Genomic DNA, 72,089 nt, shown 5'->3' with positions numbered 1-72,089 from the left:
TTTATTAAAATATGATTCTCTCCATAGTGTGGAGTTTATGTCAGAGGTGTGTAATTATGGACCCTAGAGGACAAATTAGTAGGCCATTGTAAAAGACGAAGGGAGAGACAATGATGGTGAATTGAAACAATGGTCATTGTGGACATGGAGACTGATGCATATTTTGGAGGTAAAAATGAAATAAATTGATTATGATTTGACTTAGTCTAGTCAAAGAATGGGAGAAATCATGAAATAGCCCAAGACGTTGGCTTGAACAACTGATAATGGTGCTATTTATGAAGCTGGATAAGTCATTAGAAGCAAACTGGAGGAAGAATTACATGGTACGGTTGAAATGCATAAAACATGAACATAGAAATATTAAATAGTTTGTATGGAAGCTTAGGAGAACAGCCATGGTAGAGATATATTTGTGTCATTATCAGAAAGCCATGTATAGCAGACAGACATTTACTTTGAGATGCTCCTTCATAGAAGGACTTGTTGACCCAGCAGCTGGGAGTGCTCTCAACAGAGAGACTCCAGTTGTCAGCTCCTTCAGGGTCTGCGCCAGGTACAGAAAGTCCCTTCTCCCAAATCACACATCCCCAGAGCAGCAGACATCCAATAACTGACCACAGTGAAGATATAAAAGTTTGACCTCCATGGGACAACCCTGGTCCTCTACACACAGGTGTTTCCTAGGGGTCTCATTGGCCCACACTGTAGTTTGACTTCTTACTCTGCCCAATCCTGCTCTCTTCCCCTCTGATCCACAAGTGCCAGTCTCTAATAAATATCCAACATGTTCCATTTCTGCATCTATTTCCAGAAAGACAAACCTGTGACAACATAACACTTGATGAGGACTTTTATAGAGTGATATAGAGAAAACAAGGAAAGAGAAAAGATGATTAATAATGAGTAAAAGGAGGGAGAGGGTAAGAGGGGAGAGGAAAAGAGAAGACAAGACAGAGAAGAGGAAAAAATGAAGAGAAAAGAAGAGGAGAAAAGAAGAGAGAATGGTGGGGGAGAAATAAATGGTGGGGGAGGGAAGGGAGGGTTAAAAAGGGAGCTCAGAATCAAGACCTGGTCCAAAAATTAAAAAAAACATTAAATTTTAGAAAAAGGAAGATAATTAATGATGAAAATGGGGCAATCTACAAAATAGAGTAGAAGCAATCGACATTCCTATCAGTGAAGCAATTGCTCATGACAATAACTTGGAAGATATTCTTGACACTTTTACTTGTGTCAATCTCACTACTCAGTCACTAAGTCTTTTCAATTTGTATTTTCTAAGGTACATTAATCTCACCAATTCTATCTCTTTATAGTGTCCCCTCTTGTTGGAACTATGCAGTAGGTTTGTAACTGGTCTCCATACACCCACATTTGTTCTGCAGTCTAGTCTCTACAACCCAGAAGCATATAGGTTTTTTTTTTTTAATAGACTTTATTTTTTAGAGAAATTTTATGTTCAGAGCAAAACTGAAGGGAAGGTATAGAGATTTTCCATATACTCCCTGGAGTACACATTCAATGGCCCCCCACCCCACCATTGCCAATGTTCCTCACCAGAGTGATAATACATTTGTTACAACTGACAAACCTACATTGACATCATTATTACCCAAAGTCCGTAGTTTACCTTAAATTTCACTCCATGTGTTGTACATTCTATGGGTTTGGGGAAATGTATAATGGCATGTATCTAACATAACAGTATCAAACAGAGTATTTTCACTATCCTAAAAATCCTCTATGTTCTGCCTATTCATCTTTCCCACCCACAGATCTACAACCCCTGGCAACAACTGATCCTTTTATTGTCTCCATAGTTTTGCCTTTTACATCATGTCATATAGTTTGAATCATGTAGTATGTAGACTTTTCAGGTTGCTTCCTTTCATTTCATTATATGCATTTAAGTTTCGTCCATGTCTTTTCATAGCCTGACAACTCATTTCTTTTGAGTGATGAATAATATTTCATTTTCTGGATATATCAGAGTTTACCTGTTAACCTACTAAGAGACATTTTTTGTTTCCAAGTTTTGGCAATTATGAGTAAAGCTGCTCTAAACATTAGGATGTAGGTTTTTTGTGAACATAAGTTTTCATTTCCTTTGGATAAATGCCAAGGAGCACAACTGCTGGATCATATAAGAAGAGTCAAACTGCCCTCTAAAGAAATGGCTGTGTCCTTTTGCATTCCCAATAGCAATGAATGAGTTCCTGTTGCTCCACACTCTTCAGTGTTGTTGATGGTCTAGACTTTAGGCATTCTAATGGGTGTGCAGTGGTATTCTATTGTTGTTTTAATTTGCATCTCTCAGTTGGTATATCATATGAATCATCTTTTTGTGTACTTATTTGACATATGTATTCTTCTTTGCTGACCTGGTAAAGTGTTCAGCCCACTCTTCAGTCAGCTTATTTGTTTTCTTATTGTTGAATTTCAAGAGTTCTTTGTATATTTTTATAACAATTCCTTTATCAGATATATTTTTTGTAAATATTTTCTCCCCATCTGTGGCTTTTCATTTCATTCTCTTACAGTGTCTTCACAGAGCAGAAAAATTTATTTTCAATAAAGTTCAGCTTATCAATTCTTTGCTTTATGATTATGATCATGCCTTTGGTGTTTTAACTAAAAAGTCATCACCAAACACAAGGTCATCTAGGTTTTCTCCTATGTTATTCTTTAGAGCTGTATAGTTTTGTGTTTTACTTTTAGATCTTTGATCCATTTTGAGGAACTTCTGTGAAGAGTGTAAGGTCTGCATCCAGATTCATTTTTCTTGAATGCAGATATCCAGAGTATATAGTTTTTAATCAAATAAATCTGACCCTATAACAACCTTGTCTATCCTCTTCAATGGCTTCCCAAAACTCTTAGGTCAAAACCATTTACTATGGTCTTCTTGGCTGTGTATGAATCTCAGGGCTTTAAAATATTCTTCTCTCCCTTACTGTAGCAGTCCTCTCCTAATTACTAATTCATCTTCAAATCTGAGTTTCAGGTCTCTGCTTCAGGAACATCTTTCCTAATCACCTCAACTAGGTAAGGTACAATGTGAAGTATGTTCACTTTACACTGTATTTTTCCCCTTGCTGCTCTTGTCCCAAATATGGACTAAGATGATTTAAATGTTTTTTTTTTTCTCAGAAGGCTCAAAATTCCATAAAAACAGGGGTTTTGTCTGATCCTAGTATCCTCAGCAGAGTGCCAAGGAAATGCTTGGTGTTCCACAAATGCTTAATAAACAAATTGATAAAAGATTGGCTATAACACTCTGGTTATATTAAGAAGACAATAATAATTGTACCAATTTGACACACAATTTTCTAACAGATGCCTGTGTTGAGCCCCTCAAAATTTTTGACTCTTTATTCTCTTCTCTCATATTTGGTCTTATAAGGAACAAAAGTTTAATTATTTAAACTTTTGTGATACAACTAACTATTAAGTTCTTCATTCCATAATGTTTCCTTTTGATTAGTTAAATTATTTGTGCATGATGATAGAACTTAAGGTAGCAATGTAACATCCAACAATGAATTAGATTCAGAAAAGAAAATTCCTCCTAGGTGAGATATGTGGCTTAAAAAATAAAACAAAGTGTACTACTTGTAAAAGAATGCAGGTTAGAATAGCTTTCAAAATATTATCTTCTTGCTATTTTCGATTAAGAGAGTTATTTGACCTTGTCAGTGATGGCAGATAAAGTTTAGTGCTCACAAAATGCAGTCAACCCTTCCCCATGTCCATTCCCACACTAATATTTAAATTTTCAACCTGGAATTTTTTTTGAGAATAAATATTTCTTCCCCCAAATTCCCAGCAAAATAAGTTTATATTTGATAACATTAGTTAAAAGTGATGATGCCACAATGTAAATAAATTAAATGAATATACACAGCCATTTTTCACATTTCTCTTACTAAGATTTAATGACAATGCTGGCCTCAGAGAAACCAGAAAGTTGAGATGGTCCTAGAATGAGTTTTTATTCATTATTAAACAGATCCCCAAAGATATTAAAATTTACAATTATTGGAGTTAGTTTTGCTAGTAACATATTTTCAGGCAACTGGGGACAAAGTATTTCTGATTAAATTGAAGCATTTCTTCTGCTTCTGGAAATCCTATACGAGTACCTTCTAACTTCCTCTATTTGTGGGAGACTTCCCAAAAGGTGGTTAATTACAAGAACATACAACCTAAGTTATCATGAAAGTAAGTCTTTTCCTGTGATGTATTTAACATGAGAAAAATATCAAACAATGCACTTGAACGTTCTTGATTTTACCATTTAGTCACTGATTCTTTAATAAGTACGAAGTGGTATTAAATACTCTATCCATTGGCCATATTTTTTCCTTAATATATGTAAGATTAAAATCAAAATCTTGTTACACATTAAAGTAACAATTATTTTATGGAGGATCATTTGCTTACTGTTTATTTGGTAAAAATCTCAAAGTATTATTTTGGGGCTGGATGGAATATGAGAAGCCAAGACTGGCATTGTCAGAAACAGCACACAGCATAGGGCTGATTCAGGATTTCTGAAGTGATTTAAACTCCCACTGACTATTAACCCTCACATTTGCATTTGGGTGAGATCCTGAGTTATTCTTTAACAAACATTAGCGTGATGTGCCTCATACACATCAGAAATTTCCCAGGAATCAATAGAGAAATTAGAGATAGATTTAGAAGTCTGGGAGAGATTGGCAGAGTTAGAAGTGAATGTCAGGAAACATAAGTTATAACATTTCCCCATCAGTGGAAGCAGAGGCAACTCCATTGGTAGTGAATGATAAGTAATTATCCTTTTTTTCTCGTAAATATTTCCTTGTAAATAATTGTTCTATCCTAATAAATAAGTTATATTCAACTGTTCCCTCATTTTTTCCCCTAAATGTTCCAATGCACACAACTTGCTGAGATGAAATGTAAGTGCATTCTATTTCATTTGATAAAAAACGTTGACTCTTCGAGAGAAGAAAGGAAACCTATCTTCACAAAACACTAAAATTTTATTTGCAAAATAGTCTCTTTCTCATCAATATCAGATTGCTTTGCTATTATAACTATATTTTCTTGACAATTTTGAAAGACCACAAAAAGTTATATCTAAAACACTATCCTAAATATAGGAGAAAAGTCAATATTAATTCCCAGATAATATACCCAATTTATTAAACAGTCTGACATTGCCAATGTGAGTTCAAAAAATGTGTTTGTTATGGTGTTTGTTTTGATTTTATAACTAGGCTACTTAAGTTATTTTACAATCTCTCTTTTCTCCTCATTACCATCATCTGTCATCCCTGGCAAATCTTCTCACACCTGATAAGCACACATACACACACACTGACACACACACATACACATACTACAGTACAATTTAGATCAATAAACACTCCACTCTCACTTCTGAGTCTCCATTTGACATGCTCTGGGGGAAGAGTAGGTCCCTAACATACGTAGTAGACATGGCAAAAATATAAATGAGACATTAGGTACTGTGAATCCATGTATTTAAAAGTAATGAATGATGCTAACTGCTAAATAAAATAACCCTGACAAATATAATTTATTACAACAGAGAAAAATATGTGTAAAGTTATGTTTTTATACATAAAAGTAAGCAAAATATCAAAGAAAATTAATAATAACACATTATTAAGTATTGAGCTTATAGGCTAGTGATGTTTGGAGGGGAAATAAAAAAGTATATATAATCTATAAATTAGTAAATAGTTACCCATAAAAATTTGAAAAATATGTTATGACCAGGATTTTCATGTAATGGCATTTGATCAGTAGTGATAACTTAAAGGATTTAACAACTGTATTTGTATTCAAACCACTCAAAATTTGGAGATTTTACATAATGTAAATTAATGCTCATGTTAATGTAAAAATAATATCTTCATGTTTTCAAAACAGGTATATTCTCAACATTTAAATGTATCTATTAAAATTTAAGGGCAAATACAAATTATACTAAATGCATATTGAAATTTTAAATAAAAATTCTTTAACTCACTTTTCCTTGTTTTAATATTTTATTTAATTTTGTTTAATATTTTAATCTCAACATTCAATGCCTATGAAGTTGCTAATGTAAATAATTGCTATCGGGCTTCCCTGGTGGCGCAGTGGTTGAGAGTCTGCCTGCCAATGCAGGGGACACGGGTTCGTGCCCTTGTCCGGGAAGATCCCACATGCCGTGGAGCGGCTGGGCCCGTGAGCCATGGCCGCTGAGCCTGCGCGCATCCGGAGCCTGTGCTCCACAACGGGAGAGGCCACAACAGTGAGAGGCCCGTGTACCGCAAAAAAAAAAAAAAAAAAAAAAAATTGCTGTCATATTTCATCCATTGACAATTGCACGTACACACGTACAAATACAGCTCAATATGAATTATTTAATATGAATTATTTAATATCCTCAGCCAACTAGTGTAAAAGTTATAAAAATTGTGCTAACTAATGGCTAATTCCGGAGCACAAATTAGTACATGGAAATCAAAACCATAAACAAGAAAATGAATACCCTGACGTTACTGAGAAAATTGGAAATAATAGTTTTCTATATAATAATAATTGACGTTTATGCTGTATAAGATAAAAGAATTAACAAGTTTATCAATGTCTTTTTTGTTCCATAAGCACTGTGTTACTTGAATTCTTCCCTCACTCCAAAGCAGGGCCAATTACCAAAAACATTATAGTGGCATACTTCATTTACCTGGTGTTTTAAAGACATAAGGCAAGAGAGGATATACCATGTTCTTGGACTGGAAGAATCAACACTGTGAAAATGACTGTACTACCAAAAGTAATCTACAGAATTAATGCAATCCCTATCAAACTACCAATGGCATTTTTCACAGAACTAGAACAAAATATTTCACAGTTTGTATGGAAACACAAAAGACCCTGAATAGTCAAAGCAACCTTGGGAAAGAAAAATGAGACTGGAGGAATCAGGCTCCCAGACTTCAGACTATACTACAAAGCTACAGTAATCAAGACAGTATAGTACTGGCACAAAAACAGAAATACAAATCAATGGAACAGGATAGAAAGCCTAGGGATAAACCCATGCACATATGGTCACCTTATTTTTGATAAAGGAGGCAAGAATATGCAATAGAGAAAAGACAGCCTCTTCAATAAGTGGTACTGGGAAAAATGGACAGCTACATGTAAAAGAATGAAATTAGAACACTCCCTAACACCATACACAAAAATAAACTCAAAATGGATTAGAGACCTAAATGTAAGACTGGGCACTATAAAACTCTTAGAGGAAAACATAGGAAGAACATTCTTTGACATAAATCACAGCAAGACATTTTTTGATCCACCTCCTAAAGTAATGGAAATTAAAACAAAAATAAACAAATGGGACCTAATGAAACTTAAAAGCTTTTGCACAGCAAAGGAAACCATAAACAAGATGAAAAGACAACCCTCAGAATGGGAGAAAATATTTGCAAATGAATACTGGACAAAGGATTAATCTCCAAAATTTACAAGCAGCTCATGCAGCTCAATATCAAAAAAATAAACAACCCAATACAAAAATTGGTAGAAGACCTAAATAGACATTTCTCCAGAGAAGATATACAGATAGCCAACAAACACATGAAAGAATGCTCAACATCACTAATCATTAGAGAAATGCAAATCAAAACTACAATGAGGTATCACCTCACACCAGTCGGAATGGCCATCATCAAAAAATCTACAAACAATAAATGCTGGAGAGGGTGTGGAGAAAAGGGAACCCTCTTGCACTGTTGGTGGGAATGTAAATTGATACAGCCACTATGGAGAACAGTATGGAGGTTCCTTAAAAAACTAAAAATGACCCAGCAATCTCACTACTGGGCATATACCCTGAGAAAACCAAAATTCAAATAGAGTCATGTACCAAAATGTTCATTGCAGCTCTATTTACAATAGCCCGGAGATGGAAACAACCTAAGTGCCCATCATCGGATGAATGGATAAAGAAGATGTGGCACATATATACAATGGAATATTACTCAGCCATAAAAAGAAACGAAATTGAGCTATTTGTAATGAGGTGGATAGACCTAGAGTCTGTCATACAGAGTGAAGTAAGTCAGAAAGAAAAAGACAAATACCGTATGCTAACACATATATATATGGAATTTAAGAAAAAAAATGTCATGAAGAACCTAGGGGTAAAGCAGGAATAAAGACGCAGACCTCCTAGAGAACGGACTGGAGGTTATGGGGAGGGGGAAGGGTGAGCTGTGACAGGGCGAGAGAGAGTCATGGGCATATACACACTAACAAACGTAGTAAGGTAGATAGCTAGTGGGAAGCAGCCGCATGGCACAGGGATATTGGCTCGGTGCTTTGTGACAGCCTGGAGGGGTGGGATAGGGAGGGTGGGAGGGAGGGAGATGCAAGAGGGAAGACATATGGGAACATATGTTTATGTATGACTGATTCACTTTGTTATAAAGCAGAAACTAACACACCATTGTAAAGCAATTATACCCCAATAAAGATGTTAAAAAAAAAAAAATTGGTAGAAGACCTAAATAGACATTTCTCCAGATAAGATATACAGATAGCCAACAAACACATGAAAGAATGCTCAACATCACTAATCATTAGAGAAATGCAAATCAAAACTACAATGAGGTATCACCTCACACCAGTCGGAATGGCCATCATCAAAAAATCTACAAACAATAAATGCTGGAGAGGGTGTGGAGAAAAGGGAACCCTCTTGCACTGTTGGTGGGAATGTAAATTGATACAGCCACTATGGAGAACAGTATGGAGGTTCCTTAAAAAACTAAAAATGTCCCAGCAATCTCACTACTGGGCATATACCCTGAGAAAACCATAATTCAAAAAGAGTCATGTACCACAATGTTCACTGCAGCACTATTTACAACAGCCAGGACATGGAAGCAACCTAAGTGCCCATCAACGGATGAATGGATAAAGAAGATATGGCACATATATACAATGGAATATTAGCCATAAAAAGAAACAAAATTGAGTTATTTGTAGTGAGATGGATGGGCCTAGAGACTGTCATGCAGAGTGAAGTAAGTCAGAAAGAGAAAAAAAAAAAAAAAAAAGAAGAACCTAGGGGCAGGACAGGACTGAAGAAAGACACAGAGGTAGAGAATGGACTTGACATGGGGAGGGAGAAGGGTAAGCTGGGACGAAGTGAGAGAGTGGCATGGACTTATATATACTATCAAATGTAAAATAGATAGTGGGAAGTAGCTGCATAGCACAGGGAGATCAGTTCAGCGCTTTACAATGACCTACAGGGGTGGGATAGGGAGGATGGGAGGGAGGCTCAAGAGGGAGGGGATATGGGTATATATATATATATATATATGTATAGCTGATTCACTTTGTTATAAAGCAGAAACTAACACACCATTATAAAGCAATTATACTCCAATAAAGATGTTAAAAATAAATAAATAAAGACATTAGGCAAGAGATGTGGAGTCATGTTTCTCTGGGATATTAAAGGTTGTAGTAGTCACTAAAGCAATTGAATTGAACTATGCTACCTTTTAGCCCTGGAATTGAGTGAAAAGTCACTCATGTATTCTTAAATTTTTATAATATACTAAATACTATTGTTACACTTGTAATATGCGGTGCCGTTTGAATCATGGAGCCCACGACAGGGACCTGTTTTCCAGGTCTAAAACAAAAGGATGGGGAGGTGTGAGGGACAAGAGACTCGTACACACTGCTTGAATACCCTTCTTTGACTGAAAGAATTTCACACAGAACAAGATCTCCCTTTCTAAAATTTTCAGTAAAAAATAAATGTACTCTATAGCATGGTAGTGAGTTGGCAGACAGGGCTCTAAACTATTTGGACAGTTCTAAAGACTGTATACCATAGCTTCAGAGAAAGTGCAGTATGGTCATAAAATCCCCCAAATGGCCAAAATAAAGAGTGGCTAAAATAGAATAGTGGAGAGGGTCAATCTCTTGAGTATGGATTATGAGGGCATCAGAATGAGGATTGGTTTCAGAGGCCAGAGGGGAAATATTTTCCTCTGAGAAGGGCCTGAATTTCATTTAAAGCAGGGGTTGTGATATAGGTTGAATGTTTATGTCCCCCAAATTCATATGTTGAAACTTATTCCCCAGTGTGGCCCAAAACCTATGGCCCTCACTATTACACTGTATAGGGTAGTTGGGCTAATACATTTGTGGTTTTATACCAAAACAAGTGTGATGTGGCCTATGACTTCAAGAGATAGAAATTATACAATAATTATATAAGTTCACAGTATCTATAATGAACATTTAAATACTTTAAACTGATTCCTGGTAAACATTATACCCAGATGTCATAGTTGATAAACATATTGGCATGTTTGGAAGGAAATCACCCTCCTCCTGCTTGCCTAAAATGTTTTTCCTTTATACCTTTCAATGTATGCCTATAATTTTCGTGTTATTTTTTCCTCTAGTTTAGGAAAAACTAGTTTAGGGCAGTGCCTTCCAAACCTTTGAGGACTTTAGAGTCACGTAGGAAGTTTAGTTAAAAAAAAAAATTCCTGGACCTTACCTGACAATTTTATTTCAGTGGGGCCACACTTTAAGAAACACTGATTTAAACAATTACTTTCTTAAGAACTACCTTTGATCAAAAGAATGGTTGAGACAATAGCTGATAAGATCATTCAAGAATGAATGGATTTTTATTGAAAAGCATAAAATCAGGAATGATTCAAGCATGTAAAACTGCCAGGCAAAGTCCAGATGGAGTGGTTCAGAGTTGCAAAGGAGTAGCCTTGGATGTCCAACTTAGACCCTAGCAGAGCAAGTCAAGGAGGATGGTGAAATCACAATTTAGCCAAGTCAGGAGTTGTCTTTCCTTCTATTTCTATAATAATCTTCTTGTTAAATGGTGAGATAGTACGTGCTAGTAGATAAAACACAGTCTATATTTTGCCAAGCTTTTTTATAAGGGCTGTGCTACTTCAGAGCCAATATGATATTCATAGTACTCATATGTTTCAAATCTGTGGGATAGCATGCATTCAGGAGAAATTTATCACGCACATCTGTAATAGTGCTACAATTTAAAATAAGCAGTTTACATTATTGATGAAAAAATTCTTGACTGTTAAAAAATCTCTTTGCTTTTTTTTTTTTTTAGGGTAGTACATGTGTGAGAATGTATGGGATTTATTGGATGAAATGTCATTATTGAGACAGTCTTAGACAATGGGCATTTTCAGGTTTATCCATTTTCTTACTAGCCTCAAAATGAGGGGTTATACCATATGGTTATTTATTTATTTTTTTCACACACACACACACACACACACACACACACACACACACACTGCATTTTATTTTTACAAAAGATAAATAAACTGACACCAAGCATTGTAAATAGATGACCACAACAAAAGCAACAATGATTGCAATTACCAAACACGAAACACACTCATACTATGTCATAATATTGACATTCGGTCCAGTAATCCTCCACTGTAACAGCTCCTTTACTTTGCAGTGAAAATTGATTTGTATATTTTTTGCCTCTGAGTCCTGGTGGGATTTTTTTTATTATTATTCAAACAGAAAGTCAAAAAATTGTAATCTTTGCTTTAAAAATACCTTTTATCATGAAATTCAATCCAGATTGTATTTTACTGTTTTTCTTGTTTTGGGGCATATATCTATATCAGAGTAAAATGGCACAGAATAAAAGATATTAACTAGATTTGGGGTGGGGAGACAAACATGCAACAATAACGAAAGCAAGAAGAAAAAGTAATGTATTTATTGTTTAATGCCTAACACGATCAGCTTTAAATCCAATTACATAGTAAAGTAAAAAGAGAGACATTCAATATCACTCAGTGAAGATGAGTTTATCAGTTCTGAGCCAAAATGGACAAGAAAACGAACAACTCTAAAAAGATAAAAGCAAAACAGATGCCCTAGTTGTCAAGATGCTACACAAGGTCAGGCTGATTCCTTGCCTTAGTCCAACCTTAGAGATGCCACAGAAGGAAAATGATTTTTTAAAATAAATTTATTTATTTATTTATTTTTGGCTGCATTGGGTCTTCGTTGCTGCGCAGGCTTTCACTAGTTGCAGCGAGCAGGGTCTACTCTTCATTGTAGTGCGTGGGCTGCTCATTGAGGTGGCTTCTCGTTGCAGAGCATGGGCTCTAGGCGCGTGGGCTTCGGTAGTTGTGACATGTGGGCTCAGTAGTTGTGGCTCGCAGGCTATAGCGTGCAGGCTCAGTAGTTGTGGTGCACAGACTTATAGGAATAATCAAAATAAAGACTACAAGAACTCCACTACAAGAACTCCATGGGGCCGGAGAGGACAGGCGGGGTGTAGGAGGGTAAGACACCATTCCCAGAGAATTGTCTTACAACAGATTTTTGAGTTGAGGCCTTGCTCTTTGCCTTGCTGCTGTTAATATATTGCAGGATACAGTAACACAGCAGACTGAGCCCAGTACTATGGGGGTGAGTGGAATGATAACATGAGGTCTGCCCCAGAGCTCTTCAGGGGAAAGAAGTAGACCCAACAGAAGCATGACTTGGGACTGCCCACAAGCATCCTGACTTCCTCTCCCTCTCCCAAGGCCTTCATTAAAAGCAGTGGGCAACTGAGAAAAGAGAAAATCTCACAGATGAGGGTTATTTTCAATCTCTCCATATTTTGCTTTTAGGCATGTGGCTTATAAATAAAATTTGCCTGAGATATTGTGTTATCCCACCTGACATTTCTACATTTTTACATTTTTACATTTTTGCCTTTGGTTCTCTCTTATGTACTGTTTACTGATATAGTTGACTTGCCTCTGTAGGGAGATACTTCTTCATGGGCCTCTCCCATATTTGCATGTCCTGACACAAAAGGCACTGACTGCTTTTGCTCTATATTATCTTTCAAGAATATACAGTAAACAACTTTGGAAGATAGAGATAGTATTATGCTCTAGAGCAAAGGGCAGGAATGTTTATAGTCCATTATAACAATTTCCCATTTCCTCAGCTGAGGGAGACTCTCCAGAAACAACCCACTGTATGTCAGGTGTCACTTGACTCTCTTCACATTGCCCTGTGGGGATAGGGATTCAGGGTTTTAGTAAAAGTGCTGCTACTCTGGTTATTGCTACTGTTGTGAATAATGTTCTTTCACTTTTTGACCCAGGCGTGTTTTGTTTTGTTTCTGATAGCATCCATGACTGTAACAGAGGAAAATGTTAGCTTACAGGCAGTACAAAATCTCAAACAATTCACACTTCTTGACTGTTGATAAGGATTGGATGGTGCAGTGACAAGACTTTCTGGAAGAGGAAGGATGAAGATCTCATGGGCCAGTTAATGGGATTTGAGGAAAGTCCATAGGATTGGTAGCAAACATGTTGACCCATTTGTATGGGCCACCAGGAAATAAATGGTTTTCCATTTTATTGCCTATTCATGGGCCAGAATTGGGAAGGTAGTTGTAGGCGAACTAGCCAGAAGTAGGTTCAAAGATAGCTTCACGGACAATGCCCTAGTTTGAAGCTAACTCACCGCCCAGTAAGTAAGTTATCTGGTGGTCAGCTGCAGGCCCACCCAACTATAACTACTAGAACCAAAAATTTCATTAGCAGTGGGAAGTTCTGCCTCCTGTCAGCCTTATTTTTTTTTTTTTGGCTGTGCGGCTTGTGGGATTTTTAGTTCCCCGAACAGAGATCGAATCCGGGTCCTCACCAGTGAAAGCATGGAGTCCTAACCACTGGACCACCAGGAAATTCCCAGGTTCTGTCTCCTTTCAGATAAAAGTTACAGAAATGCTTTTCTACACTGAGTATGAAAAGAGAAAAATTTACGACTGCTAAGGGTAAAGAAGGTGAATGTTTAGAACAAAGGCTTGTACACTTGGGGGGTAAGGGGGGCAGAGCATTTATTGTTTATTAATGAAGAATGGCAAAGTTTGTGTTGTCTTAAGGCTGAGCCCCACACTCCCACCCCAGATTCCCTACAGTCTATTATGCCAAACTTATCTCCATTTAGAGAGAATGTTAAAAGGACTCAGAGTTTTTTGAAGTGTGTCCTGGCTGCTATAAGAGAGTTTTGACTCTCTTAGGGAAACATCCCTGTGACACACCATTTTCCATGGGAAAAAATACATGAAGTACTAACTATTATTTGGGATACTACTGCTCGAGATTGGATTTACCATGCCCATAAAGTCTATCCAAGGGAGAATGGAAAAGTGGCCCAAAGAAATCTAGATAATTCTTGTGGTCATCCCTCCTACCTTGGAAACTCTCTTAGCCCTTATATTGAAACTGGTTGAAAACTTATATCTTATTTTCGTAAGGGAGCAGATGATTCACCAGATTCATGTGAACGTCATAAAAAAGAAGCATTTCTCTGTTAGTCAAACCCAAATCAGCCAAGGAGTATAAACCATTGTGGACATAGATGGAAAGCAATGTGGCTGTGGCTATCGAATCCAGATGTATCCAAAGCTGAAATAGATGTTGTCATTAATGAAGATGTTGTTGCCCAGAATGGGATTTGGGGTGAACAGAAAATACTGAAGTTTCATTTGATTGAGCTATTTGCTGCCTGAAGTGCTTTTATTGGGGGGACCACACAACCCTAATGACTCCTTTGAACTAGAAGTCTTCATGCCTGAGAATTTTAATGATTGGGGTCTCTGGCAAAAGAAGGCAGCCCCTGCCTGGAGGTGACCCTTGAGGTTTAGGACTTGTTGCCTCCTAGGCATGACTACCAAGTATACCACTTGGAAAGCAGCTATTATCTTGCCACTGGCCTCTTGTTGAAATTGAATGCATAACCCCTGGAGGCCTTGTGAAACTCCAGCCTGATATTCTGGGGTAGGTCAATTTAGACTCTGCTAGAAAGAATTCTCTGTATTTTGAGTTTCTCTTTTGCAGTGCAATACACTGTGTGTGTGTGCATCAAATGGTTCACTTAATGTCACCCGTGGGAATTTGGGCTGGGGAATGTAAAAATCTAAATCCATAATGGACTTTTGTTCTTTCTTATGTGCCATGTGACAAGTTTAGAAAGAAAACAACTTTTCTAGGAAAAGAAGGAAAAAAAATTAGAAACGCATGCTTTTATTTTTATCCAATAAAGCATGAGTGAATTAGTTAATGTGAGACTACATAAAGATAGCCATAGTGGGAGACACAAAATTAATTGATTGATTAAAGTCAAGTAATATAAGTAAATATGACAGGTGGTATACAACCTTGATACTTAAGTTGTCGTCAGAATACCAGGAACATCAGCATAACCTAAAAACTTGCTGGAAATGCTGAATCTCTGCCCTCATTCCAGTAATGCTAAGTCAAAATCTGCATTTTGATGAGACCCCCAGGTTAACTGCATGAACATTATTAATCTATGATAAACACTGGCATATGAGACAATAGGCATCTGCAGGAACTATGGTGAGTAGGAGAAAGCACAACCTATTTATAGCTAAAGACCTTCATCTGTTTAGGTCCAGAATTGTACAGATTTTACAACTTTTAAAGTGGAATCTGTACTCTCATTTTTAAAGCAAAATTTCCAATATTTATACTTTTAATAATTTAAAGAAAAATATTAAATACATTCTGCAATTCACAAAACATGTCTATGTATCAGACACTGTTGGAGGCAAAAGGTTTCTACATTCTTCTCTAGGTTTTTCACATTTTACCTATTTCTGAAGTGGAGACAATCCCCCTAAGTCATGACATGTGACACCTTTGGTCCAGAAGGGGCAGAGGAAATAAACCAGGACTGCTCTATCATTACAACCTAGATGCAGAAACTAGACAGTAAAGGTGCTATGAGTGTGGGATTTGAATTCATATAGCCTTAGTTTGAGTCTTTGTTTCAACATTTATAAACTGTATTGTTTTTGGCAATTTATTTAATTTTTCTACTTGTTCCATCAGCAAAATGAGGGGAGTGATTTCTGCAATGTAGGATTGCTGGAAGGATTAAATAAGTTGATGTAAGTAAAGAGTTTACACAATGCCCAGCATGGAATAAACTAACAGGATCACCATTCCCTCCACTTAATGCAGTGATTCCCAACCCTTTCTGCAAATTAGAATCATGTGGGTTGCCACTGAAAACTTGCCAGTCTCTGAGCCCCATTCCAAAACAATTACATCAGAATCTCCATAGGTGAGGCACAGACTTGGATATTTAAAAATCTAGGCATGTCTAATGTGTGGCCAGATTTAACTACTACTTTTATAATGGAATAGAACATATGGCTATATAGTTGTCTTATGACTAGAAAACAAGGTGACTTCTCTGAGACTATGGCTGCTGTGGTTGTTTCTACATTAATCTTCTAAAATTCCATGTAAAAAGAGGCATATTATCTTTTATTTTTGCATTTTTATTGAGGTTCCTTTAAATGAAAAACTTTTTAATTTATTTCTCCCCATGACTCAGATATTTTCCCAGTTCATACATAGGACCTTCCATTTGTTCTTAAGTAATCACAGGATCGTGGAATTACTACTTATATTTCTTAGTCTTTATGGAAGATGATGTGCAGGACTAACAAACTTTCTCTTCCATACTTGGGCACTGACTGTTTCTGATCATGCAATAAGTAGATTTTGCTTGTTTTTCTCAAGTCGAGCTTGTTTTGATCCTTCTTATAAGTCAGTTTTAAAAGTGGCTCTTCATATTTGCATAGTTCATTGCAAACCTTCTATAGTTATTCTTTCAAACAACTTAGAGGCGACTTTCTAAAAATCTATAAATTCCCTTAAAAATAATAAATTAAAAAATTGTGAGATATTCTAATTTTTAAAAATGCAATGAAGGTGTTTTCTTTGTATAAGAAGATCTGAATCACAATTCAGAAGAGCATTACTCCTATAATGCTTTATAATGACTCAATATTAATCAGAGGTCTATGAAATAATAAATTCTATTTGAGAGATTTAAAGAAGCTAAGAAAGATTGAAAATCAAATTTCAAAAGCTTGGGCTCTCCCTGGTGACGCAGTGGTTAAGAATCTGCCTACCTGTGCAGGGGACATGGGTTCAAGCCCAGGTCCGGGAAGATCCCACATGCGGCAGAGCAGCTGAGCCTGTGTGCCCCAATTACTGAGCCGGCGCTCTAGAGCCCACAAGCCACAACTACTGAGCCCACATGCCACAACTGCTGAAGCCCGCACCTATGGTCCGTGCTCTGCAACAAGAGAAGCCACTGCCATGAGAAGCCCAAGCACTGCAACGAAGAACAGCCCCCGCTCACCACAACTAGTGAAAGCCTGCAGGCAGCAACAGACCCAAGGCAGCCAAAAAAATAAATTAAAAAAAATTTTCAAAAGCTTTTAGATTTATGGGATGGAAGTACATAGTTAAAGAATAGTGTGCCAGGAGGAGTTGGCTCTTCTATTATAGATTACATCAATACCAGTTAGGTACAAGAGAGCACACACAGTGGAAGACAGTGGGGCTGTGATTGCACTTTATGATTAAAACTTTTCTTGCTATGTTGTTTCTTATATTACCAGAAGATATTATTAAACAACTACTATTACATTGTTTTCTTCCTTGGGTTCAAAGTGATTAAAATAGCTGACCATAATTACTTAAGCAATAATTAGAATGAAAATGAAGAAAACTCAAGCACAGCATGGACACGAGCAATGAATTATGTTAACGACAAACCCCCACATGCCAATTCTTTGATGAAATTCCCAGATAATTAGCACATTTTCCTTTGTTTAAGTTTTCTCTTGCTTCAGAAAGAACTTATTGTCACATCACTTGCTTTCTTTGGGGAGAACAGTCTGCAATTCCTTAGCATATTTTGAGATACTAATTTTTCTCTTGATATATTTTATTACTGAATTCAAAAATTATAGCATTTTCCACAATGTGAAATCTCCAGGCACCAACAACTATTTGGTTTCAGCAGCAAAATGTACCTTTATACTCAACTATACCCTGATTCCAATATCCTAGATTTGAAAAGAATGACTAATTTTGCTTTCTTTCCTGTTTATATCTATCCAACTCATCTAATGGAGAGTAAGGTAAAAAGATTCATAGATAAGTAAGTTAAATTCTATTAATTAAGCATATTTTTAGAATATACTATTCCAACCTTCTTCACATATATATATATATCAAAGAAAATGTAAATTCATGCTGTCAGAGAAAAGAATATTTGTGTTCAAGAATGAAAAATACTTTTCTAACTCATATCTGTGGAATTAGAGTAAATGAGCTCAATTTATTTGTATTTTTTCTTCACGAACACTGAGGCCAAATGAGAACAATGTGGTTCCTACCTCTAAGTTCTACTTAAACCCTTTATGGGTGTGGATGATGTAAATCTTCCTAAATCATAAATCTGATCATACCTATCCTCTGCTCAGTCATCTTCAGTGATTCTCATTGCCTCTCAGAGACAGCCTTTTCTCTTTAGTTGACATTTAGAAATCTCTAGTGTTACCTCCAAATATTTCTCTTTACATTCACCATATGCCAATGACTCAGTAAGTTTTCTGTATATACCATATTCTCCAGACTCTTCTCCCCAGCCCACATAGATTCTGTCTTTACTCAAGATGTTCTTTCAGCCTGTTTAAGAGTAATTTTTATTACATTTATATTACTTCCTTTTATATAGAATTGCATTCTAATAGATATCACTTTAGAAAGAATTTGAGTTTCAATACTTATTTATTATTAACCATATTCTCAGAAAGATTTTCACAATATGTGATCTTTATTTCAGACACACATATATATGTGTATGTATAAACACAAATACTAGGCAAAATCATTTAATGATTAGAAAGCTATAAGCACAAAGCAAACAGAATGAATACAAGACAGATCAGAAGTAATAAGGGAGCAGCATGCTGGCTGAACACCAAATATGTATGTGCCTGTGTGTCTAATGATTTACAGGTATGATTGGCAGAAATGGTGACAGGATTGAATTTTTGAGAGAGGTCTCTTTCTTTAAAGAACTTTTAATCTTCTCAAGTTAGAGTAATCCTCTATGAGTTCTTAGATGCTAACTCTAAGTTGTCACCAATTTATTTTCATTTAGCTAACAAAATGAACCTTGGACTCCATAACTAAGCTCTTGTCCTTGAGAGAAAATATCATTTGGCCTGGGTAATGCAATTAATATATATTAAAGATCATTTTTTTTAATAAACTGCATATATAAAACCACTTTTTAGAAGACATCTTTTATGTTTGTAGCTTGTTCAACTGTTTACCTTAAACAATGGTTGGAAAATATAATTTCTTAAAAATGAATGCAATGCTAAAGGTATCACCACTTTAAATATGTCAATGATATTGCCTACTGGAATGCTATGGAATAATTTCTCACTTTATTGAACTACTATTATAATCTTTTTAAAATTTAGTAAGAATTTTACTGATAGTACATTAACATTAATATATAAGGATGCAATTCAAAGTGAATTTCATATTGCTAATACAAAGGTAAACTTTGATTGACATGTGAATTATATAATGTTATTAGACAGTTATACTGCAAAAAATTGAAGCAAGGAGCAAATAAATTTAACTTCTGTTAGAGCTTAAAGCTATTAACATTCTTTTCAGTACCCTTTCTACTCATTAATGTCATATGTAATGTCTCCAATAAAACAGTGTAGTAGAAAAAAACGCATATTATTAATGATGAAAACCTAGATGCTATGGTAGCCTACTAGAGAAGAAAATGTTGAAAAATGAAACAGTACAATAACTGAATCACACTTCATATTATTTTTAAGTAAGAATTTAGATCTACTTTATGATTATTCAACCTTGAAAACCATGTGGGGTTTTCAAATTATATAAATTTAAATATAATGGTCACTAAATGCATACTTTTTATCAAACAAGTATTTATGTTACTCTTAAGGAAAGAAGAGGCTTTAGCTGGACAATAAGTATAAAAATGATTTAAGCTGCTTATTAAGATGATTTTTCCAATTATTTAGAAATATTGTCCTTTCTCCATTTCATGTACTTTTTACTTGTAGACCAAAGATTAATTTTATTCATATAAAAACGTTATGCTTTTCCTGGTCATAGGATATTTCTATACGAAGTCACAATAAATATTTTAGGAAAGAAATAAAAGACAAATACAGAAAAGCCCTATAAAGTTTTTTATATTGTGAAAGGGATACTTAGTAATTAATTGGGATTTTTTTGAAGATCATGAATGGACTTTAATTGTATGGAATCAACAAATGTTTTTGGTTACCCTTTGGCACACATCGACTACAAACATCAGTTTTAATTATGAATTATATTTATTATATTCAGATTCTTTTTTTAGAGTTTTTTTCAATTTATATTTAAAATACTAAGGAAGTAAATAGATAAAGCACTAATAAAATTTCTATTTCTTGTGAAATATTCTTTTATTAATTGTTTGCTTTTGTGTACAAAATTTTGTGACTTTTCTTAAGCAATTCAGTTGAGACACACTATACACTATCTTACTTAGTAGCTGTTATGCTAAATATTCTATGTAGTAGTAAAATTGCAGCTTGTAGCTCTGAAAAATAATTATTCATAATCACAATTATAAATAAGAACAATCATGAGACTATACTTAAAGGGAAATACCATCAAGCAGAAGCTTTAAACATAAATAATTAGGGAATAATAGAAAAATACTGGTAGCCAACAATAGATTCAAATTCTTTTAGGTATACAAGAAAATGTTACATGTATACCAGAAAATTCTTGTTAGAACTTCATTTGTCATTCCTTTTTCTACTTATTAATTAGGAGATTGTTTTAATGTATATAAGGTATAATTCTTCTTTTAGGTTTTCTATGTCATTGGACACACAAATAATTAACACATAAAGAACTATTCAAATTAATGTTAAAAAGCATCTGTATGATCTAAGTACAAAGTTGGAGAGTTTTTAAAATGATTCTTCTATATATGAGAGAATTTCAAAAGTTTAAACTCTCTATAAGAAATATATATCTTCAGATCCAAGCAGTTGAAAGAGTAAAGAAATTTAGATCTAAGTTCTAAATCTAGTTGGCATTTATGAACTTCTAATATAAAATGAAGGTCTTAACACAATAAATGCACAAAAATTATCTTTAAGTTATTGATGAACTTCTCTTAGGGTGATATTGAATAGAGATTTGGGGGAAGGGAATTATATCAAGGTAGTCAAATGTTTATACATAAGAAATTTTTGAAATCCAGTTAATAACAGTAATAATAGCAACAACTGCTATTACTCATTAGGCAGTAACAAATAAGTCTGAAACCCAAATCTGTAAGTACTATTATCCCCTGTACATGGATTAGGAAATGAAACCTAGTCTAAGTAGTTTGACCAAGATCACAAAATTAGAGATAGATCCAGGTATAAAACCTACAGCTGTCTGACACCAAAGTTAGTGTCTACTTTGTTTCTCTTCAGCTCCTGAAATTGGGATAAAAGAATAAATTTGCAGCTGTCTCCAGTGGATGGTTCATTTTTACATACATACCTACACTCAAGATCCCTTAATGCAGTCAGTGAACTGTCTTGGGCATTGAGGCATGAATAAAGTATTAGTCTTTTCCTTGATGAGCTAATATAATAACCTTCTTGGGACAACACTATATTGTATTGTTTTATTTGTATACGTATAGAAGTGGGAATTGCTTAATGCATGTCTTGTACAATTTCATCCAAAAGGTAACTTTCTGGCTGCTTGCCTTATGATGAGTAGGTACTTCCCTGGAAAAGATGTCGAGAGTTTGAAGAAAGGAGAGATTTTGGAACCTGGCAGTGTAGACCCAGCAAAAAGCCTGCAAAAGCCTTAGCAACATAAAATAACATACTGTGTGTATAACAGTGACTACAGTTTGGACTTCTGCCTAAAGGAGTTGAAGATACATTAAAGATTAAAGTAAAGGTTTAACCTGTTGAGATCTGTATTGTAACAACATGACTTTGGAGCTGTGTATGTTTGTTTGCAGTGAAATGAGGGTAAACCAGAGTTAGAAGACAGAATTGAGAGGCTGTTGCAGTGGTTCAGAACAGGAATAATGAGAGCCTGAATGAGTCAGATAGAGTTAGGATGAAAGAAAAAAGTTTTGATCAATAAAAATAAGAGCTATCATTGAAAGAGCTCCATGTATCATTGGTTGGGATAGGACAGAATTTGAAGAGGAGTAGATTTAAAGTTTTCCAGCTTGAATGATTATTGGAATTAAAAATATCCATAATTCAGAAGGAGAAGAAAGAACTCTGGGGAAAATCACTTTCCAGAAGTGATTCAAGAAACACATTATTTTTATTTTTTAAAGGATACATACATATATATATATATATATATACACACATACACATATATAGATGCATATGTATATATATATGTGTGTATCTAAGATAGATAGATAGATATACAATATAGTAATAATCCAGTAAATATAAAAGAAAAAGAAAAGGTGCTAAATTAAAGCAAAATATAGGCCCAAATTGGCACTTAGGTCAATCACTTATTTTATTCACTTGTTTACTAACTAATTTTATGAACCTCCTTGCTTCAGAAGTTCGTAGTGTTTTATTTTCTGTCTAATGAAGAAATAATTCGGCTCTAGATGATTTCGAGCTTTTTTTGAGTAACAAAGCATTGGAAAAGATTGCATTTCTAGGTTTGCTATAACCGTACTACATGTTCTCTATTTGTCTCCCTGCTTTGTTAAAACATCACAACTGAGTAGATGACTCATAATTCTTGATCAATGCCTTTATAAACCAAATAAAAAAGAAGTCTAATTTGATGCTATGGTATTTTGTCATGAAGAAAGATTGGTTTCCTGGGTGATGAAAGGACTATTATGGAGTTGTTTTGTTTGCTTTGTTTTCTTTCTTTCTGTCCAGTTTCTAGAGGTTTCCTGTATTCTATTTCCCAACATCTTAACCTAAATAGCTTCATTTACCGAATGGTAAAAATACAGGAGATTCACCTAAAGGGGTTTTTGCCTTGCTGCTGTTCTGTTACTGATAAATCCTAGGTGAGGAAAGAACTTCAAATAACACCAAATCGCAAACATGTTGAATCAGTTTGGGATTGCTCAAGACTACACTCCAGTATTGTGTCAGAACACGGTAGAGGCAAATTTTCCAAACTTCTTTGAACATATAGAACATAGAAAATGATCAAGGATAGTAGTTATTTAGTGGTTGTAAGAAACTGCTGTTTTTACTAACTGAATCTTTTAATTTTTTTAATATCACATTTTTGAAGAACTTTAGTTTTCTATATCAGGACTGAGTTATTTCTACTAGTATGCTACATTGACCAATATATTAAGAAATAATTTATGTCAGCAATGGCAAATGGGGAATTCAGATATTTATCTGTAGAATACAGCCACTGAAAAGAAAAAGACGTATCTATGATTATATAAAACAAGATGCACTATTGTCCTGATTCATCTCAAGAAGAATTTCCTAAACTGTATTTGGAAAATAATTTCATTCTGCAAGATGCTAATAAAAGGTTTTAAAAAGAAAAAATAACTGAAAGTAAAGAAAATAAATGCAAATAAAGGAAAAAGAAAGGAGGAAAGAAGGACGGAAGGCAGGGAGGGGGAGGGAGGGGGAGGGAAGGAGGGAGAAAGAAAAAAAGAAGTAAATTGCTATATAATTATAGTTTTTAGCTAAAATATATTTTAAGTCACAGGTAAGACATCATATATACCTATAAAATTATTCTAACTTTTACGTATTTAATCTGCCTTTAAGAAAATATACACCGTATCAAAGAATGCACCATTAGTTCCTTGTTGAACAAATGCTCTGTTTGTTGTTTCCTTGCACTGATGTATGGACACCATATAGTATTTAACCATTGCATCATCTACAACCTAGTTAATAATCTAGGTCCATGAATTGGCCAGCTATGGTCCTTGGGCCAAATAAGGCCTGTTTTCTGCTTTTGAAAATTCAATTTTATCAGAATCCAGCTACACCCATTTGCTTCCATATTGTGTGTGGCTACTTTTGCCCTACATGGCAGAGTTGAGTAGTTATGATAGCGACTTGCATAGCTCCCAGAGTTTATTATATTTACTATCTGGCCCATTTCAGAAAACATTTGCTGACCTCTGATCTATCTGATGATATCATTTATCTCATGCAATTTCAGTATAAATTTGTTAAATTCTACAAAGGGATAATATATAATATTTAATACAACAGTCGATATTATTCTCTTATTTATCTTTTTCTTATATAATAAAAAGCATATGACCATATTTTTATAATTTCACCAGTTAATTTATTTACAGAGCTATATTTTGTCACCTTTTTAATCCTAGTATATGGTACATCTCATGGACTTCTGGTATTTTCTCAAACTACTAGACCATAAAGCTGATTCATGGTCAAAGAACTTTGGGAAATACTGATCTATATCTGTATGCTTACATACTGGATTCATTACTAAATGGTTCAATAATCTTGACTAAAAATAAATAGTGCATCAGAGTCTGAAAGCTACCTTAAGAACAATTTAGTATACTCTGAAAAGACAGACAATTTTACTCTTTCTATTTGTACTTCTTTCCAGTACTAAATTTTTATTGTTAAGCCTGTGGCATAGCAACTATACAATATCCAGAAACCTTATATTTGAACAAGCAAAACACAGCATATGAGTTTTTAAATAGACATCTTGTTTTGCATCCTGCAATGGTTTAGAAAGAGGACTCTACTGAAAAACAGAGAAGCAAAACTCAATATTAAAATGAAATCTTTCTATCCAGTTGACTTTTGAATGTTTTTTATAATGTTGATTATAATCTTTGCATACCCTATGATTTAATAATAGTTATTCATTATTAGTAACAGCATGGTACTCTCCAAATGGGTGGTTACTTCTTTAGATAAAAGTCTGAGTGATCTGTGTGGTTTATCCACTATCACTCTCTACACATGCAATCTGATACCTTTCTAGATGCTTTTTGAAGTCTTGAGGCAATATGATTAAGATGACAACAATTTCCTCCATCTTAATGAGGAATATTTATCAAAGCAATGGTGAGATATCAGCTCACACCTGACGGAATGGCTATCATTAAAAAGTCCACAAATAACAAACGTTGGAGAGGATGTGGAGAAAAGAGAACCCTTGTACACTGATGGTAGGAAACTAAACTGGTGCAGCACTATGGAAAACAGTATGGAGGTTCCTAAAAAAATTAAAAATAGAACTACCATATGATCCAGCATTCTACTCCTGGGTATATATCCAGAAAAAAATGAAAACACTAATTTGAAAAGACATGCATTCCAATGTTCATAGCAACACTATTTACAATAGCCAAGATATAGAAGTAATCCAAATGTCCATCAACAGAGGAATGGATAAAGAAGATGTGGTATATACATACAATGGAATATTACTTAGCCATAAAAAAGAATGAAATTCTGCCTTTGCAGCAACATGGATGGACCTAGACAATATTATGCCTAGTGAAATAAGTCAGACAGAGTAAGAAAACCACTGTATGATATCACTTATGTGTGAAATCTAAAAAAAATACAAACAAATGTATATAGCAAAACAGAAACAGACTCACAGATATAGAAAACAAACTAGTGGTTACCAGAGGGGAGATGGAAGGGTGAAGGGGCAAGTTATGGGTATGAGATTAAGAGATACAAACTACTATGTATAAAATAGATAAGCAATAAAGATATATTGCATAGCATAGGGAATTATAGCCATTATCTTGTAAAAACATTTAATGGAGTATAATACGTAAAAATCACTATGAATCACTATGCTGTACCCCTAAAATAAATATAATATTGTAAATCAACTATACTTCAACAAAAAAAGTATATGGGCAGACTGGAAGCCAAGTAAAAAAAGAATATTTAAACACTAAAGTAGCAAAGAATCAGTCAAGGAAATCTTCTTTGGATGGAAAACAAATGTGGGAAATGCATAGTATTGAGCTTTGAGTATTACAGAATTCACAGAATTTATTTACACATTTATGATTAACTAAAGTGTCTAAAATTAATATAGATAAATTTATGAAAAAATGAAAATGACATGAATTTGAACTGCAGCTTTTAATTATTCTGTCTATGAGAGCTCACGTGGTCTCAGTTGTGCTACTTTGTATACAATTTAACTTCCTACTTTGGATACTATTTAACTTCCCTCGCCCTCAGTCTCCGTACCAGTAAAAGTGTTTTATCATATAAACAAAATCTCCTAGTTCTGGGCAGAGGAAGCATTTTATAAATAACAGCTATTATCTCCTATCTATATGAAATATCCAGGCATGACTTCCCAAGCTATAGCCAGGTGTGGTTTTCCTCTAACCTCTGGATGATGGTGCATTAGCCAAATCTAAGGAACACAAAAGGAAGAACCTACTAAACTGAACAACTGGTAAACAATGAAAACTATACACTATTTCGTAGAAAGGAGGGTCAGTGCTACCAACAGAAACAATTTTTGCTGCATGCCTATATCAATACCCGCTATTACAACACAGTCTTGAATTCTTGAAATTTGTTTGGAATCACAATGGCAAAGCAATCACTGCTCTGTGCTGAGTGAGGAAAGCAACATGCTCAGGATCTTCTCTCAGTGTGCAGCAGAACTTATGGATAAGTTTCTATCTAGTCAGCCATTGTTATTATTCACTGTTGTCTAAACATCAATATATGCTCCTTCCATTCATTTAAAAAATCATTATTTTTTTAATCTCTGAGGAAAAACTAGAGGCTCAGAAATATTCAAGGTGTTTAGGATATATCAATATACAATGTTCAATGTAAAAACTGTTCTTTCTCTGAATGACTTTCCAGTACAATACATGAGATAGAAAATAGATGAAAAAGTACAGGCAAAATGGTATGGTGTAATAAAATGTGTTAAGAGTATAATAAAATATTAAAAATTTTTTAAAAGTAAAATAGTATAGTATAACGGTATTTAAAAATGACTATGGTACAAGGATGATCACTGCTTTTGCCATTTATAATTGGAAGGACTGTGAAAAAAAATGTCCATGTGTAAGAATTAACGGCACCAATATATAGTCTTATCAACAGTAGGGAAGGCAAAATTGCTAGGTATGAATCTCATTTCCAGATATTCTGGAGTGCCTGGGAGAAATAGCACTGAAATAATGAAATGCTGCTGTGTGTGTAGGGTGAGCACTTTGGTGACCTATCCTTGAAGCAGAATCATGAAGCTCCAGATGAAAGATGGCATCCCTGTCCAGCTCCTGAGGAAGGAATTTAGGGATGGGTAGGATTTAACATTAGAATTAACTATATAGGACTACAAAAAATTTATTAAAGGAAAAGGGCCCTGTGGTATCTCTCCAGAAAGTATGTTTTTCCCAACACTTAAGTGAGAGAAGAACCAGAAATTCCCATTGGTCACAGTTGAGAGATAAGTTATCATTAAGATGTAAGAGACAGCTCTACATTTTCTAGATGCTTGTGCTGTTAGAAAGTTATGCAGGTAGCTGCTTTTTGGGAAAAGTGTTATAATCAGATAATTTGGGGGGGATTTGGAGGGTTTAATTGGGAAAAATATAAACCCTAGGTAGAGGCAAGGAAAAGGTATATCCTTGAGATTTATGCCTGTGACATAAATGGTGCTCCATGGCTAGCAAATGGCCAGAAAATTATGAGGCCTGGAAGGTCTGTGAACAAGAAGGAGAATAGCTGTGAAGAGGCAAAACTTTGCACCATGATAGCAGGGACATTCAACTCAGCCTGGCACACGACCCTCTACATGACCTGTCATTCTCTTACCAGTACAACCTTTCAGGTTACTGCTAGGTTCCAATGTCTTAATTTCCCTAGTCAGGGAATAAAGGGGCAACTACACCCTAACTTTGTGCATGACAGGTGCTTCTCTACAGCCTGCCCATGTCATGTGCTTCTCTGCAGCCTGCATTCCTCTTGATTGTTACAGGAGGGAAATATTCCTTACTCTCCAATTTTCTATTTGATTCAGTAAGTGGCAATTTCAAAAAAAATAAATTATGGTAATAATTGGGGAACATAAATTGGGGAAAGGAAAATGGACTATTGGTGCATGCATGCATGTATGTATTCATATATGTATGTATGTATGTGACTATTTGATCCACATGTGGAGGTTGTAATTACTTTACATTTATAATGTTAACTGGAAGTTAACTACAAAATTAATCAGTAGGCATGTAGCACCACTTCCATCAGATCACCTAAAAGTATTCCAACTGAGCATGAGCAAATACAGCTACGAAACAAATCTCTTCTTCTCAACAATATCCTTGTCCCTATGCTCTTCCTCTAAGTAAATTTGGGAGAAGCCAATGAATCAATATAGAACCTACAGAGACCATAGAGGCAGAATGACTTTTAGAAAACAGACTGACATCTAAGCCTTTAAGATTTGATTAAAGCTGCATGAACATATGAAAATATACAAAGGAAACATGTGAGCAGCTCAGAAGGGGAAATTCAGCTCTCCATGGAAGCCATAGGAAAAGCCCCTTTACATACTGGGCTTCTAATTAAGATCTTGATTTTAAGGAAGAGGTTTGTTTTTTTTTTTAAATACATTTACAAAGATATTTCTAATCTGGTTTGATGGAAATTCATTTTGAATTAGATGAACATGAATTATATTAATACCTCTATCATTAACTATATGTCATTAGTTTTGTCCCTTGTTTTCTTTGAGTCTCAGTTCCAGTATTTGATAAACAGGGATACAAATATTTGAAAATATTCCAGGGTTGTTTTGATGACTAAATGAAAATGTATCTAATATGATTACAATGTAATCAATGTAATGTAAATGCATTACATTTTTTCCCCTTTCCTTAATTCTGTATTAGATCTCTAACTAATGTGAAATGTCCTTTCATTGATGTTTCTCAGATAAAGCACTCTCTCACCCAGTCTCGGTAACAATTGTAAGGTAACACAGTTTACATGAAAATTTTAGATAAGCATTGCTTATTTCGCATATTCTATGAACCTGTAATAGCAATCTTAAACCACAGGTATTGTTTCTGACACTCTGTTATTCTGGACTGGGAATAACCTTCACAATTGACTTTTATGTTTATATATATATATATATATATATATATATATATATAGAGAGAGAGAGAGAGAGAGAGAGAGAGAGAGAGAGAGAGAGAGAGGGAGAGAACCTAATATGTACCAGGTAACAACTAGACATAGTGAATATAGTGATTGAATGAGAGATACAAACTATAATTTCACAGATCCAGCATAAAGCTAGAGTGATTAAACACTAAGTGTCTGAGGGATTAGTTAAGATTTGATGGTCAGCAATACATTCTGAGAGAATCTTAAGTAAGCTTAGGTTAGAATAAATTCTCCATAGAATGAACTTTCCATAGAAGGATCACAGGAAATAGAATTCAACTCAGTTGGAATAGCTGGTACAAAAATCTTAAGGTTGGATAGATCTGAGGTGTTTGAGAAATCAACAAAAGCCCTTGGGTCAGTACTGATGGACAGGGGACAGTGGCACAAGGTGAGGATGGAGAGAGCAGGGCCTATTTGTAGAGGATCTTTGTAGTATAGTATGTACTATGTAGTATAATATGTCATTGGAGATTTACAGCAGGGGCAAGATATAATCTGTTTGGTTTTAAAAAGAGTATTATGGTTGCTTTGTGGGCAAGGAACAGTCATGGATTGAACAGAAGCATAGAGGCCAGTTAAAAGGGCAATTTTAAAACTCCAGGGTAGAGAATATGCCTATGGTATTAGTAGTGGAGATGGACAGAATAAAAGAATAACATAGCTTCTTCCCCATGGCATCTGGTTTTACTGATTTACTAGACAGGCCCTCCTCTCCCTGCTTCATACACACCAGTGTTGTTTTAAATTTCTCTCATTACGTTATTGAATCTTTCTCCAAACATTATCTTTAATCTATTTTAGGTGAATTCTGTCCTTTCCTGAGAATGATTACTTTCATATTGTAAATTATAGTCTCAGAAAGTCAATTTGACTATTCAAAAACTTTTCCACCAGTTACTCATTTTCTATATCATCCTTAATAAATGTATGTTGAGTGAATCACTGAATGAGTGAATGAACCAGAAGATGTGATGAAATATCCATATCTTTGCTTACAGCCTTCAAATTCTAGCTCTAACTCTCAAGGTCTCTAGAGATGTATTCCTGCCCTTCTGGCTACATCAGACATCTGTCCTTGAGTGATCAGGACTGGTTTTGGTGAACATTTGATTATGCTTCTTAAGGCTCTATCCCATTTCTCTTGGTTTGTATGTACTCCTGGAACATCTGTTTTGTACTTGTTTATTCTGACCCTTCTTCTGGCTAATATATTTATTAATATAGTCACTGAATAAGCTGTCTGTTACTCTCATAGACATACTCAGATAGTTTAATCTTCATTTTTATTTTTTTGACCAAAGAATTTAATTTTATCATAAATAGCAATGTAAGAAATTGTCCCAAAATTTGCTTTATTCATCTACTCATATTCAGCACATATTCCAGGGAAATATTTCTAAGGCTAAATATTCATTTGCTGACTTATCCATTGTTTATTCTGACCTTATGACTAATCCAGGCCCTTAAATATATTTAATTAGAATTAAATACTTTAGAATGAATAGATCCTTAGAGAATATCTAATATTGTGGTTTTCAAGCTTGTTTTTAACAATGGAGTATTTTGCCCAAATGAAATCTTAAATATGTAGACAAGAAAATTTAAAAATATAATAGAAAAGCTGGTCTTTTTGAGGTAGTTGAAGAGGTAGAACTTTCCAGTTTGCCTCAGTTTCCCACAAAGTTGTTTCTGAGACGGTTGGAGAAACCCATGACCTCAAATGAATCCAGATTGCAAATAATGATTTAATACAGCTTCTTATTTTACAGATGAGGACAGAGAAGTCCAGAGAAACTTACCCATAGCAATGAAGTTACTGAGAGGCACAAATTGGGGTGGCTTCTAGGTGCCTCAACAATAGGTGGCAGTGTGAAAAAATAGAAAGGGACTTTGATGCTAGAAAGACTTGCTGTTGAATACTGCCTTTTACCTTTGTGTGACTGTGTGAAATTTGTTTTCTGTCTCTGATAACACAAACTTTTTAGGGACAGTTGTGATAATTACAGGCAAATAAATGACAGAGCCTAAAATGTCCCCTATTCTCACTTCAATATTTTCAACCATGCTATGATTTATATTATAATATTCTATACTACAAATGAAAAAAATTGAAACAGGTTAGAAGAGCTCAGTTAGTAAGTGGCTGATCTAGGAACTGATCAGATACATCTGACACAAAGTTCCCTAATTACACTGACCACAGGTCTTATTAAAAAAGAAAGGGCAATAGAGAACTAGTAATGTTATGTTTATTTTATGTTTTGCATTGCATTTCCAAAATAATAATCTCATTCAAAGCCCACATAAAACCTGTAAAGTAGATTTTATACCCTTGTTTTACAGAAAAGGAAACTGAAGTTGAAGTGTTAAATAACTTGACATGTTAAGATAAATAATGTCATGTAGCTAGAAATCAGAAAACTAGATTTCATCTCAGATTTTTAGAATTTTAAGTCAAGGATTATTTGAATTACACAGTGATTTCTCACCCAAATATACAATAATATTAGAGCCAGATTGAATCTGTTGTTACTTGGGACAAGTGGGGAAAATATACGGATCCTTAACTTCCTGTCTTTTCCTGTCCACTGACTTTTGTTAAATCTCAAAACTGTACTATAAAAACCAGGAAATTATTTAAGAATATGGCAGCATAAGTTCTTTTGGGTATTTAGGGAAGCAAACAGGGCTTATTTTCTTTCCCTCCTGAATCCCTTGGTAGTTATATAAGGTTGAGATGCAGAGTTAGTGAGATGCTCACCAAAACTCGATATGTACCCTGTGTGTCTAATCCGTGAATATGGCATCTTGGAACATGCATCAGGCCAGGAAGCCTGCTGGCACTCAAGACTCATGACAGTACTAACAGAAAAACTCTCTGGCAGGCCACAACATAAACACAGCGTGTGGAAATTACTCAGGATAACTTCCTCCAAGCTACTTTTTAGCTACACAACAATACAGTATCAGTGCTCATCTAGTCTGCTGGAAGTCAGATGAGTTCTGAGTAGTTTCCAACCTCCTCATTCCTAAATTATGAATCTATCTTCTAACCACAGAAGCCTGCTTACTGTGTTTTCTAGTAGTTAAGAAATTCACAAACCCACAGAGGACTAACTACATTTTCCATTTTTCTATTCTTTTCTGTATCATTTCCATAATTATATGTCAGGCCCAATGTGAAAAATATCCTATCTCTTTTTTATATCCATTACTATAAAACCTAATAAAGAGATTGACACCTAGCCCCACTTTTTGCACCATTTATCTTTTTATCTGATTGGAGTAGCAATATGATTTCATGGTGGTATATTTTAACATATAAAAAATCATAAAGAAAATTAAAATTCTACTGGAAGAATTCCTATATTAATGTACTTAATTTTAGTACTATTCTATGAACATATAAAACCCATGTGTACCTAAAAGTATGTCTGTATAAGTCACTATATTATATTGGATATAGTGTTTGTATTTATTAACTCATGTTATAAACTTGCTCCCAAGTCATTAAATATTAATTCCCAATATGATGTAACTGGTTGCATAATATTCTACCTCATGATTATCTCAAACAATACTTAAGTATTTTCCAATTCTTTGGATTTAGATTCTTTCCAAATGTTTATAAGTAATGCTGATATTAATTTACTTGAATCAATAACTGTTTTTTTTAAGGGACAATTTTTTAAACATCTTTACTGGAGTATAATTGCTTTACATTGTTGTGTTAGTTTGCTGCTGTATAACAAAGTAATTCAGCTATACGTATACATATATCGCCATATCCGCTCCCTCTTGTGTCTCCCTCCCAGCCTCCCTATCCCGCCCCTCTAGGTGGTCACAAAGCACTGAGCTGATCTCCCTGTGCTATGCAGCAGCTTCCAACCAGCTGTTTTACATTTGGTAGTGTATATATGTCCATGCCACTATCTCACTTCGTCCCAGCTTACCCTGCCAACTTCCTGTGTCCTCAAGTCCATTCTCTACGTATACGTCTTTATTCCTGTCCGGCCCCTAGGTTCTTCAGAACCAGTTTTGTTTTTTTTTTAGATTCCATATATATCTGTTAGCATACGGTATTTGTTTTTCTCTTTCTGATTTACTTCACTCTGTATGACAGACTCTAGGTCCATCCACCTCACTACAAAAAACTCAATTTCATTTCTTTTTATGGCTGAGTAATATTCCATTGCATATATGTGCCACATCCTCTATATCCATTCATCTGTTGATGGACACTTAGGTTGCTTCCATGTCCTGGCTATTGTAAATAGATCTGCAATGAACATTGTGGTACATGACTCTTTTTGAATTATGGTTTTCTCAGTTTATCTGCCCAGTAGTGGGATTGCTGGGTCATATGGTAGCTCTATATTTAGTATTTTTTTTTTAAGTTTCCTTTTTCTTTTTTTGCGGTACGTAAGCCGCTCACTGTTGTGGCCTCTCCCGCTGCGGAGCGGCTCCGGACATGAAGGCCCAGCAGCCATGGCTCACGGGCCCAGCCGCTCTGCGGCATGTGGGATCCTCCCGGACCGGGGCACGAACCCGTGTCCCCTGCATTGGCAGGCGGACTCTCAACCACTGCGCCACCAGGGAAGCCCCCTATTTTTAGTTTTTAAGGAATCTCAATACTCTTCTACATAGTGGCTGTATCAATTTACATTCCCACCAACAGTGCAAGAGGGTTCCCTTTTCTCCACACCCTCTCCAGCATTTATTGTTTCTAGATTTTTTGATGATGGCCATTCTGACTGGTACGAGGCGATACCTCAATGTAGTTTTGATTTGCATTTCTCTAATGATTAATGATGTTGAGCATTCTTTCATGTGTTTGTTGGCAATCTGTATATCTTCTTTGGAGAAATGTCTATTTAGGTCTTCTGCCCAGTTTTGGATTGGGTTATCTGTTTTTTTGATACTGAGCTGCATGAGCTGCTTGTAAATTTTGGAGATTTATCCTTTGTCAGTTGCTTCATTTGCAAATATTTTCTCCCATGCTGAGGGCTGTCTTTTCATCTTCTTTATGTTTTCCTTTGCTGTGCAAAAGGTTTTAAGTTTCCTTAGGTCATATTTCTTTATTTTTGTTTTTATTTCCATTTCTCTATGAGGTGGGTCAAAAAGGATCTTGCTGTGATTTATGATATAGAGTGTTTAGCCTATGTTTTCCTCTAAGAGTTTGATAGTGTCTGGCCTTACATTTAGGTCTTTAATCCATTTTGAGTTTATTTTTGTGTATAGTGTTAGGGAGTGTTCTAATTTCATTGTTTTACATGTAGCTGGCCAGTTTGCAACCACCACTTATTGAACAGGTTGCTTTTTCTCCATTGTATATTCTTGCCTCCTTTATTGAAGATAAGGTGACCATGTATGCATGGGTTTATCTCTGGGCTTTCTATCCTATTCCATTGATCTATATTTCTGTTTTTGGTCCAGTACCATACTGTCTTGATGACTGTAGCTTTGTAGTATAGTCTGAAGACAGGGAGCCTGATTCCTCCAGCGCCATTCTTCTTTCTCAAAATTGCTTTGGCTACTCAGGGTCTTTTGTGTTTCCATACAAATTGTGAAAGTTTTTCTTCGACTTCTGTGAAAAAGGCCATTGGTAGCTTAATAGGATTGCATTGAATCTGTAGATTGCTCTGGGTAGTATACTTATTTTCACAATGTTGATTCTACCAATCCATGACGTGGTATACCTCTCCATCTGTTTGTATCATCTTTAATTTCTTCCATCACTGTCTTATAGTTTTCTGCATACAGGTCTTTTGTCTCCTTAGGTAGGTTTATTCCTAGGTATTTTATTCTTTTTGTTGCAATGGTAAATGGGAGTGTTTCCTTAATTTCTCTTTCAGATTTTTCATCATTAGTGTATAGGAATTCAGGAGATCTCTGTGCATTAATTTTGTATCCTGCTACTTCTCCAAATTCATTGATTAGCTCTAGTAGTTTTCTGGTAGCATCTTTAGGATTCTCTATGTATAGTAGCATGTCATCTACAAACAGTGACAATTTTGCTTCTTTTCTGATTTCGATTGCTTTTCTTTTTCTTGCCTCATTGATGCAGCTAAAACTTCCAAAACTATGCTGAATAATAGTAGTGAGAGTGGGCAACCTTGTCTTGTTCCTGATCTTAGTGGAAACGGTTTGAGTTTTTCACCATTCAGAACAATGTTGGCTGTAGGTTTGTCATATATGGCCTTAATTATATTCAGGTAAGTTCACTCTAGCCTACTTTCTGGAGGGTTTTTATCATAAATGGGTGTTGAGTTTTGCTGAAAGCTTTTTCTGCATCTATTGAGATGATCATATTGTTTTTATCCTTCAGTCAGTTAATATGGTGTATCACACTGATTGATTTGCAAATATAGAAGAATCCTTGCATTCTTGAGATAAACCCCACTTGATCATGGTGTATGATCCTTTTAATGTGCTGTTAGATTCTGTTTGCTAGTATTTTGTTAAGGATTGTTGCATCTATGTTCATCAGTGATATTGGTCTTTACTTTTCTTTTTTTGGAATATCTTTGCCTGGTTTTGGTACCAGGGTGATGGTGGCCTTGTAGAATGAGTTTGGGAGTGTTCCTCCCTCTGCTATATTTTGGAAGAGTTTGAGAAGGATAGGTGTTAGCTCTTCTCTAAATTTGTGATAGAATTCGCCTGTGAAGCCATCTGGTCCTGTGCTTCAGTTTGTTGGAAGAGTTTTAATCACAGTCTCAATTTCAGTGCTTGTGATTTGTCTGTTTATAATTTCTATTTCTTCCTGGTTCCATTTCAGAAGGTTGTGCTTTTCTAAGTAATTGTCCATTTCTTCCAGGTTGTCCATTTTATTGGCATATAGTTGCCTGTAATAATCTCTCATGATCCTTTGTATTTCTTCAGTGTCAGTTATTACTTCTCCTTTTTCATTTCTAATTCTATTGACTTGAGGCTTTTCTCTTTTTTTCTTGATGAGTCTGGCTAATCGTTTATCAATATTGTTTGTCTTCACAAAGAACCAGCTTTTAGTTTTATTGATCTTTGCTATCATTTCCTTCACATCATTTTCATTTACTTCTGATCTGATCTTTATGTTTTCTTTCCTTCTGCTAACTTTGGGGTTTTTTTGTTTTTCTTTCTCTAATTGCTTTAGGTGTAAGGTTAGGTTGCTTATTTGAGATTTTTCTTATTTCTTGAGATACGATTATATTGCTATAAACTTCCCTCTTAGAACTTCTTTTGCTGCATCCCATAGGTTCTGGGCTGGTGTAATTGTAATTGTAATTTTTTCTAGGTATTTTCTGATTTCCTCTTTGATTTCTTCATTGATTGCTTGGTTTTTTAGTAGTATATTGTTTAGCTTCCATGTGTTTGTATTTTTTACAGATTTTTTCCTGTAATTGATATCTAGTCTCTTAGCATTGTGGTTGGAAAAGATAGTTAACATGATGTCAATTTTCTTAAATTTACCAAAGCTTGATTTGTGACCCAAGATGTGATCTATCCTGGAGAATGTTCTGTGTGTACTTGAGAAGAAACTGTATTCTTGTTTTTGGTTGGAATGTCCTATAAATATCAATTAAGTCCATCTTGTTTAATGTATCATTTAAGACTTAGTTTCCTTATTTTTTTTTCATTTTGGTTGATATATCCATTGGTGAAAGTGGGGCATTAAAGTCCCCTAGTATTATTGTATTACTGTTGATTTCCCTTTTTATAGCTGTTAGCATTTGCCTTATGTATTGAGGTGCTCCTATGTTGGGTGCATAAATACTTACAATTGTTATATCTTCTTCTTTGATTGATCCTTGATCATTATGTAGTGTCCTTCTTTGTCCCTTATAATAGTTTTTGTTTTAAAATCTATTTATCTGATATGAGAATTCCTACTCCAGCTTTCTTTTGATTTCCATTTGCATGGAATATCTATTCCATCCCCTCACTTTCAGTCAGTATGTGTCCGTAGGTTTGAAGTGGGTCTCTTGTAGACAGCATATATACGGATTTTATTTTTGTATCAATTCAGCCAGTCTATGCCTTTTGGTTTGAGCATTTAATCCATTTACATTTAAGGTAATTATCAATATGTATGTTCCTATTACCATTTTCTTAATTGTTTTGGGTTTGTTATTGTAGGTCTTTTCCTTCTCTTGTTTTTCCTGCCTAGAGTAGTCCTTTAGCATTTGTTGTAAAGCTGGTGTAGTGGTGCTGAATTCTCTTAGCTTTTGCTTGTTGGTAATGGTTTTAATTTCTCCATCAAATCTGAACGAGATCCTTGCTGGGTAGAATAATCTTGGTTGTAGGTTTTTCCCTTTCATCACTTTAAATGTCCTGCCACTCCTTTCTGGCTTGCAGAGTTTCTGCTGAAAGATCAGCTGTTACCCTTATGGGGATTCCCTTGTATGTTATTTGTTATTTTTCCCTTGCTGCTTTAATATTTTTTTTGTATTTAATTTTTGATAGTTTGATTAATATGTGTTGGCATGTTTCTCTTTGGATTTATCGGTATGGGCCTCTCTGCACTTCCTGGACTTGATTGACTATGTCCTTTCCCATATTAGGGAAGTTTTCAACTATAACCTCTTCAAATATTTTCTCAGTCCCTTTCTTTTTCTCTTCTTCTTCTGGGACATCTACAATTGAATGTTGGTGTGTTTAGTGTTGTCCTAGAGGTCTCTGAGAATGTCCTTAATTCTTTTCATTCTTTTTTCTGCTCTGCAGTAGTTATTTCCACTATTTTATCTTCCAGGTCACTTATCCGTTCTTCTGCCTCAGTTATATAGCTATTGATCCCATCTAGAGTATTTTTCATTTCATTTATTGTGTTGTTCATCATTGTTTGTTTCCTCTTTATTTGCTCTAGCTCCTTGTGAAATATTTCTTGTATTTTCTCCATTCTATTTCCAAGATTTTGGATAATCTTTACTCTCATTACTCTGAATTCTTTTTCAGGTCGACTGACTATTTCCTCTTCATTTGTTTGGTCTGGTGGGTTTTTACTGTGCTCCTTCATCTGCTGTGTATTTCTCTGTCTTCTCATTTTGCTTAACTTACTGCGCTTGGCATCTCCTATTCACAGGCTACAGGTTCATAGTTTCCATTGTTTTTGGTGTCTGCCCCCAGTGGGTAAGGTTGGTTCAGTGGTTGTGTAGCCTTCCTCATGGGGGGACCGGTGCCTGTGTTTTGGTGGATGAGGCTGGATCTTGTCTCTCTGGTGGGCAGGACTGCATCTGGTAGTGTGTTTTGTGGTGTCTGTGAACTTAGTATGATTTTAGGCAGCCTCTCTGATGATGGTTGGGGTTGTGTTCCTGTCTTACTAGTTGTTTGGCATAGGTTGTCCAGCACTGGAGCCTGCTTGTTGTTGAGTGGAGCTGGGTCTAGTGTTGACACGGAGATCTCTGAGAGAGCTCTTGCTGATTGATATTACATGGGGCTGGGAGGTCTCTGGTGGTCCAATGTCCTTCACTCAGCTCTCCCACCTCAGAGGCTCAGGCCTGACACCTGGCCAGAGCACCACGACCCCGTCAGCCACACGGCTGAAGTGCCTTCAGGGTTGTAGAAGCTGGCCTGTAGTGGCTCTCCTTCTGTGCTGCCCATTAGAATCACCTGCTTCCTCGTTTTGCCCCAAAGGTAGTGTTCCAGAGAAAAACAGCAGCCTTGAAAATAGTCATAGCTCTGAGATGGCTTTTCTTTTCCTTTGTTTTTAGTCATGTTTCTCTTGCTCACAGGGGGCCACATGCTGAGGCCTCGCACCCAGCTCTTCCAACGGAGTTCCTACTGTGTAATGGCTGCCACCAACACCTCAGCTCAGGTGGGCCATGTGCAGAAGTGGGGCAAAAGACACTGCAATCCAAGATGGCAGCTGGGGACCATGTGCAGAGGGGCTGCCCATGACCTGAATAACTTTTGATATGTCTCTCACTGATTCCTTAGAAAGGGGTTACAGAAATAAAAGGCTCACAGAGCATTACTCCATAATACATCTCTAGAAATATTTTGGCACAAATAGTTTTCTATAAGGCTATGGAAATTTATACACAAAACTCTCTTTTTCTGATTGTTATAATAATGCCAATGTCGTGTTTGTAGAGTTTAGAAAGCACATGAAAAAAATAGAGAAAATATGAAATATTATTTGAAATAATAATTGTATATTAAATATACATTTCTTCAGAAATTACTATAGAGCCGTATCTTCAGATGCATATAGATGGATGAATATATAGCTAAATGATGGATACATGTACTTAGATAGCTAGAGAGAATTAAAAACATATAAACATTTGATATTACTAAAGAACTGAGTTTCTGTTTCTTTCCTTTAATGCTATAACATGTTCATTCTCTTTAATGATTTGTAAAACTTTTATATATGAAGAGTGTGAATTACTACACATTTTTCAAGTTAATTATTCTAAATATTTATCAATACTCTAAATAACTACCAACAATTTTAGTCCATTTCATAGTTTTATTTTTATAGTAAACCCCTATAAAAATATTTTATGAATGTATTTTGTATTATGAAGATGTTACTTTAATTTTATTTTGTTTATGATTCATTTCACATTTACTCTATGTAAAGATAGATGATGTCAACTTATGCTCATATAAACAGAAGTGCTTTAATGCTATTTATTCTCTTTCATAGAATTGTTTATAATTTATTTATCTGCATGGAACTACTCCTCCTGATCAGAGAGAATGTTACTGTGAGTTTATTTAAAGACACTGTAGTTGTACTTAATGTGTGTGCATGTGTGCATGCATGTATTTAGGGAAATATCCTTTCTCTACATTACAACATTACTGCCCAGTCTGGGTATGGCTAAGCCTGAAGATTTTCCCTAAAAAGGAGTAAGAAACAGGACAAAACAAGTGAAAGCATTGCATGAACTCATCAGAAATTTTAACTTCCAATCAATCTGTTCTTTATGGTAAGTGAAATTCCTTCATTTTTTTTTTGGATCCCAAAAGTATGTTTTATGCATCATATAATTATTAACTCTTCATCTAAATTAAAGATACTTAAAAGCAGGACCTGTGTTTTATAACTCTTTACATCTACAAGGATATGGAACAGCACTCTGCTCATCAAAGATCTTCAGCAAAAATTTGTATTGATTACCATGATAAAGTACATTGCTAAGTTTATTCACTGGCAGAAGAGGAAAGAGAAAAACTGTACTTTTGCCTGTCCATAATGCTCATGCTTTATAGATTTCAGTCAAAATTTCTCACAGTCCCCACCTTTCTATATTGTGTAACTCAAGAAACACAGTTATTGAGTATCTGTGTACACTGTGCTACATGACCTTTATATCTGGGCTCAGTATTTCTTAGCTTTAAAAAAAAAAAAAACTTAGAAGAGAAAACTGCAATAACTTTGGTGTTGGAAGACAAGAATAAGGCCTATTTTATAGGTTTGACTACTTGTTTTAAAGGAAGAGAAATGTACTGTATTATGAACATACTTGGCCCGAAGTATAGATGAAAATGGAATAGAGAGGACCTTTTGTATACTGAATTCCAAAATGGCAAAAGGCAAGTGATGCAATGATATTGAAAGAAAATACAAGGACTTTAAATTAGAAGTGCATGTCAAAAAAGAATAGGCAGTGATTCAAATACTAGAAGAACAGATAGATTGTTTTGAGCATGTTTATAGCGTAGAGAAACAAAACAGTAAATTTTAGAAGGCAGATCAAAGAATAAAAGGCTTAGAAGAGCACAGACTTTTGCTTTAAAAATCATATTTGAAGGATATTGAAGAAAATAATATGAGGGAAATTGATGAAAATAACATTCAAAAATACAATGATGCAATGAAATGATATTTTGCACTTAAGAAACTAATACTGGGATTTCCCTTGTGGTGCAGTGGTTAAGAATCCGCCTGCCAATGCAGGGGACACGGGTTCGAGCCCTGGTCCGGGAAGATCCCACACGCCATGGAGCAACTAAGCCTGTGTGCCACAACTACTGAAGCCCACGTGCCTAGAGCCTGTGCTCCAAAACAAGAGAAGCCACCGCAATGAGAAGCCCACGCAGCGCAACAAAGAGTAGTCCCCACTCGCTGCAACTAGAGAAAGCCGCTCAGCATAGAAGACCCAATGCAGCCAAAAATAAAAATAAATAAATTTATTAAAAAAAAAACACAAACTAATACCAAGGAGAAGAGAAAATAAATGAGTAGGATGAAATATATTCTTAAACTAAAGCACCTGTAAGTTTCTACCTCACTTTGCAATATGAAGAAGCATATTGATATAATGTTATAATAACCAGATTTCAGCCAGGATCCCTTTCAGGGGCTGAAAAACTTCATGCAACTAATGATAAAATTTGTATTTAATGTACATAGCAATTTCTTTTAATAACTGAGGACGTCCATGCAACCAAAATAGAAATAGGGAGTGGTGTTTGGTGTGGTATTATATTTTAAGAATGTTAAATTAATTTTCTTTTAAATGATGGCAAAAACATATCCTAGTAAATGATTTATAACTATATTTTACTTTAGATTTGCTTTAATTAAATAAGATTAATCTTTTAAAAATTGATTTGTAACAGAGTTACTATGCAAATAAAATACAATTAATGTCATTGAAGTCTATTTACAGAACATTTTTGCCTGTGCAGTATGAAGCCCATGATTCCTGTGGGAAGTATGCAGAATATAAGTGGAAGTGTGGTGCACATACAATCAGCAATACATTCAGGTAATGCATCAATATGCTTTGCATTACTAGCAGAATCTTTGAAAATGTATGTTAGTCTAAAAGCAATGTGCTGCTATGATAAACAAATTCCCTCTTACTCATTAAATACACATATGTATGTATGGGACATATAAATGTAGAGACCAATCACCAAACATGGTTTTATAAGGGCCATTTTTCTATTATTGTAAAAGGGGCTATTCTGGGCACAAATTTAGTTACTCCGGATTATCTCTCAAAGTGCTGCCACCATTCACACTACCACTGCTTGAGTATGTATCATCATTTCTCTCCTACACTATTTTTCTCCATTCCTCATTATCTCTCAGTAAATTTAGAAGTGCAATCTGTGCAACTACTCTGCTAAAAATCTCTATGTGGATTACCACTGCCTTAAGTATAAAGTTTAAATTTAGTACCATATGTTACTAGATTTTTCTTCATCTTGTTCCTGCATTCTATTCAAACTCTGTGACTACCATTCCTACCATGTATCCTGTGATAGTTACACTTCACAAATTATGGTTCACCAAATATCCCATACTTTCCCATAGTACCATACGTTTGCAATATAGCTTGCTGTGCCCAGATCACCATTCCCCATATTATCCATCAATTTAAATCTGCTACTCTTTAAATATAAGTCCCCATCTTCTTCTCCACCAAGCCTTTTGTGACTACTCAGTTCTCCCCTATCCCCAAAAGACATACCTAAATTCACTGAGTGCCTTTCTTCTACACCTCATTAATAACATCTGCACACTATTAAAGTTGCTGATGCATTTATTTTCTGATTTCAAAGATAATTTTCTTACTTATCTCCAATCCTTTGACAACTTTCTAAAAACTATGAGTCCCAGGTTCCACATATGTTGGACAGAACCAATCTCATTGTTGTGATGATGAGACAAAATGAGGCATGTAAAATAAATTTTCCATAAATGTGTGATTTCCCCCTCCTATTATCTTTTATTTCATTTCCACTAGAATCAGAGTTCTTTAGGAATCTAATTCATTAACATATTTTCAAGACTTGGAAAAGTCCCTAGCAGGGACTTAGGATAATATTGATGAGAAAAGAAGAGAACAGGATTAACTGAGGGAGGAAGAAAGAGGGCTACAAAAAGAATTACAGCTTGAACCAGAGTAGGAAGGTCGAGAGTAGCCCAATCTCATGTGAAGAGTAGGATTCCTAGACTTCATAATCCACTCTTCTCTCTTACCAGAGACCTGTTGTCATTGACATGAAGGACAACAAGCATCCTCTCATTTTGTTCAGCTCTGTGGCAGCAGATTCTCACTCCTGCTCTTAAACCATGTTTTCTCAGATATTTGAGGTTTGGGGAGGTAAGTCACTGTTCTCTGACCCAGACATGTTATACCTCATGAAGCCAAAATTGAGATATAATCCATATAAGTATTTTCTACTCCATCTATTGTCTAGACTTATGTTCAGATTCTTTTATTTTGTTATAACAGTGTTTTTACACATATCTTACATAATGTAACACTGCTGTATAATGTTAGTTTGGGGTGTAATGAATTTATACTGTTCACTTCCTTCCAACTACCTTACAAACTTTTGTTTTATTAGTTTTGTAATTATTTTCTATAGCGGGAAATAAGTAGAGGTGAAACCCTGTTTTCACTATTTTATATATGCATGGATTTGAATAGGGTTTAAATTAAACGTATGCTCATTTTTTCCCCAGATTACAATATTTTATCTTTAAAACAAACGAACAGCCACAAAAAAGAGACCTGACATAAATAACAGTAATAATAGTAATAATAATGTCCTCAGTAAATTTCCTTTGGTATCCCAGGGTTCTATTTTGTTTTATTTTGTTTTGTTTTTGGTATGTGCTTTGTATTTGGGTTCTTGGTATATATTTCCAAAGGGTGTACTTGAACGAGGACATTTTTAAGTATCACAGAGAAGCCAAAGCCATACTATAAACCTCAGTATATGCCTTATATTTATCTAACTGGTTGAATTCATAAACTCAGGTCACTTCTTCCCAAAGTTCTCAATATGTCTCATCATGATCATTACTCCTTATAGTATTTATTCTCACATCACATTCTAACTGAGGAAGTACCCACACACAGCCTATTCATTAACCCCAGCTACTAGAAGCTAGGGTTTGTTAGACAGCAGAAACATACAATTTCTGCAGAAGGTCTGGCTAATTTTAATTAAACAAGTTTTATGTATTCATCATATTTAACATCTGCCCCCTCTCCAAATCAGTCTAGTGTAATGGATAAGCTCTAGGACTTAAGGTTGACCTAAATGTGAGGTTTGCCTAGTAACTAACCCATTCTCTCCCTCAGTGTTTCTATTTGTAAACTGGTGAAAAACCTAGTTCCTGAGGATTACATGCAAAAATACATGTAAAATGCTTTTCAAAGACTTTGGGTATATGTATGCCATTCTGAATTCTCAGATGCCATTTTTAACCAGTTCAATTCTCATTTGTATATATTATAATGAACTCATCAGCTTCACATACATGTTATATCATAGGTACCAAAATCATAAGTGATTTACAAATGAAATAGTCACGAATAGCTTTATTTGAATGAAGACTAGGAGTTCCACTTGATTCGTGTGGTAGAGAGGTATGCTGTCACAGAGTGTGCCATAGTCAAACCCAGTGCATTGAGTCAGCAGAAGCAGGAGATGCAGTGGGTTGGGGATGGTGCTGCTCATCAGTTATATCTACTATAAAATGTGGTGGTGAAGAACTCTTCAGGCTCAAAGAGTTACTGAGTTATTACCACACATATTGCCATTTTGCCTGTCCCCCTTTCTGTTCATCATTGTCTATACAACATAATTAAGGGAAAGAAAAATTTTGTCACATTAATGATATTATAAGCACAGATTTACTCCCACTATGTTTTATTTAAAACTCTATTGTTTATGAAGGAGGCCACGTATTTTTTACCATCTTCTTCCCTAATATTAATATATTTTATTTTGCAACCCAATTTGACCCCAAGATTGAGAAGACTGTAATTATGCAATCTTCTGTATCTTAAAGTAAGATAAATTTCATAGATTTTTCTTGAATATTTTTTCTTTAACTTTCAAAATTTTCTTTAATATTTCTGACTTCTCAGTATTTTCCTCTCTGGTTAACTCTGATAGAGTCTTAACTTCTCAAGCTTCATAGCAATAGAAAATATTAAAGAAAAAATAGTTGCAGCCACTTTGAAGGAGTTTTGGAGTTACAGATCATCACCAAGCTTTTTTTTTTTTAACCAATTTATGACAACCTTCAATTTATTCATGTCTTTATGGGTCCAAAAATACTTTCAATTTTATCTGAACCTGAGAACAAGCAAGTCCACGCATCAATTTAAATCATTCTGTAAGGGAAGAGAGAAATCAACATACACACACATGGATTACTTGTTGAATATCAATTAAGTAAAAGTTATTTTGATTGTTATATTGCAAATATGCTAATAATAAATAAAAAGGAAAATGCATATTATTTGAATGCCTTCTTCCAATAAATTGGTACTAAAATACTTACCTACTATATTAGTCTGCTCAGGCTGCTGTAACAAAATACCATATAATGTATTACTCAAACAACAGAAACTCATTTTCTCACAATTCTGGAGGTTAGAAGTCCACGATCAAGGTGCCAGCAAGGCTGGTTACTGGTGAAGTCTCTCCCCTGTTCTTGCAAGGGAGCCTTCTCATAGTGTCTTCATATGTACTTTTCTCGGTGAGTGCAGAGAGAACAATTTGATAACCTCTTTTTTTTTTTCATAAGGACACCAGACTCAGTGGATTAGGTTCTCAGTCTTATGACCTTATTAAACCTTAATTACCTCCCTAGAGGCACTATCTCCAAGCACAGTCACATTGGGGGTTAGGGCTTCAATGTGCTATTTTTGAGACAACACTATTTAGTCCATAACAGTTACACAAATAACTCCTTGTTTGTAACATCCAAATATCATATTCTTCAGAACTGTTATAGCATTGTTCTTACTACATATAAATTCAACTGTAGCTATACTGCTTTGCTTTGTTTTTTGTATGTATATCTAGGTATATTTTAGGGCTCATGAAGAAAGTAGTAGCAATATTTGAATCTCTGTATTCTCCAGAGTTTAACAAGAGTCAAATACTAAGTATCTACAGTCCTTTCCTGCCAAAAAAATCTACTTTAAGAACTTGTACTTTTAATAAAGAAACAGAAATGTTGCTGAGGGAAACATTCCTATAAAATCAGAAGACACTCCATTACCTGAAAATGTTAAACACAAAAATCTTTGTGAAGCCATTGATTTGCCTATTGTGCCTTGTCCTCATGTGTATTCATTTAGACTTTTAATTGACTTTATTGGTTCTCCCACATACTAAAATTGGTCTCTTGATTGCATTATTTCTAATAAAATGTATACACCTTTAATTACAAACAGATTTAATAGAAAAATTGGACAAGAAAAACATATACAACTGAATAAATATCCAGAAAACTTAAATTATAAATCTATAGTTGAGTTTGCAAATTAAATGACACAGCACCAACTTTATGGCCATACCTGTTATGGTTATATAAGATGGTGGGTAGTATTTGTGGACTTCTGAAATAGGCTACAAAATTGGCAATGGGGCAACAACTAGTTACTTATTATAACTTCCCTGTTTCTAAAGATTTGTATGTTTTTACTCTGAAGAGACACCTAGAATGAAAATAATATGTCTGGCAGAAAGCCAATATTTGAAAATACTATATGCAAAAGATGGAAGAAGTGTCCATCACCAAAGATAAATTTTTAGAAAATGCTGCTAACCAAAATTAACAGCTTTAGGAAATCTAGAGTAGAGAATACGTTGATGATTACTCAACATGCTGAGAGATAATGAAGGAGATTATCCCTAAACAGTAAGAATAACTAATATAATGCTGATGTATTACAGGGCATAAAATTTCCTTCAAACTAAAATTGGTGAAACAAACATGTATTAAAAGAAATTGAACATGTATGCACATGCTTGAGTCAGGCCACGTATTTTTTACCATCTTCTTCCCTAATATTAATATATTTTATTTTGCAACCCAATTTGACCCCAAGATTGAGAAGACTGTAATTATGCAATCTTCTGTATCTTAAAGTAAGATAAATTTCATAGATTTTTCTTGAATATTTCTTGAAAATACCCAGAAATTTTATTGATACTATGTATTGTTTCAAGAAATTGTTATTCAAGTATCAAAAGAATTTCATATCATGTCAAAGAAATACTACATTAAGTATGATGATTAATGGAAAGAGACTTCTCAAAATATGCCACAGAAACCAGTCTTTGGACTTATTCTTGTAAAACTTTTCTTTTTTTAATAGATGACTTGGATGAAGACTCAGAAGCCAGTCTTGAAAAGATTATACTATGCAACAGGAATAACTACCACCACATTGCATAAAACAATTTCTAAAATAGTGCAGTAATATGCCCGGACATAGGAAAATGTGAAGTGTTGCATTTGTGTTTAAAAAATCAACTGCAAATAATGTGTGTGTGTGTATGTGTGGGTGTGGTGACAGGGAGGGAGGATTCAGGAGTCAGAGGGCAGCATGATTGAATAATAATTCAGACAAAATTAAATGAAATAAACCCAAAGTCTATTTTGAGTCCCAAGAAAACAAGACTATTTAAATAATAATACAAAACATGGTCTTCAGGAAACCTTCAAGATGGCGGAAGAGTAAGAATGGATATCACCTTCCTCCCCCAAAATACATGAAAAATACATCTACATGTGGAACAACTCCTAGAGAACACCTAGTGAATGCTGGCAGAAGACCTCAGACCTCCCAAAACGCAACGAACTCCCCACGTACCTGGGTAGGGCAAAAGAGAAAAGAAAAAACAGAGACAAAAGAATAGGGACGGGACCTGCACCAGTGGGAAGGAGCTGTGAAGGAGGAAAGGTTTCCACACACTAGAAGCCCCTTCACTGGCGAAGACGGCGGGTGGCAGGGGGTAAGGCTTTGAAGCCACAGAGGAGAGGGCAACAACAGGGGTGCAGAGGACAAAGCAGAGAGATTCCCGCACAGAGGATTGGTGCCAACCAGCACTCACCGGCCCAAGAGGCTTGTCTGCTCACCCGCTGGGGCGGGCAGGGGTTGGGAGCTGAGGCTCCGGCTTTGGAGGTCAGATCCCAGGGACAGGACTCGGGTTGACTGCGTGAACACAGCCTGGAGGGTAGTAGTGTGCCACAGCTAGCCAGGAGTGTGTCCAGGAAAAAGTCTGGAACTGCCGAAGAGGCAAGAGACTTTTTCTTGCCTCTTTGTTTCGCAGCGAGGAGAGGGGACTCAGAGCACCACCTAAACAAGCTCCTGAGATGGGCACGAGCCGTGGTTATCAGCGTGGACCCCAGAGACAGGCATGAGACGCTAAGGCTGCTGCTGCCACCACCAAGAAGCCTGTGTGCAAGCACAGGTCACTATCCATACCTCCCCTCCCGGGAGCCTGGGCGGCTGGCCACTGCCAGGGTCCCGTGATCCAGGGACAACTTCACTGGGAGAACACACGGCGCACCTCAGGCTATTGCAACATCACGCTGGCCTCTGCCGCTGCAGGATCGCCCCAGATCCGTACCCCTCCCTCCCCCCGGCCTGAGTGAGCCAGAGGCCCCTAATCAGCTGCTACTTTAACCCCGTCCTGCGTGAGTGAAGAACAGACGCCCTTATGCGACCTACATGCAGAGGTGGGGCCAAATCCAAAGCTGAACCCCAGGAGCTGTGCGAACACAGAAGAGAAAGGTAAATCTCACCCAGCAGCCTCAGGAGCAGCTGATTAAATCTCCACAATCAACTTGATGTACCTGCATTTGTGGAATACCTGAATAGACAACAAATCATCCCAAATTGAGGTGGTGGACTTTGGGAGCAATGATATATATATATATTTTTTTTTTTCTTTTTTTTTTCCTTTTTCTCTTTTTCCATGTAGATGACAGGGTCTTGGTGCTCTGGCAGTATGTCAGGCCTGTGCCTCTGAGGTGGGAGAGCCAGGTTCAGGACATTGGTCCACCAGAGACCTCCCAGTTCCACATAATATCAAATGGTGAAAATCTCCCAGAGATCTCCATCTCAACACCAAGACACAGCTCCACTCAATGACCAGCAGGCTCCAGTGCTGGACACCCTATGCCAAACAACTAGCAAAACAGACACACAACACCATCCATTAGCAGAAAGGCTGCCTAAAATAATAATAAGGACACAGACACCCCAAAACACACCACCAGACACGGGCCTGCCCACCAGAAAGACAAGATCCAACCTCATCCACTAGAACACAGGCAATAGTCCCCTCCACCAAGAAGCCTACACAACCCACTGAATGATCCTTAGCCACTGGAGGCAGACAACAAAAACAATGGGAAATACGAACCTGCAGCCTGCAAAAAGGAGACACCAAATATAGTAAGTTAAGCAAAATAAGAAGACAGAGAAACACACAACAGATGAAGGACCAAGGTAAAAACCCACTGGTCCAAATGAAGAGGAAATAGGCAGTCTACCTGAAAAAGCATTCAGAGTAATGAGAGTAAAGAGGATCCAAAATCTTGGAAATAGAATGGAGAAAATACAAGAAATATTTCACAAGGAGCTAGAGCAAATAAAGAGGAAACAAACAATGATGAACAACACAATAAATGAAATGAAAAATACTCTAGATGGGATCAATAGCAGAATAACTGAGGCAGAAGAACAGATAAGTGACCTGGAAGATAAAATAGTGGAAATAACTATTGCAGAGCAGAATAAAGAAAAAAGAATGAAAAGAATTGAGGACACTCTCAGAGACCTCTAGGTTAAATGCACCAACATTTGAATTATAGGGGTCCCAGAAGAAGAAGAGAAAAAGAAAGGGACTGAGAAAATATATGAAGAGATTATAATTGAAAACTTCCCTAATATGGGAAAGGAAACAGTTAATCAAGTCCAGAAAGCACAGAGAGTCCCATACAGGTAACTCCAAGGAGAAATATGTCAAGACACATATTAATCAAACTATCAAAAATTAAACACAAAAAAATATTAAAAGCAGCAAGGGAAAAATAGCAAATAACATACAAGGGAATCCCCATAAGGGTAACAGCTGATCTTTCAGCAGAAACTCTGCAAGCCAGAAGGGACTGGCAGGACATATTTAAAGTGATGAAGGAGAAAAATCTACAACCAAGATTACTCTACCCAGCAAGGATCTCATTCAGATTTGATGGGGAAATTAAAACTTTTACAGACAAGCAAAACCTAAGAGAATTCAGCACCACCAAACCAGCTTTACAACAAATGCTAAAGGAACTACTCTAGGCAGGAAACACAAGAGAAAGAAAAGACCTACAAATAACAAACCCAAAACAATTAAGAAAATGGTAATAGGAACATACATATCGATAATTACCTAAAAGGTAAATGGATTAAATGCTCCAACCAAAAGGCATAGACTTGGCTGAATCGATACAAAAACAAGACTGTATATATGCTGTTTACAAGAGGCTCACTTCAGACCTAGGAACACATCCAGACTGAAAGTGAGGGGATGAAAAAAGATATTCCATGCAAATGGAAATCAAAAGAAAGCTGGAGTAGCAATTCTCATATCAAACAAAATAGAATTTAAAATAAAGACTATTACAAAAGACAAAAAAGGACCCTACATAATGATCAAGGGATCAATCCAAGGAGATATAAAAATTGTAGTTATTTATGCACCCGACATAGGAGCACCTCAATACATAAGGCAAATGCAAACAGCCATAAAATGGGAAATCGACAGTAACACAATCATGGTAGGGGACTTTAACACCCCACTTTCACAAATGGACAGATCATCCAAAATGAAAATAAATAAGGAAACACAAGCTTTAAATGACACATTAAACAAGATGGACTTCATTGATATTTACAGGACATTCCATCCAAAAACAACAAACTACACTTTCTTCTCAAGTGCTCATGGAACATTCTCCAGGATAGATCATATCTTGGGGTCACAAATCAAGCCTTGGGAAATTTAAGAAAATTGAAATCGTATCAAGTATCTTTTCCAAACAGAATGCTCTAAGACTAGATATCGATTACAGGAAAAAAATCTGTAAAAATTACAAACACTTGGAGGCTAAACAATACACTACTTAATAAACAAGAGATCACTGAAGAAATCAAAGAGGAAATCAAAAAATACCTAGAAAAAAATGACAATGAAAACACGACAACCCAAAACCTATGGGATGCAGCAGAAGTTCTAAGAGGGTAGTTTATAGCAGTACAATCTTACCTTAAGAAACAAGAAACATCTCAAATAAACAACCTAACTTTACACCTAATGAAATTAGAAAAATAAGAACCGAAAAACCTCAAAGTTAGCAGAAGGAAAGAAATCATAAAGATCAGATCAGAAATAAATGAAAAAGAAATGAAGGAAACAATAGCAAAGATGGATAAAATTAAAAGCTGAGTCTTTGAGAAGATAAACAAAATTGATAAACCATTAGCCAGACTCATCAAGAATAAAAGGGAGAAGACTCAAATCAATACAATTAGAAATGAAAAAAGAGAGCTAACAATGACACCGCAGAAATACAAGGATCATGAGAGATTACTACAAGTAACTATATGCCAATAAAATGGACAACCTGGAAGAAATGGACAATTCCTTAGAAAAGCACAACCTTCCGAGACTGAACCAGGAAGAAACAGAAAATATAAACAGACCAATCACAAGCACTGAAATTGAGAATGTGATTTAAAATCTTCCAACAAACAAAAACCAAGGACCAGATGGCTTCATAGGTGAATTCTATCATTTAGATAAGACCTAACACCTATCCTTCTCAAACTCTTCCAGAATATAGCAGAGAGAGGAACACTCCCAAACTCATTCTATGAGGCTATCATCACCCTGATACCAAAACCAGACAAAGATATGACAAAGATGGAAAACTACAGGCCAATATCACTGATGAACATAGATGTAAAAATCCTCAACAAAATACTAGCAAACAGAATCTAACAGCACATTAAAAGGATCATACACCATGATCAAGTGGGGTTTATCCCAGGAATTCAAGGATTCTTCAATATATGCAAATCAATCAATGGGATACACCATATTAACAAATTGAAGGAGAAAAACCATATGATCATCTCAATAGATGCAGAGAAAGCTTTTCACAAAATTCAACAACCAGTTATGATAAAAACCCTGTGGAAAGTAGGCATTGAGGGAACTTTCCTCAACATAATAAAGGCCATATATGACAAACCCACAGCCAACATCCTCTTCAATGGTAAAAAACTGAAACCACTTCACCTAAGATCAGGAACAGGACAAGGTTGCCCACTCTCACCACTATTATTCAACATTGTTCTGGAAGTTTTAGCCACAGCAATCAGAGAGGAAAAAAAAAATAAAGAGAATCCAAACCTGAAAAGAAGACGTAAAGCTATCACTGTTTGCAGATGACATGATACTGTAGAGAGAGAATCCTAAAGATGCTACCAGAAAACTACTAGAGCTAATCAATGAATTTGGCAAAACAGCAGGATACAACATTAATGCACAGAAATCTCTTGCATTCCTATACACTAATGATGAAAAATCTGAAAGAGAAATTAAGGGAACACTCCCATTTACCATTGCAACAAAAAGAATAAAAAACCTACGAATAAACCTACCTAGGGAGACAAAAGACCTGTATGCAGAAAACTATAAGACACTGATGAAAGAAATTAAAGATGATACAAACAGATGGAGAGATGTACCATGTTCTTGGATTGGAAGAATCAACATTGTGAAAATGACTATACTACTCAAAGCAATCCACAGATTCAGTGCAATCCCTATCAAACTACCAATGGCATTTTTCACAGAACTAGAACAAAAAATTTCACAATTTGTATGGAAACACAAAAGACCCCAAATAGCCAAAGCAATCTTGAGAAAGAAAAATGGAGCTGGAGGAATCAGGCTCCCTGACTTCAGACAATACTACAAAGCTACAGTCATCAAGACAGTATGGTACAGGCACAAAAACAGACATATAGATCAATGGAACAGGATAGAAAGCCCAGAGATAAACCCACACACATATGGTCACCTTATTTTTGATACAGGAGGCAAGAATATACAATGGAGAAAAGACAGCCTTTTCCATAAGTGCTGCTGGGGAAACTGGAGAGCTACCTGTAAAAGTATGAAATTAGAATACTCCCTAACACCATACACAAAAATAAACTCAAAATGGATTAAAGACCTAAATGTAAGGCCACACACTATAAAACCCTTAGAGGAAAACATAGGCAGAATACTCTATGACTTAAATCACAGCAAGATTCTTTTCGACCCACCTCCTAGAGAAATGGAAATAAAAACAAAAATAAACAAATGGGACCTAATGAAACACAAAAGCTTTTGCACAGCAAAGGAAACCATAAACAAGAGGAAAAGACAACCCTCAGAATGGGAGAAAATATTTGCAAATGAAGCAACTGACAAAGGATTAATCTCCAAAATTTACAAGCAGCTCATGCTGCTCAATATCAAACAAATAAATAAAAGAACCCAATGCAAAAATAGGAAAAAGACCTACCTAGACATTTCTCCAAAGAAGATATACAGATTGCCAACAAAGACATGAAAGGATGCTCAACAACACTAATTATTAGAGAAATGCAAATCAAAACTACAATGAGGTATCACCTCACACCAGTCAGAATGGCCATCATCAAAAAATCTACCAACTATAAATGCTGGAGAGGGTGTGGAGAAAAGGGAACCCTCCTGCACTGTTGGTGGGAATGTAAATTGATACAGCCACTATGAAGAACAGTATGGAGGTTCCTTAAAAAACTAAAAACAGAACTACCATACGACCCAGCAATCCCACTACTGTGCCCACTACTATACCCTGAGAAAACCATAATTCAAAAAGAGTCAAGTACTTCAAATTCATTGCAGCTCTATTTACAATAGCCAGGACATGGAAGAAACCTAAGTGTCCACTGACAAATGAATGGACAAAGAAGATGTGGCACATATATACAATGGAATATTACTCAGCCATCTAGGTGGATGGACCTAGAATTTGTCATACAGAGTGAAGTAAGTCAGAAAGAGAAAAACATATACCATATGCTAACGCATATATAGGGAATCGAAAAAAAAATGGTCATGAAGAATCTAGGGGCAAGATGGGAATAAAGACACAGACCTACTAGAGAATGGACTTGAGGATACTGGGAGGGGGAAGGGTAAGCTGGGACAAAGTGAGAGAGTGGCATGGACATATATACACTACCAAATGTAAAATCGATAGCTAGTGGGAAGCAGCCCCATTTCATAGGGAGATCAGCTCGGTGCTTTGTGACTACCTAAAGGGGTGGGATAGGGAGGGTGGGAGGGAGGGAGATGCAAGAGGGAAGAGATATGGGAACATATGTTTATGTATAACTGATTCACTTTGTTATAAAGCAGAAACTAACACACTATTGTAAAGCTATTATACTGTAATAAAGACATTAAAAAAAAAAAAAAACAAACCATGGTCTTCAGCAGAATAATAGTATTCAAAAGACAGAAAGCCAATATCTGTCTCTGAAGTCTACACCAGAGAAACCCAGTAATCTTCTCAAGCCAAAGTTTTAAGACTCTGTTGAAAAATCAGCATGTATCCAAAACATGGCGAACAACATACACAACAGCCCTGGAGAACATTTCTAAAGAGCAATGTTAGGATTAAGGGTAATAGAACCTGAGACAAAGGTGAGAGGAAGATGGTAGCAGCTGCAATATTCTTAGAGCTATAGGGGCCAGATAAAGAATCAACGGGTATGTATTAAGAAGATGCAGATTCCTCACCATACAGGAGAATATTTTTAGAAAATTGGTCTATTCAACAATAAAATGACCTGATTCAAACACTGAATTTCTTATCACTTGTAGTATCTGAAACATATAATGGATGACCACTTGCCAGAGATACTGACATTGATAATTTCTACTTTAGGTGGGTAAGCAAGGTTATGTCTTAGGTCAACTCCAACTCAAAACTTCTATGATTATTTCAACTGAAAGGGAAAAATCTTTTAGATTTGATGAACTCACACTAACATGTATAAGTATCCCAGATAAATGCTTGCTGGCCAGCTGGGTCCAAGAATAAACTCTTCTTTCTTTTTATTACATGCAATGACTATTTGAAAACATTTCAGCATCTGATAGTGGTTCATACCCACAGAACAGTCATTCCTGAATTAATGTGATATTGCTGGAAGGGCTTATTTTGAAGGGGAGAAAAAAAATACACACACACACACACACACACGCACACACACATTCTTCTGGGAATAAGGTAATAAACTACAGTACTTTTCTGTCACCAAAATCGGTGGTGCCAATAATAAGAACTTGCCCTTCTCAAGCTAATCTAATAGCAGATATTCTTGTTTTATTTCAAATTCATATATGAATAAAATAATAGGGATTCACATGTACAAACAGGTCGGAAATATGTCAAGCAGTTCCATAAATCTAAGTCAGATTTTCTACATGACAAATAACCATTATCAATCTCATGCTAAGTGGGTGCTTAAATTTTCAGAAATCAAAACAATTGAAAAATAAAATCAATCATCATAAAAATCAGAGCTATAGTTCATCAGTCATGAGATGTCAGAAGGTCCCATATTTCCATAACTCCATTCAATCTGAAATAATCGGAGACAGTGAAAATAAGTTATAAAATACATACATGTCACTTTCACTTCCCTAGTGTTTTGAACCTGGAAAAATTCAGATACAGAGAATCCATTCTGATATTTTATCCAAAACAGTCAACCTCTGCATCACTAGTTTGACAGCAAAAGAGGAGGAAAAAATCACTAAGACTACACAACCTGATCTATTTTGTAAGGATCCAATTAATCCAGTGACCACGTCATACTCTGGTTTCTAGTAGCAAAATTAATACTCCTTGTTTCAAAGTGATCCATACACTCCATGTGAATGAACCTAATCTCTTTCTTCTTTTTTTACATTTTGTAATGTAGAACTTGGGAACAAATCTATACATTTTTTCGTTAAAATTATATTTCAGTAATTATTTACTCCCACATTGGAATTTCAGTCTATATACTCTGTCTCCTCCATCTACTTCTTGCCAATTTATGAATGAACAATTTTTACAGATTTAGTATCTCTGTGTGAAGTTACTCTCTCTGTGGTTTACATTTCAGCTGTTAGCAATTGAGTACCAGAGACAGCTCAATCTGATGCCAACTTTGGCAGGAGTGAACTTAAGCTGTTTTCCGACATACTTGACTCTGATAGACTCTTTTTCTCTGTTTATTTGTATCCTGAGAGAACACAACCATAGGCATCAACAAAAGGGGAATTTAACTTTTTCCTTTACTTGAGTCTTCATTTACATTTGCAATAGCAGGGACTAATTGCATCTCAAACCATATTCCGTAGCTCAATCTTTTTCCTTCTATCTCTCATTAAAATACCTCTAAGCTATTGCTAGTTCACAATGACCTTCTGCTCCTAGACCTTGATCTGCAGGGAATGTGGATAGAACTGCTTTGGATTGGCACAAAATATACATTTGAAACATTGCCCAATAACCAGAGACAGAGGTACTAAAGCAGATGATGTGTAAGCAGGTGCTTTTCAGGCCTCAGTGACAGCATTAGGAGCTCTGGTTGGAACCAATCTTTGCTCTGCCAGTTCCCCCACAGTGCACAATGAAGCATATTCTTTTGCTTTCCAACAGAAGTGTAATGGTGGAAGCATGTTTTATATTTTATAAACTGGAATAAGTTTGAGACTCCTTACCCAGAATTATACAATCTGTGAACACTTGTTTTGGTGCCTAGTCCATGCCCATGCAGTTTTAGTTGATTGTAACAGCATCCCTGTTTTGCTGCTTGGAAAATACAGCTCATAAGAATTGTATTAGTTTTTTATTGCTGATATAACAAATTACCACAAATTTAGTAACTTAAAACAACACAAATGTATTATCTTATATTTCTGTAGGTTAGAAGTTCAGCACAGTTCTCACTGAGCTAAAATCAAGGTGTTGGCAGGGCCGTATTCCCTTCTGGAGGGCCTATTCTCTGATTCTCTTCTTCTCCCTCCCTTTGGCAGTTTCAAGGACTCTTGTGATTACATTCTACCCCCGCCCCTCCAGACAGTCCAGGATAATTACCCTGTCTGGCAGTTTAGCAACCTTAATGCCATCCAGAAGATTACCTTCCTTTTTCATGTACTGCAACATACTCACAAGTTCATCTTTGGAAGGCCATTATTCTGCCTACCTTAGCCATGTTTATCAATATGTTTCCCCTATCCTTGGAAGAATTGCTTCATATATTATTTTAATCACTAATTATTTATTTTTTACAAAATAATTATATGATAATAAAATTATGTATCATTTATTTATTTCATATTTCTAGTTGGCAATACTAACAAAAAGATGGTCCACAGTTTCCTTTTGGTTAATATAGTTCATAGGGAGCATAAGAAGGGAAAATCAGAGAGGAGAGCTTATAGAATTATGGTACAATTCCTTCCTTTAACCAATATCTGTACCTTTTAATTCTCAGGTAACAGAATGGAGCTTTTCAAATTCATACACTTTAGTTCCCGAGAACTGTCATAGAATTTCTGGTGACAGCAAAAATTCTTGGAAAACTAAAACCGTGCTGATTCTCAAAATAGTGTTGCGTTTAAGTGTGCTACATACAGGTAAAGAATTTAGAAACTATGCCCAATTCCAGGAAGCTTTCTTATTACTCATTCATTTTATTTTTTACATACAAAGACTTATTCCTATGTAGCAAATACATACATACTAAAGGTAACTTTTTTTTTCATACTCATTATTAGTGCTTAAGGATCAATTTAAAACATTAGGAATCAAATTGCATTTTTATTGAGTTTTTATTCTGAAAATAAAATATGTAAATATTACTAGAGAAAAATGGCCTTTTTGTGAGACTCATTGTCCTGAAGATGAGATGGAAATTTATTTTTAATTTCAGCACTACTACTTGAAGGCAGTATGTGCTATTTGCTTTGAACATTTAAGGCTAAAAATGTGTTTTGTTCTCTCACAATCAATTAGATGAACACAATTTTTGTAATGAAACATTTAAGAAATATGTACACAGCTTTCAAAAAGTTTTAACACCACTGCCCATGCTTGGTTATGAGGTTCATTTTCTTTCCCAACCCATAATCATAATGCTAAAATGTGAACTCTTAAATTCTATCATATAAATAAAGAATTGAAAATTCATATATATAAAGGTGTATATATGTATATAATGTGTGTGCGTATATGTGTGTGTGTGTATACACACACATAAAACTGATACAGATAATTGACTATCTCCCGTTGACAGTATTACTAAAAATAAGCAACGTCCTTTTAAATATCATTTCATGTTTTGCCATCGGGAAAAACATCGGGAATACATTCTGCTATATCTAATTCCATCTATAAAATTTAATTTTATGGAAATATTTAATTGAAATAAAACATTCACAAAATACATTCATATAAATAACAATTCACAAGTACACAGTTTAATGGCTTTTCACAGATAGAACAGTTGTGTAACCAGCACAAAGATCAAGAAACAAAGTTTTAACCATACCCCAGAGTCTATGTGCAAAACCATTTTCATCACTGTTTCCACTCACAAAATAACTACTACCCTGACTTCTAACACCAGAGATTAATTTTTACTTTATTTGAGCTGTATGTAAATGAAATTGTGTAGCATACATTGTTTCTGACTTCTTTCACTCATCATTATATTTGTGAGACTCATGCAGTTTCAAATTGTTCACTCTCATTTTTGTATATAATTTCTTTGTATGATTACACCACAGTGCATTTATTTACCCCAGTGTAGATGAACATTTGGCTTACTTCCAGTTTAGGCTATTGGTATAGTTTTGCTATCCTTATAAGTGTGTTTTTGGTGAAACACACAGACACATAAACACAGCGAGAAATATATTTTTTTTCAGGTATGTATCTAGCAATAGAATTACATTTCCTTGGTGACTACTGAAGTTGAATAGATCTTCAGATGTTTATTGGCCACTTGAAGTAACTTTGAAGTAACTATAATTACTTTGCTATTTTTTATTATTCTTTTAACGAATTCTCAAGAGATTATTGTGTAGATAATAACATTATATTCAAAGATGCTTTAAAACAAAATGTGTTATTAAGTTTTTCTTTTATACTCCCAAGATAATTTTAGAACTTTAGAACACTTTAAGTCCAATTACTCCCTTCTATCCATTGCATTATTTTTTTCACTTATTTTAAGTTTACTTAATTTCAAAAGTAAGTTCTGAGATCGTGTAGATGGATATCCTTTTCTGAGTTGCCGTAGAATACTCTGCACCATTTAATTATAGCTTTGCCGTTCTTCATTGATTTTCCCAGGTTACACGTTTGTCTCTTTCTCAATCAAAGGGAAATACAGTTGCATAATGATTAAGAGAGCTACCTTGACTCCATCCTGCCACGTTCAAGTTCTGGGTCTGTCATTTACTGATTCATTGATCTTAGAAATGTTATTAGTTTTATTATCTATAAAAATGGAAAACTATTAGCTCTTACCTCACAGATCTTTTATGACTACTAAGTGAATTAATGTAAGAAAAGCCCTTAGAACTACGGTCTTAAGTAAGCTTAATAAACATGAGTTGTTTTATTATGTGTCTTGTGGTCAAGATCTATCCATGTTAGGATATATTACCCTTATGTTACCATCATCACAAGTCAATAAAACCTTATTCTTTTTTCTTCTATAAGACTTGTATGGATTTTTCCTTTCAGGTTTTTTTGTTTTTGTTTTAATCTTAATCATGAAGAACTCTATTACCTGTTTATATCCCATTATATTCCAGTTCCAATTCCTGAATCCTAAAAAGTATTTTTACTTTTCTCTCTGATAACATTTCCAAGTAAACAGAAAATATTAACTCACTTCCTGACTCCTCTTGTTCCTTTAAATGTAGTCTTTAGAAATCTCCTATGCCATTAATATGCATTTCAAAGTTTTTTTTTTTCTGTGTTTCCTGTTGTCAAAGTGATGGTTTGCTTCCTTTAATCAATATGCTGCTCTAGTCAGGCAATGATAAACATTTGAAAATACTGAACAAGCAGTTTTTCAGATATAAATGAGAAATTTACCTTAAAATATTATGGACCCTGATAAGATTGGGGACAATTGGGATTGGGGTCTTAAATAAAACTAGATTACTGAGGATCATATCTGTGTCAGGAAGTGAGGAAAAGATGAATGTCAGAATGATCAATAAGAAATATGTCTGAAATTTGGAATTAGAAAGATGATCTGATTTAGAAAGTTGGACATGGAAGTGATTTTCTCTAACAAGTATTATGAATGCCAATACCATTTATATACATCTTTCATTCAGAAAATGTAGAAGGTTCTGAAGGTTGAAGAAGATTCAGGTACGCTGCAACTGTTTTGCAGAAAACTCTCACTGCTTACAGGAATAGATAGAGCTAACTTAACTTCATCAAATAAACAAGAAAAAAAGAATTTAATGTCAAACAGTTTAAATGTTTATGATTGTATTATAAGGGTCTTAGAGTAGACAATGACCAAGCACAGACTTAAAATAATCTTATATGAGATCTTTTTCAATTTCATTTTTATCCTTCATTACTTATGTGCATAAAATATAGGGGGTTTTTTGTCAATGACAATTTTACAGATAATTCACTTATTTGCTTGAAAGCTACTCACTTGTTTCCCCAGAGAAGACTAATAACAAATCTCATTATTCTTAAAATAAAAGGATTGATTAAACATAATATAGTTACCGATAAAAAATATTTTTGCAGAAGCATTTAGCTGAAAATAGAAAATCATATTTTCTGTCATGTTTCAATGATCTAGAGACATGTAACTAGACTGAGTTACCTTTTCATTTCAATAGAAAATGATTAATAACTCTTGCCTATAAGAAATCATGTAATATTAAATATGTTGGTATAAAGAATTGGTATAAAGATTTAAGATAGTACTGACAAGAAATTTTAACTTATATCTTTGTTTACAAAATGGCTATACATTATTAAATCTAATTTTCCAATTAGCGTATCAAAAATGACAATTATATACTGCCCTCTGCAAAGCTGTCAACAATAGATGTATGCTTACTTCATCACGTTGACTATTTTTATTTATTTATTTATTTTTAACATCTTTATTGGAGTAAAATTGCTTTACAATGGTGTGTTTCTGCTTTATAACAAAGTGAATCAGTTATACATATACATATGTCCCCATATGTCTTCCCTCTTGCGTCTCCCTCCCTCCCACCCTCCCTATCCCACCCCTCTAGGTGGTCACAAAGAACCGAGCTGATCTCCCTGTGCTATGCGGCTGCTTCCCACTAGCTATCTATTTTACGTTTGGTAGTGTATATATGTCCATGCCACTCTCTCACTTTGTCCAAGCTTACCCTGCTCCCTCCCCATATCCTCAAGTCCATTCTCTAGTAGGTCTGTGTCCTTATTCCCAACTTGCCCCAAGGTTCTTCATGAGCATTTTTTTTTTTAAGATTCCATATATATGTGTTAGCATATGGTATTTGCTTTTCTCCTTCTGATTTACTTCACTCTGTATGACAGACTCTAGGTCCATCCACCTCATTACAAAAAACTCAATTTTGTTTCTTTTTATGGCTGAGTAATATTCCATTGTATATATGTGCCACATCTTCTTTATCCCTTCATCTGTTGATGGACACTTAGGTTGCTTCCATGTCCTGCCTATTGCAAATAGAGCTGCAATGAACATTGTGACATGACTCTTTTTGAATTATGGTTTTCTCAGGGTATATGCCCAGTAGTGGGATTGCTGGGTCATATGGTAGTTCTATTTGTAGTTTTTTAAGGAACCTCCATACTGTTCTCCATAGTGGCTGTACCAATTTACATTCCCACCAACAAGAGGGTTCCCTTTTCTCCACACCCTCTCCAGCATTTACTGTTTGTAGATTTTTTTGATGATGGCCATTCTGACCAGTGTGAGATGATATCTCATTGTAGTTTTGATTTGCATTTCTCTAATGATTAATGATGTTGAGCATCCTTTCATGTGTTTGTTGGCAATCTGTATATCTTCTTTGGAGAAATGTCTATTTAGTTCTTCTGCCCATTTCTGGATTGGGTTGTTTGTTTTTTTGATATTGAGCTGCATGAGCTGCTTGTAAATTTTGGAGATTAATCCTTTGTCAGTTGCTTCATTTGCAAATATTTTCTCCCATTCTGAGGGTTGTCTTTTCCTCTTGTTTATGGTTTCCTTTGCTGTGCAAAAGCTTTTAAGTTTCTTTAGGTCCCATTTGTTTATTTTTGTTTTTATTTCCATTTCTCTAGGAGGTGGGTCGAAAAGAATCTTGCTGTGATTTAAGTCATAGAGTGTTCTGCCTATGTTTTCCTCTAAGGGTTTTATAGTGTGTGGCCTTACATTTAGGTCTTTAATCCATTTTGAGTTTATTTTTGTATATGGTGTTAGGTTGACTATTTTTAAAATATTGGAAACTTTTATCTTAATTTTATAAGCAGCTTTAAAAGTTTTATGAGACTAGAAAGAAAAATCAGTCCCATTATTTTATAAACACACATTCTTTTGACCAAAATCTCATTATGACCAAAACACAATACTCCTACCCTATTCCTAATTATCTCTGTATCATGCTCATAACCTCAGCACAAAGTTCAATATAGGTTTATTTGATATGTTGGCTTCAATCACAGAGAACTGTAATGATGAAATTTCATCAGTTTTTGTAAATATTCTCAGAGTCCAGCTAAAACTCAGGCTGTCCTGAGGGTAGCACTACTCTCCAGATGACCTTACAATGAGAATCTTTCCTTTCTGCCTCAAATATATATATATTTAAAAGCCAGGGTTCTTTGGTAATGTTGCACATCTATAAAATGTGTACAAAGGGCAATTACTTTTTGGCAATGCTAACTAATATTTAAATATTTTAGAAAACATCAGACAAATTCTTAACTTTTGCTAGTGCCATTTGCCTTCATTAGGAATGTTGAAACAAACTGGATATAAACTGATTGTTAAAAAAGAAATCTGTGACAGCAAAGGTAATTTCCAATCAATATGCTTTATGATATTTTTAGACATTTTTTTGTATGTTTAACCACAATATTTTAACATGTGTGTATACAAAGTTCTTTAACATTTTAATGTTACTATTTTTCTTAAATAACTAGCCTTGTAAATCTTTTATTATTATATTATTATTATAAATATATTTTGAATACTTGTTTCTTAATGACATGAAATGCCAGTTTCAGGCTAAGTTTTGTGGACAATTAGACACACCAAAAAGTCACCACCATAGAATCATTGTTTAGTGAAAGCCCTTAAGTATGGAAATTGCTAAAATAAACTTTTTCTAACCACAATGGTGAACGGTTTATTCACAGTGGTAATGGAACTATTTGGACCACTTAAAAAAAAAAAATATATATATATACAGTTGCATTACTGCTGCTGCAATACATCACTATTTTATTAAAAATCTGCATTACTTTTGTGCTTATTCCTTTCCCCCACTTCTGCCCCACCCCCATCCTACCAGGTCACACTAATCCAACAAAATAGTTTACAAGTTTCCTTTTCTATTTTAATCTGATACACAAAATATTTGGCATTAACATTCTGGTATTACTTCTTTTAATTCAAAGAATATACAAAAACTTCTCCCCCCTCTACCTCATAGGATTCAGATTTCATGAAAAACCATGAAAGAATTTATATGTAGCATTGCAAATTTTTTGAAAACAAATAAAATTGTATGTTTTCAAGGCAATATTGTCTAATATGTACTGAGTGTTTATTTGTCATATATTGTGCTTTCCATAGGCTGATCTCCCCCAAAACAATGATTAACGCACTCATACCCATTTTAGTGATGAAAAAACTTGGGATTCTTTAACATAGCTTCCAACTTAAAGGAGTGTCATCCAGCTCAAAAGGTCATGCTGAATTCATAACTAACCATTTTCAACTCTCCAAATAGCTTGACCCAATGTAAACTCCTATGCTTACAGAATTTCAAAAGCGGAAGTTAACTTAGAAGAAAGTAGGAAAGATTAAGTTTTATGTTTAATAAAAGATACTTGAGAAGAGGTAGATTAACACGAAGTACATTTTATGTGAGGGGATTTTAAAAAGCCAGTTTTAGCTATATTAAATATGGACATGTCAAACATTAGAAAAGAGAGTAGACTTTCCAAGAAAAAAATTCTTATGACAGACCAGGGTGTGTGAAGAAGAACAGATTCTTATGAAAAGGTATGTACATTTAAAAACACACAGAGAAAGAATTTATTTTGGTCTTAGGATTTCTTGGTTTTCTTTCCTAGTTTGAGCAATCTGAGTTCAATGCACTTTTAGAGACAAGGCATAATCAAACAGCCACACACACTCCCAAAATGTGTGTGTATGTGTGTATCTGCATATGTGTGTGTATGCTTCTCTTTCTGTTTTTACATCACTTATATATTTATCTATATTATTATTTTGGCATTAAATTATTCTTTTCTAAGTAGGCATTGTAGCATTTTTCATAACTTTAATTAGGTATACACCATGGCTTATCTTGTATAGCACATTCTGGGACTGTTTAGCAAATAATTAAAATTTTGTCAAGAAGGCAAGATAAGAATCTTAGAAGCTTCGATCATCATATGCTGAGGACAGCTCTGGAGTTCAAAGCTAATAGTTTGAGAACAATCATCTACTGCAAAATTGATAGTACAGATTGAACATATCAGTGCTGTGAGAGCAGAGAGCGTGCACACACACAATCTCTATTGATCTATCTATTGAGAGAAACAGACATAGAGCACTTTATGTGATAATACCTTCATTTTTTTAATGTAATTTAAGTTTTCCTCCCCCCACCTTGCCCCCAAGTAGTTCTGGAGTATTTCAGAACATTCTATAGTTTCTGGTCTCCACAGATGTTTAAAGTTTTGCTAAGACCGAGAAAAGTACTGTATGAGCTGGCCGTCTTTATCAGGAGAAGCACTAAGATATTTTGGACGGTTCAGTCACACTCAGTCTCCTTCCCAATAAACAAAATTTAAGCAAAATCAGTGTGCTTGCTAGGAAATCCAAGCTTTAAGGTGAGCTCCTTAGACTACTTCTTCATCAAGCACAATTCTACATAGATACACACTCCATGCACATTCACCACATAGATACTTTTGGCCAGAAGATTTTTACTTACCCTCACCTACAGAGAAATTCTAGATCCAACACTGAGGCAGGAAAATTGAATCTAAATTGCAAATACGATGTTTCCTAAATATGTACATAGAGTGTGTGTGTGTTTGTGTATGCGTGTATGAAATAATTATGTTGTCTTTCCTCAATTAGTTATAGTTGTATTACTTAATCAATTTTAGTTTTCATTAGAAAAGATCAGAATAAATTTCCTTCTTGTTTGCTTAGTATAAGTTGTCAGTCACTTACTATTTTTAACAATAATGAAAAATGAGTTCGTCAATATTTTGAATACGAGTATAGTAGACTGAATTGTATTCCTCCCTAAACCATGTGTTGAAGCCCTTACATCCATGTACCTATATTTGGAGACAGGACCTTTAAGGAGGTAATTAAGGTTAAACAAGGTCATAAAGGACACCAATAGGACTGGTGTCTTTAAACAAAAAGGATGTGACACCATGAGTAAATGCTCACAGAAAGGCCATGTGAGGACACAGTGAGAAGATGGCCATCTGCAAGCCAAGAAGAAAGTTTTCACCAGAACACTGATCTTGGGCTTCCAGTCTACAGGGCTATGAGAAAATGCATTTCTGTTGTTTAAGTCATCCAGTCTGTGATATTTTGTTTTGGGCAGCCCTAGCAGACTAACCCACCCTGTTTTACTGTTCCACGTGGCATTCTCATTTAATCCAGTAAGATATCTGTGGATATTCAGAGAGCACAGAAATAATTCAAATTTGGACTTCATTGAAAGTGTTTTTTAAAACTTATCTTTCTTACATCTTTCCTGAAACAATACAGAATATAGAAATAAAAAGTAAAATTTGAAAACTTTAATATTGGGCATATTAAAATTGATCTAAAAATAGTTTCTTTGTAAAATCAAGGTATCAGAAAGTACATTCACTAATTCTTCAGTTACTCCAAACATTTCATAATCCTGTTTTTTAAAAATACATTTAGTAGTTAATTTGAATGAAAATTTTTTCAGTGTTAAACAATAGAAGACTATTGTCCTTTGTCTTGTAGAATTAGTCAATTTTAAATGCAAAAGTAATGGCTGTATAGGTAAGCTGGGAATAATCAGCATCAATGCAAAAGTGATCTAGAATTATAAAATAATGATCCAAATAAGACTGAAGACAAAAAGTAGATCAAGTCCAAAAAATTTAAATGGGGTAATATCCAAAGCCAACCACTGAGTTATGTATCTGGATTTCGGACTCTGTCATAGAATAAAATCCCAGACTTATGCTCTTAGGTATAACATTTTTCCTATTAATTTTATGGTCTAATTGCTATATAAAATGTGAATGCATTACACATATACTATATTAAGGGATTTAGTGAGATCTATAATTATATGTTTCAATTTGGGCAGGTAAGTACATCATTAAAGGTCTACCTCCCTTGGTTATGTGATAAATTAATAAACAAATTGTAGCATTTAAATGCTTAGAACAATATTTTACTCCAGTGACTTCAGAGTTATAATGGCAATGATAGGCATGATTCTGGACATAAGGACTTGTACTAATAGTAGTCTTTTAAAAATAACACATTATAACAAATATTAGAAATTAATCATATATATTTTAATGCAAAACCCTGACCATATTACATCTCAGATCAATTCATTTATTCCATGATTCATTTATTAGTAGATAGATCATATGTGTTAATCACACTCTATGAGCCCTTAACAGAGTTTACAATCTAAAGCATAAGAGAATAAACACACACACACCCATACACACAAAATGATTTCGAGAAAGAATAACATGGAGATTTTAGTACTATTTTAGGTAGAGCAGGGTAGTCATGGAATGCTTTTTAGAGACAGTGGTATTTAAGCTGAGATTTATCAGCAGGAGAAAACAGTTTAGAATATGTTCAAAACTTGTCATGGGGAAAAGAACTTAACATGTTAAAGAAAATTTAAAAAAAAGAGAAACAGTGAATGAAGAAAAAGTTTTTTAATTACATACTGTTGATAAACAGAGAAGATATGGAATATGGGAATGAAAGAAATTAGCAGGACAGAAAATATACATATAGGGACTTCCGTGGCGGTGCAGTAGTTAAGAATCTGCCTGCCAATGCAGGTCATTTTAAAATTTAATCTCTTCCAAATCTACTGTAGTAGTGAAAAATGATGTTCATGGCAAGTAAATCCTTACTAAGGTAGAAAATTTTATCTTTCAGAATTTAGAGCAAAAATTATCACCGTTAAATATATGTAACATTTATATCATTTCACTTAAGTTTGAAAGGCAACAGAAAGAGTATAAAGATACTATATAAAATATTTTGCAGGTGGTGCACAAATCCTACAATAATAACTGAATCAAATATCATTTCTTGTTGGGATTCATTTATGCCAAGAAACATTGTTTGAAAAAAGAAAAGGTAATAGCAAAGGAAAGGGAAATTATAAAGACAGGGCACAATGTGTCCTAACATCAACTGCCAGAAAACATTCTTTTATACCACTTTGGATTTTTTCAGCTTTTTTGAGTTATAATTGACCAATAAAAATTGTTTATATTTAGGTTGTACAATGTGACACTAAGGTGTATAATGTGATGATTTAATATTTGTGAAATGATTACCACAATCAAGTTAACATATCATCATCTCACATAGTTACCATTTCTTTTCGTGGTGAAAAAACTTAAGATCTACTACTGTCTTGCCAAATTTCAAGTATACAATTAGGTATTATTACCTATAATCACCATACTATGCATTAGGTCCCCAGAATTTATTCATCTTGTAACTGAAAGTTTGTTCCATTTGATCATAACTTCCTATTTCTTCATCCCCCAGGCCATGGCAACACCATTGCACTCTGCTTCTATGAGTTTGACTTTTTTAGATTCCACATATAAGTGAAACCATAAAGTATATATGTCTTTATGTGTCTGGGTTATTTACTAAGCATAACGTCCTCCAGTTTCATCCATGTTATCACAAATGGCAGGATTTCCTTCTTTTTTATGGCTGAAAATATTCCATTGTGTATTTATACCATTTTCTTTATTCATCCATCCATGGACAGTTAGGTTGTTCCCATGCCCCGGCTATTGTGAGTAATGTTGCAACAAAAATGGGATGCAGATATCTCTTCAAGATAGTGATGTCGGCTTCCCTGGCGGCTCAGTGGTTGAGAGTCCGCCTGCCGATGCAGGGGACGCGGGTTCGTGTCCCGGTCCGGGAGGATCCCACATGCCGCGGAGCGGCTGGGCCCGTGGGCTGTGGCCGCTGAGCCTGCGCGTCCGGAGCCTGTGCTCCACAACGGGAGAGGCCACAACAGTGAGAGGCCCGCGTACCGCAAAAAAAAAAAAAAAAAAAAAAAAATAGTGATGTCGTTTCCTTCGGATATATACCCAGAAATGGAATTGTTGAATCATATGGTAGTGTTGTGTTTCATTTTTTGAGGAACCTCCATACTGTTTTATATATTAATAGAAATTAATTTACTGTATTAATAATTTGCTGTATTAATTTACTTTGGATAACAGTGGTTTTACAACCTTATGAAGAAGAGAGAATTGGACAAAATTTATGACCTAAATTAAACAGATCATACAATAATAGGGAAAAATATAAATATATTAGTTGTTCCAGAGTACTTACGTATATCCATATATAAATATATATATATATTTAATTCATATATGTTAAACTTTGGAGATGTTAAGTCTTTTTGTGTTGTCTTTGATGATTGCTTTATTACTCAAAAAATACACAATATGTGACTTAGAATGACTAAATACATGAATGAACAAAGAAAATATTAATTCCAATATATGTGTGTATCTATATATATATATATGTGTTTGTATAGTTGTATACTCTTATAATAGATAAACAGTATTACCAAATTCCAGTATCTTGTTAAAGAGGACTCAGGTCTCTACTTCTCTCCATTTCTGTTCCTGGGCAATAGTATTTCTAACTTGATTATTTTGTTTCTCTTATTTTTCTGTTCTTCCACGGACAGAAAAAATATACTCACATGAGAAGGGATAAAAATGTGTCAGGTCAATATCTTTACTCTGTGCTCATATTCCACCACTAAATCACTGCTGATCCTGCCAAAATAAGAAACTAGTTCATTGATTTACGATATGAGTGGCCTCTGTGTATTGGTATAAACACACAAAGCAGAGAATCTTTCAGGACTTTGTAATAAAAAGTCTTGGGTGTGAGATGAATGGCCTACAAAAGATAAGGAAATCTACCCCTTTCTTCACCTCAATCATGTTTGTTCTGTGAGAAGATAGATGATTTCTGCTCAAGGAATACAAAACTGCCCATCTTCAGTTGTATCAAGTTCCTAACAGTATCATGGGCCCAAAATGAACAAAGTTTGCGTATCTCCCTATAAAGATAGTTTGGGTTTTTTTTAAATAAATGCCCAAAGTTTAACTAGGGTGTGTGTGTGTACATGTGTGTGTGTGTGTGTGTGTGTGTTTATGCACACACATCTAGTTAAATTATTTTCTCTCACTAATAACCTTTTTAGGAAAATTTTGTGTCTTGTCACTTCTCCTGATTTATAGGAAAGATCCTACAAATCATTCTGATTTTTCATTTGTAAGTATTATTAGAGACATTCCAACAGTAATCTTTGATCTCCAAAGTTTACTCTTCTACTCTTTAACATTATAATCTAATTTAGCCTAAGTTGTCCTCCAACTCACTAAACATTTTTTTAAAAAGATTTTTGATCTGCAATTATCTGACAAGGTGATGCATCTTTTTGAAGTTTTGTGTTCCATCACATCACGATGGCCCGTCACTCATGTGACAAGGGGTTTAAGATGAATGGAGTTAAGGAGAAAGGTCAAATAAAATGCACTGCCAGACTCTGGCATGACACAATCCATCAAATGAAAGAGCAGAACCTCTTTAGCCTGTAAGCATTCAATTACAAATTGTCAAATGTTCATGATAATGTAAACTTCTGGTATTAACTTAAAGTGAACATTGGCTTCAACAATGGAAAATGGCAATAATTTAGTGAAAATAAAATGGAACAACAAAATTTCACCTCCAAGCTTCCCTCTTTTATTAAGATGGACATCATGCTAAATTACATCTTCAGAATTTGGTTTTACTTAGGTGTTTGATTATATTTAGATTTGTAACTGAATGCTTCTGTGTTGGGAAATTGCTCTAGATGTGCTTGCAAGAAATCACCAAATCTAACTCAGTGATTTCAGCAGATATACAATGAACTCACACACCCAGCTGTTAACATGTGGCATTTTGTATTTCACTATCTTAGAGCTCAAGTGTTGGTTAAAAAAATCAAGGAGGACATAAATTTGGATATTCTCAGGGGGGGAAGCAGTTGTATTCTAGTGGAGAGAAATGGTATAGATGACTAGAGGGACAAATGGGATAGTAGTCAAATTACTAGCTTGATTTATTACAAAAGTTAAGATTGCAGAATTGCATGTTAAAATTTTTAAAATTGTTAAAAATTTTTCACCTTGTAACTGCACAATTTAGAATTGATATTCATATAAACTTCAAAAGAAATAACTATCATCATCAGAACTCTAAGAAGTTAACAATCACACCGTAATAGTACCTGGTTAAAGAAGTCACATCATGCATGACTTTTGGAACACCAATAAGAACTCATTGTAAAAGATTAATTAGCAGGAAACAAAAAAGCATTTGGGAAAAAAGAGTCCACTGGGCATGGAAAACTTCCTGTGCTTTCTACTTGGGGTAGGGGTGTCTCCATGACTCCAAGGAAATTCATTCAAGTTTCGCAGTTAGTTTGTTCTTTACAAGTTAAAAAAAATCACTTTAATTTTAACTTTTTATTCTCCTAAATGATTTTTTCCCATGCCTAAATAACGGTCTCTTCTCTACTGTGGAGTTAACACATAACCATTCAGTACATTCAAACTGATCTTAATAGTATATCCAATAGACATGTTTTTATATATTTTTTCTTTTTTTGAATTTTATTTAATATATTTTTTTAAACAGCAGGTTCTTATTATCCATTTTATACATATTAGTGCATATATGTCAATGCCAACCTCCCAATTCATCACACCATCCCCCCCACTACCACCACTTTCCCCCCTTGGTGTCCATACGTTTGTTCTATACATCTGTGTCTCAGTTTCTGCCCGGCAAACTAGTTCATCTGTACCATTTTATTAGGCTCCACATAGCCTTAATATACGATATTTGTTTTTCTCTTTCTGACTTACTTCACTCTGTATGACAGTCTCTAGGTCCATCCACATCTCCACAAATGACCCAATTTAGTTTCTTTTTATGGCTGAGTAATATTCCACTGTATATATGTTGGTTGTTTGGCCTGAGGTGACGCTATAGTGGGGCCTACCCACGTTCTTTGGTGGGACTAATGGCGGACTCTGGGAGGGCTCATGCCAAGGAGTACTTCCCAGAACTTCTGCTGTCAGTGTCCTTGTCCTCATGGTGAGGCACAGCCACCCCCACCTCTGCAGGGGACCCTCTAACACTAGCAGGTAGGTCTGTTTCAGTCTCCTATGGGGTCACTGCTCCTTCCTTTGGGTCCCGATGTGCACACTTCTTTGTGTGTGCCCTCCAAGAGTGGAGTCTCTGTTTCTCCCAGTCCTGTCAAAGTCCTGCAATCAAATCCCGCTAGCCTTCAAAATCTGATTCTCTAGGAATTCCTCCTCCCATTGCCAGACCCCCAGGTTGGGAAGCCTGACGTGGGGCTCAGAACCTTCACTCCAGTGGGTGGGCTTCTATGGTATAAG

This window comes from Leucopleurus acutus (genome assembly GCF_964270905.1).
Source record: "Leucopleurus acutus genome assembly, chromosome: 3".
In the NCBI taxonomy this organism is placed as follows: domain Eukaryota; kingdom Metazoa; phylum Chordata; class Mammalia; order Artiodactyla; family Delphinidae; genus Leucopleurus; species Leucopleurus acutus.
The sequence above is the reverse complement of the archived record's forward strand: the minus strand, read 5'-3'. Positions refer to the sequence as shown.